Source organism: Netta rufina, assembly GCF_964035555.1.
Source record: "Netta rufina genome assembly, chromosome: 2".
NCBI lineage: Eukaryota > Metazoa > Chordata > Aves > Anseriformes > Anatidae > Netta > Netta rufina.
Genome location: NC_140124.1, coordinates 68,972,349 through 69,043,666, shown reverse-complemented (window position 1 = coordinate 69,043,666; position 71,318 = coordinate 68,972,349). Strand labels below are relative to the sequence as shown.

Genomic DNA, 71,318 nt, shown 5'->3' with positions numbered 1-71,318 from the left:
CTCCCAGGCTGAAAACATTTCATTTATTTCCTTACAATATCAAGTTTACAGATGGGGTTCAGGCTGTTAAGTTTGTTAAAGCCTAAACTGAATACAGTGAAATTAAAGATTTCTGGAAGGTTTTTTTTAAAGATGCTACTACTACTCAATTCAATGACATTCTGGATTCCATTGCTAATATAAATCTCAAGTGTAATGTACACAAGGGACAACTGTGAAACATGCAGGCAATCTCTTACTGTGCTTATGCATGTAGTGATTTGCTTAAAGATCTGAGGCAAGGTCTGAAGAAATAGTAACTTGACTAAGCAGTTCCTTCCTGACATTTCCACATCAATGGAAGAGATTGAAATGAATTACAACATCAGGCTTACGTTTACATCTCTGTAGTTGAGATTGATAACTAGTCCAAAAGGACGACCACCCATAGGCTCAGCAGGGATGAAAGAGTACTCAAACGTGGCTTGTCTCTGTGGTGGAACTACTGTATTCAGAGGGAGAGCTGTGAAGTTCTGGATATAGAACTGGTAGTCTTGAGGGTACCGGAAAGAAGCATCAAGAGACTCGACAATGAAGTCTTCTGTACCCTTGTTGGTGAAGCCTACCAGGAATTTTACAATGTTGTTTGCTGGAAAATCTAAAACACAAAAGTAGTTAACTGTTAGAAACTTGGTACAGCACACCTAGCTCATTTCTAAACAGGGTCTCTAGAACAGACCCAATTTTTTTTTTTTTTTAAAGCCTCACTGTATTAACACACACACATTGATGTACTCTGAGCAACTGTACAAAAGATGGTAGATCAGCACAGGACTCTTACCTTCACCCTTCACAAATAATATGGTTGTATCAGCACTAGGTGAGGCTTTAGGTTCTCCCGACAAGTCCTCTTCCTCTTTTTCTTCTGTCTAAGACAAGAGACTTTTTTTAAAAATCCCATAATTAACAGTGAAGCAAAGACCATGCTTATTTTACAAGAACCCTATGCAACAGTTATGTCGACACATACAGCAACCATTAGTACCAATTCCTGCCATTGCAGAGGTAGCACAGTGTTCTACCTCTAAATTAGCATCATTTTCAGTATTTATCCTTCTCATTATATCTGACATAGTGACTAAGCTCAGCTCAATTTAGCTGTACTGAAAGGCTTCTGTGTAGGGTCAGATGGAAAAGAATAGTATCTAAGTGTTAAATAATCACATCTAAGCTATTTCTACTCAGAAGACAAACACTACCAAAATTATGGACAACCACAAAACAAGTGAGAGTTGTTTCAATACAGAGTGCTTATAGGAGCTTTTATTCAGTTTTAAGAAGCATTATGCTTGCATGGAAACAGTTACACTTTTGGAACAAGGCAGCTATACAAATTCACTTGTTCAAGATCACTGTTGTGATTACTCACTTTTTAGTTTAGCAGTTTCAATCTTTAATGGTTTATTTTCAAAAATAATCAAGGTAGCAATCAAGGGATCACTACTGCCTCCACCAAATGAGAGCAAGGCTCTCCCCAGCTTGCACTGTCTGCTAAACAAACTGGTTTAAAGTTAGTTCTATCGTTTGATTTTGCTACTCAAACAACTCTGAAGCAGCGCACAGCCTACTGAATCAGTTGTACACATGCCATTTGGTACGGAAGCCATGAACCAGAACTGGGCTTAGCATCCTGAAGTCAACTCCACATGTAAAACCGTTTCAGTGACATATAAAACATATTGCCTAAGAAGTATGCTGTTTTGTAACCTTGCTTAGTCATACACTACCTATTAAGGTTACATTTGGAAGGTTAAATACACTATCAGTGCCGAATACCTAGTACATCATCGACCATTTAGCAAACTTGGACAACTGTGAGCTCACCAACATCAACTAAAGACTAACAGAATCACAGAACAGCGTACCAGGTCTCATACTACACAAGCCTTCTCATCCTAATGCAGTTCTGGCAGTTTCTAGAAACCTAGCAGTCCCCACGTGCATTCTTGGGCTGGTAATTCATGAAAAGACAAATCCTTCTGAAACTTCAAGCAGGTCAAATTTAAATTGAGACTTTAGAATAACTACTTGGAAATACCAATACTAACAAACACATTCAAATATAACTACTTAGCTGCAAGCATTTCTGTTTCAATTCCTATTTATAAACACTGATGTACAGTTACCAAGTCCGTAGGCTCATCTTCTTCAACCTCAGCTTCATCATCTTCATCTTCAACTACAGTATCTTCCACAGCTTCCTCATCTTCTGTAGCATCTTGAGCTGCAACTAATAAACCTGAACCTACAGAAACAAGATGCAAAGGCTTTTCAATACCTCATTAACCAACAGAAAACTGACATTGCAGTGTGATTTTTAAACTAGAATATCGACGGACTGTTTTGGAGCTTCCGCTGCAAATATGTGGGAACAGCATTAAGCTGAGGCAGGGGAAGTTTAGGCTGGACATCAGGAAGAGGTTCTTCACTGAGAGAGTGGTTGCACACTGGAACAGGTCCCTCAGGGACATAGTCACTGCACCAAGCCTGCCTGAATTTAAAAAGCAATTGGACTGTGCACTTAGTCACATGGTCTAAACTTCTGGGCAGACCTGTGCGGTGCCAGGAGTTGGACTTGATGATCCTTACGGGTCCCTTCCGATTTGGTACGTTTTATGTTCTATGAAATAAACTCACATTCAAGTGATTGCCTACGTTGACGATTCAGTCATTCATTCTCTAATTACTTTGAGCTGCCCATTTATATATCAGCAAGTTCAGAACACTTTACAGCTGGATAAATTTCAGCACTTGCACAGCAGAGAGCAACCAGTTTACCTTCAGTTATAAAGGTATTTTCTGTTATTATGAACGTTAAAGTTAGAGTTTCTATTATGAGCAAACTAACTCGAGTTTTTCTCCCCTTCTAAAACCAGCAAGCTTCAGAGCAGTGCTCCAAGATGCGAGTAGTCAGAGTTCACTCCTTCTCTACTTCTGTGGCACTGAGTCTCATACATGCAAACACCAGGCATAGAGGATTAATGAGAGTGGCCACAGGACAGAGTTCACGCCGTTTGTATTTACAGCACATGCAGGCTAGGCCGAGAGCTTCTCACAAATACACACACGACTTAGAGGTTTTGTTTGATGAAGCTGGCATTTCCCAAAGAACAAGAAGAACAGAAATGAATGGTTGACTGGATTGCACAAGCCTAGAAGAGCCAGGTGGGTACACAAGTTAAGCAAATATTCAGCTTTCACATGGCACAGAAACCCTTGAACAGCACAAGTGCTCCCGAGGACTGGAGGGCTGCCTCTCCGAGCTAGGGAACGCAATCAGGAGCCCTCCGTCAGTGCCTCCAGACAGCTCCCCCCCAGAGCCTCTCCCTCTCCCCCAGCCAGCCCCCGCACCCACAGCTCGGCCCATCCGAGCCCCCCTACCTGCGCGGCCGGCGGCAGGCGGCACTGCGGCGGGCAGGACGAGGAGGAGCAGCAGCATGAGGAGCCGCCTGGCGCTGCCCATGGCCGCGGCGCGGTGCGACGCAGCGCAGCTCCCCGCACCCTGCCGCCCGCCCGCCTCCCCTCTAAATGGCGGCCGCCGCCGCCGCCATCCGGCCCCGCCCCGCCGCGCGCCGCAGCGGACGTGGCGCTGCCGGGGAGGAGCGGGGAGGTCACGCGGGCTGCGCACACGTCGCCCCGCCGCCCCCGCGCGTGCGCGGCCCCGCCCCGTCCGCCCGCCCGCGAGTTTTTTCTCGCTCCCGCAGGGGAAGGGGCGGGCGCTGCTGTGGGGTGGCGGGGCTCGGCGCGCATGCGCGGCACTTAGCGCGCGTGGCCCGTGTGTGGCAAGGCGAGGGGGAGGGGAAATGGCGGCCGTGCTGCGCCCCGTCAGCGCCCCGCGGGGAAAGCCGGCGGACACGGTTTCTTGTAGCGCAGGTTAACGCGCCCTGCGAAGGAGCAAGGACAAAGCCTGCTGTGCTGAAACGTTAAGAAAATGCCTTGTATCGAAATTCTGACGTTACCAAAACCCCACGTGGTCACAGTCTCGCGTACTGAAATCTCACATACCCATCCTTCCTTTAGATCAAGCCGGTTTTCAGGCATGAAGTCTCACGTACCAAAATCTCACATCACCAAAGTCTAATGCATCAAAATGTCACACGCTAAAATCTGAACGAAATCTCACATACCAAAGTCTCACAGAAGCCCTCTTCCTTTAGACCAAGCCGTTTTTCAGTCATATTTTTGATGGTTTAACTGAAAAGGTTTCTCAAAGGGTAATACACAGTGTCCTTGAAAGTGGCACGTTATTCCAATTTAATTTGTTGTACTGAAACGTAAAGTGTACTAAGATGGAAAAGCCTTCTCAGATCCCACAAGCAGAATATTCAGTGAAAATACTGAGGGCCAAAACTGCCCTCCAGCTGTCTCTTCTCCCACAGTTAATAACAGTGGCTCGCCTAGAGAGTATAATGAAACACAGGCAGTGTTTAGATGTACTCTGTATTTTGCAGGAACTTTTATTTGTCCTGTGTAAATACAACTTTCTGTGATGGCGGTGGTAAATGACATCTTTCTTCAGTATTTTGTTTTCCATATTTTCATTGATTTGATTTTGAACCTGCAATTAAAAAAAAAAAAAGCTTTCTCTGTAAGTTTTATTTGTCTTATTTTTAACAAGCTGAAAATATTCCTGAAATTCTGCTCAGTATTGGCAGAAGGTGAAGCATCATTATGAAAACTAGAGAACATCCATTGCTACTGATAAAAGTATTTCTAGTCAGATAATATCCACCCAATGGCACAACATTACCTTTTCTGCAAGGGGCTGTAGGTTGTTTAACATAATCTTTGGCCAAACATGTCTGACAACATCTTCATCTGAGTTAAGTGATCCTTATGTTACTAATTAACCTGTGTGGAGTTTACATGTGGTGGGAGCAGAGGAGAGTTAATTACAAGTGTGCGTTGAAAATAAGTGAGATACATTGACCACCTTTAGTGGTCAACACTGTCTCATACTAACTGCAATATCACAGCTGTGCCTAAGAGCTTATTAGGCCACAGTTCTTTTGTGCTAAGTATCCTACCCAGAATGAACAAATTATAATCTGAAAAGAAAGACTAAATGAATAACTGGAGCAAGCTGTGGAGAGATGTTTTCTGTTTTGTTTTTTTACACTGTGTGTATATTCAAAGACATAAGAAATTAAGTGTTGACAATAATTGCCATTATTGCAGCTTTTCTATTTGACATCTCAAATGTTGGATGATAACCCTGAGAAGCCTGGAAAGAATGGTAGGAGTTCCTCTTGCCTGTGGGAATTCTGCATGTGGCCATAGTTGTGTACAAGCACTGTATACTTGCATTAAAAAAATAAATAAATAAATAAAAAATACTTTCTACACTTTCTAGTTAGAATTTTGACTTGAATTGTTCTGATGAAAAGCACCTTCAGTTTCATAACATGCATCACAAAAAGAGTGAGCATTCTGAATGCCTATGGATGAGAAATTAAGTTTACCTCAGGTTCCTCAGGTTTCTGGTTTTCATTTTGAACTTAAACGATTCCCTGAGATGTGTGTTTCTTTTTCTAAACTATCAGCAAAACACAAATAGCTGTTTATGTACATATAAGTAAAGTATTATTTCTTCATTGATACTTGCATTTGGCATGGCAAAGAGTCAGTATCCTTGCATCTGGAAGCTTTGGGGAGTGACAGTACAGAGGCAACTGAACTGTCCCATGTTACCATGGAACAGTTCATCTGCTCGTGTCTCTCAGGTCATGTTAGCTTCACTGCAGTGCCCCATGAATGCTCCACTGCTGCTTCAAGATGCAAACAAACATGGCAGCACTGGACTTGTAGCTCAAGGCAAGGCTAGACAGGGATCGTTGTGTGATTTGAGCTGGCAGGGAAGAAGACCGGTGTGGCTGAACAGGGAATTTGTGCTAAATGCCTGGGAGAAAAAGAGAGTTTATGTCTGGTGGAAGAAGGGGCAGGCAACTCAGGGAGAGTACAAGGAAGTGGCCAGCATATGCAGAGAAAAAAATCAGGAAGGTCAAAGCCGAGTACGAGCTCAACCTTGCCACTGTGGTTAAGGATGACAAAAAATACTTTTATAAATATATTGACAGCAAAAGGAGGGCCAAAGAGAATCTCCATCCTTTACTTTCTGTTATAAGGAAAAGGCTGAGGTACTTAATGCCTTCTTTACTAGCCAGACCACTTAGGGTACTCAGCCTCCTCACCCGGATAGTCTGGGATGGGGAGCAGAAGAAATTCCCCACAGTTCAGGTGGAAACAGTCAGAGTCCTGCTGCTCCACCTGGACTGCCACAAGTCCATAGGGCCAGATGAGATCCACTCAAGGGTGCTGAGGAAGTTGGTGGATGTAATTGCCAGGCCTCTTTCCATCATCTATCAGTGGTTGTGGTCATCCGGAGAGGTGCCGGGTGACTGAAGACTTGCTAATGTGATGCCCATCTATAAGAAGGGTCACAGGGAGGACCCGAGGAACTACAGGCCTGTCAGCCTGACCTCAGTGCCAGGAAAGGTGATGGAACAGGTTGTCTTGAATGCAATCATGCAATATATGTGGAACCACCAGGGGATCAGGCCCAGCCAGCATAGGTTCGTGAAAGGCACGTACTGCCTGACCAACCTCATCTCCTTCTACGACTGGATGACCCACCTGGGGGATGAGGGAAAGCCTGTTGACGTAGTCTACCTAGACTTCAGCAAGGCCTTTGACACGGTCTCCCGCAGCATTCTCCTGGAGAAGCTGGCAGCCCATGGTTTGGACAGGTACACTCTGCTGGGTTAAAAACTGGCTGAATGGCTGGGCCCAGAGAGTGGTGGTGAATGGGGTGAAATCCAGCTGGTGACCTGTCACCAGGGGTGTTCCCCAGGGGCCAGTGTTAGGACCCATCCTCTTTAATATCTTTATTGACAACTTGGATGAGGGAATTGAGTGCACCCTCAGTAAGTTTGCAGACAACAGTAAGCTGGGGGTTAGTGTCAATCTGCCGGAGGGTAGGAAGGCCCTGCAGAGGGACCTGGACAGGCTGTAGTGAGGTGGGGGTTAGTCAGTTCTCCCACGTGCCTGGTGACAGGACGAGGGGGAATGGGCTTAAGTTGCGCCAGGGGAGGTTTAGTTTGGATGTTAGGAAGAACTTCTTTAACCAAAAGGGTTGTTAGACACTGGAACAGGCTGCCCAGGGAAGTGGTGGAGTCTCAACATCCCTGGAAGTCTTTAAAAGACGTTTAGATGTAGAGCTTAGGGATATGGTTTAGTGGGGACTGTTAGAGTTAGGTCAGAGGTTGGACTCGATGATCTTGAGGTCTCTTCCAACCTAGAAATTCTGTGATTCTGTGATTCAATGGGCAGAGGCCAGTGGGACATAGTTCAACATGGCTAAGTGCCGGGTCCTGCACTTTGGCCACAACAACCCCATGCAGCACTACAGGCTTGGGGGACAGTGGCTGGAAAGCTGCGCAGATGAAAAGGATCTGGGGGTGCTGACTGACGCTTGCTTGAACATGAGCCAGCAGTGTGCCCAGGTGGCCAAGAAGGCCAACAGCATCCTGGCTTGTGTCAGGAATAGTGTAGCCAGCAGGACCAGGGAGGTGATTGTCCCCCTGTACTCTGCTCTGGTGAGGCCACACCTCGAGTGCTGTGTTCAGCTTTGGGGCCCTCACTACAAGAAAGACATGGAGACCCTGGAGCATGTCCAGAGAAGGGCTACGAAGCTGGTGAGGGGCCTGGAACACAAGTCCTGTGAGGAACAGCTGAGGGCACTGGGGTTGTTTAGTCCGGAGGGGAGAGGTCTCAGGGGAGATCTTATTGCTCTGTACAACTGCCTGAAAGGAAGCTGTGTGGAGCTGGGTGTCAGCCTCTTCTCACAGGTAACTAGTGACAGGACTGGAGGGAATGACCTCAAGTTGCACCAGAGGAGGTTTAGGTTGGAAATTAGGAGACATTTCTGCTCAGAAAGAGCAGTCAGGCATTGGGACGGGTTGCTCAGGAAGGTGGTGGAGACACTGTCCTTGGGGGAGTTGAAGGAAAGGTCGGACTTGGTGCCTGGGGACATGGTTTAGTGGGTGACATTGGTAGAAAGGTGATGATTGGACCAGATGATCTTGGAGGTCTTATCCAATCTTAATGATTCTATGAAATAGTAGATATGGTGGCGCTCAGAACTGGACCTGCTTTCTTTGCAGCAAGTGGACATTTTTCCCTTTTTCTTTCTGATGTGAGAAAACATATGGAATCTCTTGTTGAACTACGAGAAGGTGTTTTGCAGCCTTTCACCTCAGAGCTTTCCACTGGTGAACACCCACAGCTGTGAAAGCTCTGAGCATCTCCAGTACAAGTGATCAGTCATTCTGAACTGTGCCAATCAGCAACGCATCACCTACACCATCAGATTCATTTCCATTCCTGAGCTCTGCCATGGTATAAGTCCAATTTATGCAAAAGGGAATGCTGGTACCTTAAGCCACTATGCTACCTGGGTTCTAAAACAAGTGAGCTCTCACACCTACCAATTTGTTTGATTTGCATTCAGAAATATTAATTTAATTTTAATTGTGATGTTTACTTTTTTTTTTTTTTTTTTTTTTCCAGCTTGGTTTTGACCAATATACAAGGAATAGTAGATAAACATAATAAATGGACATGATGAGTCCTTAGTCTGGTACCACCAGAAATACAAAACCACTCTGTCTGTCAAGCCAAATTTTCTTCAAAATGTTGTACATACATGTAATTTTACTATTTAACAAAAGATGCAATCTTTACTTAAACATAAGTTATTTAGGATAGTTTATTGGGTTGTCTTTACTAATTTTCCCCAGCTAAAACAAATACTTAGATCCAACTGGGGGAACTCTTCAGAAGTCAGGACTCCCCAGCTTTGTGCTTTCCTGGTCTCACATGGCCCTTCTCATTGGTGAGAAAGACTACGTATTTCTCTCCTCAATGTTCATCAAGGCTGCCTCTAGCCAGTGAGGGGCAGGCAAATCAGTAGGGTGCAATGTGAAATACTCCTTTACACAACGGTAGACAAGATCGCTTTTTAACATCGCTGGTTCCGATGCTAGCGCAGAGACCAAGAAGCCAAGCTATGTCACAGTTCCCACGTCACTTCCGTGGAGCCAGGCTTTACGGCTAAGCCCTATCAAGGTTTGGCCCACGGAAAGAGAGAATTCATCCTGCAAACAAGTGGAAGTCCTTGATCCTCATCCTAGTCGCTGCCCCACCTGTTACGGTTATATAACCTACAGGACAATCCAAAACTGGCAGAATTCCCAAAGCGAGATTTGTGATGACTGCAGGGAGCCAAGAGTTGGACTCAATGATCCTTGTGGGTCCCTTCCAACGCAGGATATTCTATGGTTCTGTGATTCTATATTGTGCAAGCATCACAAAGAAAGGGGAATGGATGCCATCCAGAGGGACCTGGACAGGCTTTAGAGGTGGGACTGTGTGAACCTCTTGAGGTTCAACAACGCCTACTGCAAGGTCCTGTACTTGGTTCATGGCAATCCCAAGCACAAATAGAGGCTGGGTGGAGAATGGATTGAGAGCAGCCCTGAGAAGGACGTGGGAATGTTGGTATATGAGAGGTTCAACATGAGCTGGCAATGTGCCTTTGCAGCCCAGAAAGCCAGCCAGGGCTGCATCAAAAGCAGTGTGGCCAGCAGGGCAAGGCAGGGGATTCTCCCCCTCTGCTCTGCTCTCATGTGACCCCACCTGGAGCCCTGTGTTCAGCTCTGGGGTGACATGGATACGCTGGAGTGGCCAGAGGAGGGCCACGAGGATGATCAAGGGGCTGGAGCGCCTCTCCTATGAAGACAGGCTGAGGGAGTTGGGGTTGTTCAGTCTGGAGAAGAGAAGGCTCTGGGGAGACCTTATATCGGCCTTCCTGCACCTAACTGAGGCCTACAGGAGGGCTGGAGAGGAGAGGCCCTGTTAAGGACTGTAGTGAGAGGAATGGCTTTAAACTAGAAGAGAGTCCATTTAGATTAGATAGAAGGAAAAAATTCTTTACTCAGAGGGTGGTGAGGCACCGGAACAGGTTGCCCAGAGAAGCTGTGGATGCCCCGTCCCTGGAATTGTTTAAGGACAGGTTGGATGGGGCTTTGGGCAACCTGGTCTAGTGGGTGGCATCTCTGCCCGTGTTGGGGGGGGTGGAAAATGGCCTTTGAGGTCCCTTCCAACACAAACTATTCTGTGATTGTGACTCTATAATTAAACTAGAACTAGATGAAAATCGCAAGAAAAAAGAAAAAAAAAAGATGGAGAAAAAAAAGGAGCTTCAGAACTAGGTGTAAAGACTACACCTGACAGAAAGAAAAAAAAAAAAAAAAGCAAACAAAACAAACAAAAAAAAAGACCCACAGAAATACTTGTGATGTGTGCCACACAGCTTCTCTCACAAAGGCTCAATTCCTTTCGGTGTTTGATTCATAATATACTCTTTGGATGTACATAAACACATATAAAATCACATAAAACTTCTGGAGGTATGAATGATAATCCTTACACTATGCTGAGGTTTCTCAGTAGTTGGTGTTGTACAAGCAACTTCATATCCTGAGGAAGTATTAAAGGCATTTTTCTCACATGACGCTTGTGAATTGCTATAAGGGATTAATAAAGTGCTGCAGAAACTATTAGCACTTCAGAAACTGTCTCCTGCCTTCTATGCCTTCCTCCTCTCCATTGTTGACAAGGTTTGTCCGCAAAAATCATTATACTATTATTTTAATTTATTATTTTTCAAGATTAAAAAAACTAAAAAATCACCTGGTGTTGAAGGATGGATTTATATCTCCATTAAATATATATAACATTATTTGAATTTAATATTTTTAAATAATAAAAAAAGCTAAAAAAAAAAAAAAAAGTCACCTGGAGCTGAAGGAAGAAGAATGCAAGAGCTTTATAGAAGAAAATGATAAACTTCATGAAGAACTGAGAAGCATGGCACTGAAGGAACAGAAGCTTTAAATAGCCTGGTTGGGTGGTATTTCACTGACATCTCTCTTGAAAACCAACTGGCAATTCAGTTGTGCATATACATAGAGCAGCGTATTGTATCTTTTAGAGTCAATACACAGGTTATTTGAGCTTTTTCTCTGATTTCCCAAATGAAAAATCTGAGATAAATACAATGCCAGACTAAGAATCTCCTTTGTATTTCCACCTACGCTTAGTATAGTCTTTTCTAGTAGAAGATGAGGCTATAGCACAGCTGTTGTGATTTAATGTACAAGGAACTTAATCTAAGAACTAAATCCTGTTAAGTATCTTCCTATGTCATTCCAATGAAATTGCCTAAGGCAAGTAGGGTGCAGGCAGTGAAGTTGATTGGTGTGATCCTTTCCCAATGCAGCAGATATATATTATTTATATATGTGTGTATGTACATATCTCAATTGTATTGTATCAATTAAATTTTTAAACCTAGTACCATATGAGAAAATGATTCAATACCCTGACAAAAGGCTTGAGAGTTCCCAGGCTCTAGGGAGACCTTATGGAAGGCCGTTGCCTTGCAGTACGTGAAGGGGGCCTACAGGAAAGCCGGGGAGGGACTCTGTATCAGGGAGTGTAGGGACTGGACAAGGGGAATGGCTTGAAACTGAAAGTGGGTAGATTTAGATTAGATATAAGGAATAAATTCTTCACTCAGAGGGCAGTGAGGCACTGGAACAGGTTGCCCAGAGAAGTGTTGGATGCCCCATCCCTGGAAGAGATCCTTCAAGGCCAGGTTGGATGGGGCTTTGGGCAACCTGGTCAGGTGGGAGGTAGAATCATAGAATCACTAAGGTTGGAAGAGACCTCCAAGATCATCACCCTACTACCATTATCACCCAACTAAACCATGTCCCCATGCACCAAATCCCACCTTTCCTTCAACACCCCCAAGGACAGTGACCCCACCACCTTCCTGAGCAACCTGTCCCAATGCCTGACTGCTCTTCCTGAGAAGAAATGTCTCCTCATTTCCAATCTAAACCTCCTCTGGTGCAACTTGAGGCCATTCCCTCTATATGTATGGCCAGTGAGAAGAGGCCGACCCCCAGCTCCCCACAGCTTCCTTTCAGGTACTTGTAGAGAGCAATAAGTGAGAGGTCCTCCTCTTCTCCAGACTGAACAACCCCAGTTCCCTCAGCCGCTCCTCACAGGACTTGTGTTCCAGGCCCCTCACCAGCTTCATAGCCCTTCTCTGGACATGCTCCAGGGCCTCCATGCCCTTCTTGTAGTGAGGGCCCCAAAACTTTACACAGCACTCGAGGTGCAGACTCACCAGAGCAGAGTATAGGGGGACGATCACCTCCCTGGTCCTGCTGGCTGCACTATTCCTGACACAAGCCAGGATGCTGTCGGCCTTCTTGCCACCTGGGCACATGGCTGGGTCATGTTCAGGTGAGTGTCAACCAACACCCCCAACTTGTCTTCTAGCGGGTACCATGCCAGGTACCATTAGAACCATGAATAGGTGTGGTGTTGGTGAGGCATAAGCCTTTGAAGTTGTTGAGAAAAAAAAAAAAGAATTGGGACATTTGCATACTAGAAAAGTTACTAAGCCAATGAGATCCTAAGTGCTACCAGCAGTGTTCAGCAACCCTACAGCACTTCAGTGCAACCACATCATCCTGCTGTGTTTATATAGTGAGATGCCGTGCAACACATGCATGATTTTTTTTGCATTCACACATCCTTCTCAAAGGCACTCAAATAGCTGTCTAACCAGGAGCTAGCAGCAAGCACTCAACTAGCAAGCTGAGGAGGCCTACACTTCTTGAGTTACATATTACTAATAAATTAATGCCCTCATCAGCTTCCAGACTCCATTGTATAGGCTCTATATGAACACACGAGGGAAAGAGGCACAGTTCTCAGTAACATTTCTATTAGGAATTCTCAGTACATCTGAACAACCCCCAACCTCTAATTTTTATGATTGTGAATAATGAGGAACTCACTTCAGTACCTCGGTCTTAGAAAGACTTCATTTCATTAATTAACAGTGATTGCTGTGTTTTTCATGTACTTCTGTAACTAAACACTCATGGTAACAGAATTTATGAGACTCAGCTGTAGTCTATCGTGACTGTCTTATAAAAACTATCAATTGAAGTAGCAGTGGTTAAGAACAGTCTGTCAGTACAAAGCCTGAACTGGAAATAATGCTTTATACTTCCTGTGTGGAGCCTCTTTCTCATACACATCTTATAACGTTCTTCTAGATAGGGAATCACTGCTATGAAATGTAACCAGCTGTTCAGATCTTTGTATCATGCCCTTCAGTCTGTACACTCAGTTATCTTCAGCTAGCCTGGGCTTTTCTCCATTAAATTTTATCTAGCTGGCCTGAAAGATAAGCCTACAGAGTAAGTTGCAAAGTAATTAAATCTTTTTATTAGATACTCTCTCCCTTTATGGGAGATAAGAACTGCAAGTCCTGGGCACGCTTGGAGAAGGTTAAGCCTGTTGAGTAAAGGAGCTGTAGGTTCAGTTCATGTAATTGCTTTCTGTTCCCTCCTCCGGTGGAAGTTAGTGACCCTTTTGGATACTAGCAGAGAAGAATCTTTCAGGGAAGCTCTAGGATTATAATTTTATTCCACCTCAATACCAGAGCAGTTGCATCCTTTCTTTTGTTAAGGCTGGCTACAAATACATTCACTTTTTGTTTGTTTTGCTTTGCTTCTAATCTGTTTCACACTCTCTCCTTTTTTCCCAACGAAACACAAAGTCCTTCTGGAGGACCTTTTATTACAGCACTGGATAATGGCAGGTAAATTCTCTTTGAAGATAATGAACAGTTTCAGTTGTTACCAATCTTCTTAACAACACGGTTATATCAGCAGGTGCCTAACTTGACACTCCAAAAGAGAAAGTTACAGAAGTCTGTTAGGCAGTGTCTGGTGTGCTCTGTAATGACATTAAGCTGGCTCCCGAGGTCAGTCAGTGGGTCAGGCTGCACAAGAGCAATATGGGAAGCAACATGACCATAGTTAGAATCTTACAAGAATGGAATATCTGCAGATGCAGTCATTATCCTGTCAGTCCTGTATCCAGCCGTGGAGGTGAAACTCCCTATCACAATGTTTCTGCCAAGAAAATACCTGATGGTGTCCCCAAAGGACTGGTATACGCTCACTGTACTCATCCATGTGATTCTCATTCACTGGAATCACTGCAAGCATTTCCTCATCAGTTCTTGATGATCTTCCCAATTAAATGTATATTATAATAAAAGCAAATAATGTCATTGGTTTTGGCTTACACTATAATTGAAACTTTTTATAAATGGCTAATTTAATAGATGTGTCATAGATGAAGAATGATTTTTCTGAGTCATTTTCAAAATGACTTAGAAGTCTGGTAATTAAACCTCAATAGGCATTATCAAGATAGAAAACTTTATGGTATTATGCATAATACTGGGCATAACTGTGTGTTGACTGGACAAATTCAAATTCAAATCAGCAATAAAAAAGAGTAAAAATTCCTTTACTGGGAGACATGTGGAAAGTGTGATGGAAAATTAAATAAATAGCTTTCATTATCAGTTCAGTAAAAAGACTTACTAGGATTGCTGTGCACTTGGTCTACAGAGCCTTTCTTTATCAGCTGGACAGGCCCATTTCTAATTCCCCAAGCATTCGGGAAGATTTACTTTTTTCTCCGGGTCTTTATATTCGTGGGTATGGTTATTCACTTTTTCTTGCAGTTCAATAATTGTTTAATTCTTTTTGTTATGTTCAATGGTAAAAAGATGATCTCTGTTCTAGGGAATGTAACAATGGAGAAAAATTGACAATGTTTGAATAGCCAGAGAACCAAAATTTAGCAAAGGGTTCATCACTGCCTTTCCTTCAAGTTAACTTGAAGATAACTGTAGTGTCTTGACTGAGACCAGCTATGACAAAAGGAAAAGAGAATTATTAGGAGAGACTGGAACACTCCAGCTGTCTTAAGATCATGAGTGCGTAAGCTACTGATACATTTCATATGTAATTAAGATTATGTTTATTTCACAGTTTTGCTTTTTGAGTATTGAAATGCAGAATATATTATGAAACCCAACATGTAAATGTTTGAATGAAACCCCCTGAGCCTCTTCTGGTGGTTTTACTCAGGCAGGCAGCCTCTACCACAACCGCTCTCTCACTCCCCCTCCCCAAAGGGAAAGGGGAAGGAAATATGATGGAAAGGGCTCAGGGTTTGAGATGAGGATGGGGAGATCGCTCAACAATTATCATGATGGGTAAAACAGACTCAGAGTATGGAGACAGTAAAATTTATTGACTATTACTAACAAGCTAGAGAAGTGAGAAACAAAGGAAAGAAACCAAAACCACCACCCCTCCACCCCCCATCAACACTCTTCCACCTCATCCCTCAGAGCCGTGCAGGGGATCGAGGAATGGGGTCTGCGGTCAGTCCCTAACATTTTGTCTCCGCCACTCCTTCACAGTCACTCTCTGCCCCTGCTCCCCATGGGGTCCCTCCCATGGGATGCCGTCCTTCCCAAACTGAGCCTGTGGGGGCTGCCCAGAGGCAGCAGCTCTACAAGCACTGCTCCCACACGGCTCCATACCCGGGGTCCATCCATCCCCCAGGAGCAAACTGCTCCAGCACAGGTCCCCCACGGGTGGCAGCTCCCCCCAGACCCCCTGTTCCTGCGTGGGCTCCTCTCCACGGGCTGCAGCTCCGGCCCGGGGCCTGCTCCTGCGGGGGCTCTCCATGGGCCGCAGCCTCCTCCAGGCCACATCCACCTGCTCCACCGGGGGCTCCTCCACCCATGGGGGGGCTGCAGTGTGGAGATCTGCTCCGTGTGGGACCCATGGGCTGCAGGGGGACAGCCTGCTCCACCAGGGGCCTCTCCACAGGCCGCAGGGGAACTGCTGCTGCCTGCCTGGAGCACCTCCTGCCCTCCTGCTGCACTCACCTGGGGGGCTGCAGGGCTGGTGCTCTCTCCTCACTCTCCCAGCTCTTCTACAGAAGTTTCTCTCTCTCTCTTTCTCTTCCTTCCTTCCTTCCTTCCTTCCTTCCTTCCTTCCTTCCTTCCTTCCTTCCTTCCTTCCTTCCTTCCTTCCTTCCTTCCTTCCTTCCTTCCTTTCCTTTCCTTCCTTCCACTCTCTCTCTCTCTTTCTCTCTCTCTCTTTCTCTCTCTCTCTTTCTTTCCTTCTTTCTTTCTTTTTCTTCCTTTCTTTCTTTCTTTCTTTCTTTCTTTCTTTCTTTCTTTCTTTCTTTCTTTCTTTCTTTCTTTCTTTCTTTCTTTCTTTCTTTCTTTCTTTCTTTCTTTCTTTCTTTCTTTCTTTCTTTCTTTCTTTCTTTCTTTCTTTCTTTCTTTCTTTCTTTCTTTCTTTCCTCTCTCTTTCTTCATTCCTTTCTCCTTCCCTTCCCTTCCCTTCCCTTCCCTTCCCTTCCCTTCCCTTCCCTTCCCTTCCCTTCCCTTCCCTTCCCTTCCCTTCCCTTCCCTTCCCTTCCCTTCCCTTCCCTTCCCTTCCCTTCCCTTCCCTTCCCTTCCCTTCCCTTCCCTTCCCTTCCCTTCCCTTTTCTCTTTTTCTTTCTTACATATGCTCTCACAGAAGCACAAACAACATCACTTATTGGCTCAGCTCTGGCTGGCGGCGGACCCCTTATCTAGCTTCTTATGAGGTTTACAGATGACACCAAATCAGGGATGGTGGTGGTGATGGTGACCTACCTGATTTGGACAAGCGCAGGGGTGCCACCCAGAGGGACCCAGGCAAGGTGCAGAAATGAGTCACCAGGAACCTCATGAATTTCAACAGACAAATACAGAGTCCTGCACCAGGAAAGGAAGAGCCTCAACAGAACAGGATGGGGACTGACTGGCCAGGGAAAGGCTGCTGATGAGAAGGACCTGGGATGTCACTGTAGACAATAAGATGCCATAAGCCAGCAGTGTATCCTGGCGGCAAGGAAGGTCAGTAGCAGCCTGCACTGTATCAAGAGCAGCGCAGCCAGCAGACTGAGGTGCGTGACTTTCACCTGTCTTCCAGTGAGTGCTAGACTGCATCTAGAAAACTGCACCCAGTCTTGGATCTTCCCAAACGAGGGAAGATACCGACAAAGCTGGAGTAAATTCATCAGGGGGTCAGCAAGATAGGTAGGGATCTGGAGCACTTGTCTTGCTCAGAGAAGCTGAGGGAACTGGGCATACTCAGCTTCAGGGGGACCTGGTAGCTGCCTGACAGTGCCTATAACAAGCTGACACAGCGGATGCAGCTAGGCTGTTCACAGTGTTACACGGTAAGAGGACGAGGACCAAAAAACTGAAGCAAGAAAAACTCAGACTGGTTAAAAAGAAAATGATATCCCTGTGACGGCAGTCAAGCAGTGGAGCAGGTTGCTCACAAGGGGCTGTTGCAGTCTCCATCCTTGTTGTTGTTGTTGTTGTTGTTGTTGTTTTCTTGTTCTTTTTTTAAACCTAAAGGATTAAAGCCCTGAGTGAGCTGCTCTGACTCACAGCTTACCCTGTTTGAGCTGGAGGGGACCTTCTGAGGTTCCTTCCACCCTGCGTTGCCCTGTGGTCCTGTGCTTGCAGTGAATGTGAAGGGCATGCTTTTGGCTCGCTGTCAGTCAGTCCGCAGAGCTGGGCCTTGTGGTGACCTCACGTGCTTCTAGTGAGGGTTGAGCACTTGGAGTTCGTTTGGAGTCCAGATGGGGCTTTATTGTATTAAAGACTTGAGTTTAGTATTTCAGAGTATATTAAACCCCTTTTCAATCAAATTATTTTGCAGACAACACAGACCATAACTAGTGTTTCAGGAACCACGAATCGATGGCCTTAGCAGAAATAAGCAGCCACTTCCCAAAGCCAAGAGGGCTTGAAGACACAAGATGGTGAAGGCCCTGGGACACAGGTCCTGTGAGGAGCAGCTGAGGGAACTGGGGTTGTTTAGTCCAGAGGGGAGAAGGCTCAGGGGAGACCTTATTGCTCTCTGCTGAAAGGATTACTGCCTGAAAGGAAGCTGTGTGGAGCTGGGGGTCGGCCTCACAGGTAACTAGTGACAGGACTAGAGGGAATGGCCTCAAGTTGCACCAGGGGAGGTTCAGGTTGGAAATGAGGAGACATTTCTGCTCAGAAAGAGCAGTCAGGCATTGGGATGGGTTGCTCAGGAGGTGAAGGCATCACCATCCCTGGGGGTGTTGAAGGAAAGGTTGGACGTGGTGCTTAAGGACATGGTGCAGTGGGTGGCATTGGTGGTGGGGTGATGGTTGGACCAGGTGATCTTGGAGGGCTTTTCCAACCTTAATGATTCTTAGATGTTTATGGCTACATTATATGGTACTATACAGACACACCACAGCCGTTTACTCCCTGTAAACCCCACCACAGAAGCCCCGCGGCTATACGCCCATTCGGGCACACAGCCCCACAGACCCGCGGCTCCCTGAGGGAGCGAACCAACACCCCGCCCCCCGCGCCCTCACGCGCTGCCTCGCGCCGCCATTTTGCCGCGAGGAACCCGCCCCCCTTCCCCCCTCCCGCCCCGCGCTCGCTCTCGCCCGTTTCTGTCCCTCCGCCGCCGCCGTAGCGGGCGGGCGGCCGCCGGGCGCAAGATGGCGGGGGCACGCGCAGCCGGCCGCAGCCCGCCTGTGCCGGGGCAGTTTGACGACGCCGAGGGCTCCGACGGGTACGGGGGGGGGCGTGCTAACCTCGCAAAATTTATTCTTGGGATGAACATATTAAATTTTTTATTTCTATGACGGTAAGGATGACTTATCCGAGCGCGTGTTTGTTTGAAGGGAGCTTGCGCAGGACGCAGAGGCAGCCGCGGAAGGTGGGGGCGCTGAGGATCGCCGGTCACGTCTGCACGAAGGAGGCGATGGCGGGGATAACGGTGATAACGGTGATGATGATGATGATGATGATGGAGAGGAGGGCGATGATGACTGGGACTGGGATGATGAGATGGGAAGGCTCACGAAGTGCCGCGGCAGCGCTGCTGGATGCAGCCCGCAGGTACGTTGGAGGCTATTCGGGAAGCACCAAAGGTAGCCAAGAGGAGGTGGGACTACTCTGGAGGCGTTGTTCTATGTTAACGTTATGGTGAGCATAAATCCAAACGGAAAACTTACCTTGAGAGGATCACCTTTCCTCGCGTCTATTCCTGTGTGCAGCCAGGCCTCTGCTTGACCTCCTTGTCTCAAACCCTGCTGCTGGATGCTTCTTGTCTCTGCAGTTTTCCTCCTGTTCCTTAGCTTCCTCAGCCTTCTCTTTGTCTGTCCCAGTCTTTAGCAATGTTGCTTTTTGTTTGTTTGTTTGTTTCTGGAATTTGTCTTTTGTGATTTTAAGCATCTTCCCCGTTCTTTCCGTTGAATTTTAAGACAGCACCTGCTCAACATGCCCAGGATGAATTTTTTTTGTTTGTTTGTTTTGGACCATGTTTTGGTTCAACACCCAGGGGCAGCTAGGTACCATGCAGCCACTCTCTCACTCCCTGTCAGCAGGACAGACTTTGGGGGGAGGACAACAACCCTGAGGGTTTGAGATGAGAGCTCTTAAACAAAAGGAAAAGGCAAATGTCCTTTGGAAGGAAAATGAGAAAAAAAAATCTTTACTTCCCATCAGGAAGCAATGTTCAGACACTTCTTGAAAAGCAGGGCCTCACTAAGCATGGTGGTTGCTTGGGAAGACAAACAGTTTTGTAACAGGAGTCCCTCTTCTCTCCCCCCAGCTTTTTCTGAGTATGAGGTCTTACAGTATGGCATATCCCTTTAGGGATATCCATAGGTTTAGGTCACTGTCCTGGCAGTGTCCCCTCCCTGCTTCTTGATTACTCCAGCCTGCTGGTGTTTTGGGGGGAGTTGGAGAGGCAGCCTTGATGCTGTGCCTGTGCCGCTCAGCAATAGCCAAAACACTGATGTGGTATTGATATGTTTCTAGCTACAAGTGCAAGGCATAGTGCTGGATGGCCTGTTGTGGTGAAAGTTTAACTCCATCCCAGACAGACCCAGTACTGACTAATGGCACAGGAGGTGAGGGGAAGTGCTGGAAGTGGATTTAGAGTGTGTGCTGTTGCTTTAGAAACTTGTGTTGTGCAGAATGAAAAGCACACAATGCGAGAACCAGCTTCTTTGTCCTCAGCTTGGACAGCAGAGGTTTAATATTTTTTTTTTTTTTTTTTTTTTTTTTATACATTGGTACCAGCAGAACAGAATAGTTGAGAGGAGGGTGGTACTGATCATGGTGTACCGTGTCTGACTTGGCACTTCTGAGATTTATTCTTGCCTTTTGCTAGCACTTTGTGCTGTCTAGTGTTGGTGGAACAGTGTTCAGGTATTAATTATTTTCAGAGAAGGGTACCTGTAAGAAAAAATACCATCTTTGAAAGTTTTCTGTTTGCTATCTTCTCGTTTTTGTCCTTGTTTCTGTCTGTTACTCCCCTTTCTTTTAAAGATGAAAAGGTGTTAATACGAGAGACTTGCAGCTCAGTTTTCTGACTAAATATAACCCTGAAATTGGGCACTTCTTGGAATATAGCTGGTGTGTCACTTTTACTCTCATGTCTTGAGTTAAAGAAAATCTGATGTTAATCCATTTCTTTGGTCTTTTTGTTTTTCTGTTTATAGTTATAGACACAGGCATCTGAGCTGACTTTCACTATGATACAGTGTGTATTTCAAAGGGCTGTTAAGAGAAGGCAACTTACGTTAACAAATCATTTGTTTCAGGCAAATAGGCAGAACCCTAGTTACTCTTCAGCAAAAATGTCAACCCCTACAGACAAGGCCTTGAGGAAATTCGAACATAAAATTAATTTGGGTGAGTATATTTGTTTTGTTTATAGAAAAATTTTCTTTTTTGAAAAAGCGGATGCAGTGCACTCTGTGATGTTCTCAGACTGGTTCTGCTTGCTTTAATCCAGAATTTACTGGAACGGCAGTTAACCATTTCCAGACAGATTAAAAAGGACTTGCCTTTGGTCTTCGTTAACTGGCTGTCACACTGTTGTCTGTGCCCTTTGAGAGCCAGAGGATTCTTTTTCCCTTTACTGCTCCAAGTCAGATAAAGTGTTTTTTCCACAGCTCATCTGTAGGAGCGAACTGTTTGGATTGTGGGAGAATATCAGCTCTGTTACAATGCCAGTGTTTGTTCTCAAAGCTGCTACCACAGCTAAATGTTTTTAGATGATTGCTGTTCCCTGTAGTATTAGTGTGGTACTTCATGTAGCAGTTATCTCACAGGGGTAGAGTTTGTGTGACAAGTAAAGAGGCTGCTGTCCTAGCCTGTGTAGCTTCTTGTTTGCCATGTGATGGAAATGGCTGCTCTGCTTAGCCTGCTAGGGTGAGTTGTAGTCGTGACTTATTTATTTATTTTTTTTCTGATGGGACAGTAAACAGTTGCATTTCGCTTCATAGCAAGGTGGTTCTAAAATGTAGGCTGAAAAGAGTAAAGAGTGGTCTTGATATGTGTCCAGACAAAGTACCTCTTACATAGTTAACAATTAATCAAGCACCACTTTGAATACGCTGGGGGGGGACAGAAACCTGGAGGTTATTGCTTGCTCTATTTAGAAAAATGGCATTAGATTGTGGTAAGAAAAGGGCAGATGAGTTTAATATAAGATACTATCAAAAAGGCATTAATTCAGGTTGGCATTGCATCTCAAAGTTTGTGAGGCTGTCTTAGTTGTTGTTATTTTATAATTCTACTTTGAAATGTAGACAGAATGGAGAGCTAGGTTAACTGTGATGTGCAACTAAACTCTTAGGTAAGCTTCCATGCTTTATGTACCCAATCAGAGATCCATTGGTGTTTGAACGTTGTGTTGTAGCATATTTGCTGGCAAGCACAATTGCAGAGATGGTACTGAACATAGGACGTGATTTTTTTTTTTTTTTCCCCGTCTCGATGTTGTCTTACATGTTTTTCAGATAAGCTGAATTTTGATGACTCCGTTATAAACAGAGTCACAGAGAAGTCTAGACAGAAGGAAGCAGATATGTGAGTATCATGCCTGGCTCTGTTTTCATTGACATGAGAACTCTTCTGAGTTCAAATTATTATTCTTAGTTTGATCCTGAACTTTTAATAGATTTATTAAAGGAAAAAAAGATCTGTAAATAGATGGCATGCAGTTTGCATTTTGGCCTTAAACCTTTTGATTTCTTGATCAGTTTCCTAAATAAATCCAATATTTTGATGCTTCTGTCTCTGCAGTGGAGGCAAGAAGATAACCATGATAGTGAAGGGCACTGATGCTTGTGGGCTTGGTTTTGTTTTGTTTTTCCTGCCTGCAGGAGAAGCCTTCTGCCTTCGTATGTATAAACTTATGTTTTGAGGCTGTCATCTTCTCTTTGAAACAGAACGGCATGTTTTACTCTGTCAAAGCATTGAGTCCATGTGTGTGATTGTATCGCTTTATTTTCACTTTTGCTAGGTACCGAGTCAAAGATAAGTCAGACAGAGCAACAGTAGAACAAGTAAGTACTTAAATGCATCAAATTTCTCTTTTGACCAAAATAAATGATCTGGAATCTTGAAATCAGTGATAAAGCAGCTACTATAGCAACAAGAGTTTTGCCTTGGAATTCTGTTTGTCTTGTTATTCTAAAGAAAACTTTCACTTCTTTTTTGAAGTTTGTACTTGTAAACGTTTTGGAGCTCAATTTTGTGCATAGTGTTGTAATTTGATGGTATATATAATACAGAATTTCATTTTAAGCTTTTATTAAATTTCAAGAAACAAACAAAAAAGCTTTGCTTTTATTTTTTTCTTAAGCAAGGCTGAAATATTATTGGCCCTTGGCCACGTAGCTGCTCTGTTTCACTTATGAAAGCTCTAAATTAAGAGAAACCATATTTTAACATATATCACAACTCTGGATAGGAAATGATTCTCTTATGTCTGTTTTAGATCCATCTCAACGATGTATACTTGTTTTTTTTTTTTTTTTTTTAATTATTTTTAAAGGATGTGAAGCATCATTCTAGAATTACGGCAAATTCTGTGCAGCCATTGTTTGAATTATTGTTTGATCCTCAAGAATAATCTGATGCTGTTAGTCCTGTCATATAGTACTAAGAACAGACTGTAGTAGTAAGTTTTATTCTCTTTATAGAGAGCAATTGTGCTGACTGTTCTGTATTGAACTTGAGGTGTTGGATCCAAGGACTCGAATGATTCTGTTCAAGATGCTAACAAGAGGTGTCATATCAGAAATCAATGGCTGCATCAGCACAGGGAAAGAAGTAAGTTCTGTTACAAACGGCAACGTGACAGTCTTATTCTCAGCAAGCTAGGTGGAAGCTTATGGTACTCAAGATATATTGAAACGTTTGGCTTTAGTACTAGTCTATGTATGTGTTACTTGAGTAGTAGGAAGTTATTTTAAGATAAAATGCAAGTTACTGTGAAGGAGATCAGTTTCCCCAAGTACGAAGGATTTCTCAGAGTACTTAATTTTAAATTTGTCATTAATTTAATTAATTCTATTCTTAATAATTTCTATGTGAAACTTCTGCAGAGCGTATATGTATATACAGTATAAAACAGCGCCTGAAAAACATGCAAATCCAGGTAATTCTTTCTTCACGCAAGGCTATTGCATGTGGATCAGATCAGTTCAGCATCTCTCCAGGGATGTGAATATCTAATGGCATAACAAAATTCTGTTTAAGATATTACTGAGCTTTGATTGCCTTTGCAAAACTAGCATGTTTGTGCACTGCTGTTATCAAGTTATATTGCAGATAATTAAAACCAGACAACAGTTTTCCCAGTAAATTAATAAATCGTTTTTAGAATGCCTTGTCCCTAGGCTGATCTGGTTTTCTTCCAGGTCCTTGGATTGTGATTAAAGGCATGCTTCTGCCTGGTGTAGTGGTGCCAGCATTACATATTTAGGCCATGCTTTAGGGCCTAAATAATTTACAGGCTCAAGTTAAGCCTTCACACAAGGCCTTGTTTCAGTGTCAAAATATGAATGGAGTGGAATTCTTTGTTGTTGGTTCTGTCTTGTGTTCGTCTTCACACACGTACTCAGTCTTAGGTACTTACTGCAAGCTGTCTCTGGTAGAAAAAGATGGCCATTATGTGCAATTTCACTAATTCATCTGAGTGCCACAAAGGGGCTGAGGTGGGGATGTTTTCCAGGCTGTCAGAAAGAGGAGAGAAGGTTGGGTCAATTCAGAGTTCTTTTTCTTCTTCTTCCCTTATTAATCCAATAGGCCAACGTATATCATGCCAGTACTTCGAATGGAGAGAATAGAGCAATAAAGATTTACAAAACATCTATTCTGATGTTCAAGGATCGGGATAAGTATGTGAGTGGGGAATTCAGGTGAGTTGGAGTTCTGTTTGGTTTTACTGGAGGAGAGGGGTTGTCTGAAAGGTGGTGAAATGACCAGTGTTGATATGATATTGATTGGCTGAAGAATTCCCCTTGTATATGTATTTTTTTTTTATTTTTTTTTTAAGATTTCGTCATGGATATTGCAAAGGCAACCCAAGAAAAATGGTGAAGACATGGGCTGAAAAAGAAATGAGGAATTTAATAAGGTGATTCTTCCAGTTTTTATTTCAGCATGCAAAGGTAACTGAAAAGTTACAGGATATACTCTTCTACTGCTAGACTGTGGCTGTTACTGCCCTTTATGATCTCTGGAATATTCAGAAGTGTCTTATGCTTCCATGTCAGAGGGAAGAGGGAGAAAAACGGTCAAGATACTCCTTTGTCTGGCTGTTCATACTCCAAGCTCTTCAGTGTCCAAACTCTGATTTGATTGAAAAGTGAGGAAAGGCTAGAAAATAGCTGCTGCTGAGTACACTGTGCTATATAAATTAATCTAGCGTTAACCTAAAATTATGTAAAGATTCTTTGTCTGATACAGGAACATTTTGAGAAGGGTCAGAACAGAATGGCTGGTTTTTTTGCATTTGTTTCATAGTTGTTCTTCACAAGCATGAGTTGCCTGAGTGGAGGAGCTCTTACTGTGTGTGATGTTTAAAGCAACGGAGCTCCTGTGGGCACTTTTGCAATGCAGGCAGGAGAGTTATTCTTTATTTATTTTTTTTGTGGTTTTCTTCCCATGTTACAGGTTGAATACAGCCCGGATACCTTGCCCAGAGCCAATTATGCTAAGAAGTCATGTGCTTGTCATGGGCTTTATTGGTAAAGGTGATAGGTATGTATCCACAGAAAATCAAAATGATTCTCTTTATTAGTAGCTTTCCACAAAGGTTTATTAAAAACAAACAAACCCTCTGTATTTACCTACTATTTACCTATTAATTGAGGCCTCTGAAATTAACTTGTTATTCCTGCCTGTGTATGTGACCTGTAGAATACCCAGATGTTTGCCAGCTACTGCTGCAGACAGTCTGCATGATTCTGAAACATCAGCTGTGTGCAAAATGAATCCAGAAAATGACTTAACAAGAGAGTATGGCTAGAAAGGCTTCCTAATAGTATTTGTAGTTCATTATTTTGTAGTACAAATGTTAATGTAACCTGTCCCAACTTCTTAGCTCATTTTGGAAACAGCTACAGTAACTTTGGCAACATAACACAAGCTTTCCGGCCTTACGTGCTGGCTCCATGCACTTAGCTGCTCATGCCGACTTTCTAGATGCACTGAGTTGAAGGATTGGGTATAGCAGTTAAAGCATTTACAACAGTTATGAACAAGGAAAAAAGTATTCACTTTCTATTATTTGTGTTGTAACTTTAAGGCCTGCTCCTCTGCTGAAGAATGCTCAGTTATCTGACTCGAAAGTCCGGGAGCTGTACCTGCAAATCATCCAGTACATGAGAAGAATGTACCAAGATGCCAGACTTGTTCATGCAGATCTCAGTGAATTTAATATGCTGTATGTTTTTAAACTTTGTTCTGGATTGTGACATTTGAAATGTATGTGCTGACAACTGCTGTGTATCAGTTTGAGTGTACTAATCTACCTTTAAGGGTGGGTGGGTCCTTTTTGTGACCGTTTCTCAATTTATCTAATTAATTATGTAGCTTTTAACCTAGATCTGAGATGTATGTTTAAAAAAACAAATACCAGAACAACAAATTATCAACTAGTGGAAGCATTAGTGAGGGACATACAGATACGCACTATTTTTTTTTTTTCTCCTCTCCTCACCCATAAGACTGTTTTGTGTGTTCTTGAGGAGACTATTCCTTTAGGGTTTAATAGTACAGGTTGGATAAAGGAGGGAAAGAATTTACCAAAAGAAAACCAAAAAACAAAAAACCTCCGGCTTTAATATGTGAGATGTATTCTAGAGAAATTCATTAAGTTTATTTATGGGTTCTTAAGTTTGAAGCATGCTTTGTCCCCTGCCCCTCTCCTGTGTAACATTGGTGGACTCATGCAGCCTGGTGTGTTTGTCCCCAGGTACCACAGCGGGGACGTGCACATCATTGACGTGTCTCAGGCAGTGGAGCATGACCATCCACATGCACTGGAGTTTCTGCGAAAGGACTGTGCCAATGTTAATGGTGAGTAGACTGCACTCTTGTTCGTATAGATGTCTTTTTCAGGAAGGTGAATTGTCTTTGAGTTATAACTTTGGTTGTAGAGGCTGTCAAACCAGTTAAATGCTCCCTTTCCTAGGTTCTCCTAAGTTCCTCGGGGAACTGTGTTCTGTGCTGAGTTCAGAAGACAGTGTAACCTATTTTGCTGGAAATTGTCTGGATGAAATGAGTCACCTGGCTGAATCTCAGATTTACAATAGAAGGTAGAGGTCAGAGTCCCAGTTTGCAGCAGCGCCTCCCCCAGCCTTAGCTTTCCTTACTTGAAGAACTGTGCAGACAGACCGATCTGTCCTTCTGTGAGTGTAATCCACATCTGGAATTCTTCAATTTGCAAGAAGTTACTGTGTGTCACAGAGCTCCTCGTATTTATTTATCTAGGTCCACTTAGAAGATCAAGCCATAGAGTAATTTATTAGAGATTGTAGACTTGTCATAGTATTTTGATAAAACAGCATACCTTTATGGTATTTTTCTCTTAAAAATTTGGTCATTATGAGTGAGCGCGTATGTTATGTAACAGACAAATGTTTTCTGGTAGGCTGCGTTTCTCCCTGAGAACAAAAAATGTCTTGGTGCAGGCTGCTTTCCAACCCCTCCCTTTTCTTTTCCAAATGATTTTTCAGATTTTACAGAGACTTTTGAAAGTTTGTGGAAAAGAATATATACATTTTGATGCTGTGTTTGATACCCAGTATGTTTGTTATTCCTTATTTCTTTCCTGTTCATGGATTTCTGATTGATCCCTTCTGGCTCAGATATTTGCAACCTCGTTTTTTTTTTTTTTTTTGCATGTGTTATGGCTTGCCCTATCTAAATGCCAGTGCCTCGGTGACTTGCAGTGTTTTCTGATTTTTTTTCTGCTTTGTTTTCTGCTACTGCTGTGTAGTCCTCCTACAATGACTAAGAAATGCCTTACTTTATGCTCTGCCTTAGCTGTGAGCATTGCAAAGATTTGTGGCTCCATGGGCACAGAGTGCTGCTTCCAAACTATTTTTTTTGTTCTTTCTATGATTGATTTCTCATGGTTGAGATATCTTATGAGAACATTAGCAGGGAAACACTTACTAAGTAGTCCTTTGTGTGTTTCACTGCTGTTTTCCAATAAAGAAGCGCAACCTCCAAAATTAGTTATACTTGACTCAAGAAACCAATTCTGAATATAGTAAGTGAGGAAAATTCTGATGTTAGTGTGTCCCATGTTTCTTTCCATTTCAGTGGATCGTAACTAGGCTGCACTGTTTCAGTAGATACTTCAGTTTGGCAAAAGTTTGAGATCTGCACTCCTTATTTTTTTGAAAAGATTTTTCATCTCAACCATTGCAAATATTACACCTGTCTTAAATTGTTTACTTCATCTTTATTAGCCCCTGCTCCATTCAGTATGGCTCCTGCTGAAGGTGATTTGACTTATATTTATTCAGTTCTATTCTTTTTTCAGTATTTGTTGCACTGGGAAGGCGAACGATTTTATTTCAGGTTGCCAAGGGTCATCTGATATCTAAAGCCAGTACAATGTATGCTGCTATCTTAAGTCGTCAGAGCTGCTATGTTGCTGCAATTGTCACTTAACATCACAGCTGCATATGTTACACATCATTATTTAAGGTCTCTTGTCTCTGCCCTTGATTTCTGATAGGCTTTTTCCAGAAGCACAATGTTGCAGTGATGACTGTGAGGGAGCTGTTTGAGTTTATTACCGATCCTTCTATCACAAGTGAGAACCTTGATGACTATCTGGCAAAGGTAAGATCGCATGGCCTTGTTGCTTATGTAGGTAGATTTGAACAATAAACTCAGATCTAGTTCAAACTCCGTCTTGTTTGCTCTACATGCTACTGTTGAAGTGGACTGGTATGTTACATTGCATTATGCCAGTGCTTCAAAAATGCATAGGGGTCTTTTTCATTTATACTGTTACAGGATGAACACATCTTTATTTTATGTTTTCTGAAAAAGCCTAAGCATGAAAACTCGAACATCTGTCTGAGATGCTATTTGCATTAAAATCTGGGTGCTTTAAATCTTTTGTTTCCTTTATGAAAAGGAAAGAAAAAGTTACTTAGTTCTGCAGAAATATACCCATGCTGATACAGAGAATGGAGTTGGGAGTTAACTTAAGACTTAACCCTGCAGACTTCAATTAGGGTGTGCTGAGGGAGGAAGGGAGTGACTCAGAGCAATATTACTCCAAAGTATGCAGTCTCACTAGCCAAATATTATGGCTGGTAGGACATCCTTATTCTAAGAGGAGGTAAAATGCTTGGTGTCGCTGGCAGCACCCATGCATTTTGTCTGTAGCTGTCAGTCCTCTGCTCCCAGTCAAATCTCTTATTGAAGGAAGAGGAAGGATTTTTTTTTTTTAAAAAAAAAAAAAAAAAAAAAAAAGAGGGGCTGGTAAATGGAGAAGGGCCCACATATGTCGTGAGTGGATATGAGGTATTGTTCCTGGCCATGTTCCTAGTCAAGACCATGAGGCTGAGTGTTGTCCAGATAGCACTATGGCATGAGGATTTCCAGATGCTGTGTACTTTCAGTCATACTGGAAGTTGAGAGAAGTAGAGCTGTGCTTTATGGCTTTTACTTCTTTCACTGCTTTCACTTTGTGCTCCTCTGGCTTACTCTGTGTGTGACAGTGAAAACAGCCGATTCCAAGACTGGGTTTTGCTCACTGTATTGCCCTGTTATGTATTACAGTAAATGTATCACTGTTATGTATTACAGTAAAGCTAGACCTGTTATAATTTGGTCTAGAAATAACAGTGAGCGTGGCTTCCTCCTGTTCTCAAAGCAGATCCGTGCTTGTGCTTTGCGGAAACGCTGGTTACCGTTAGGGGTCGCTCAAGGCATTGCCATAAGGAGGGCTGGAGCATTTTGTCAGTGAGAGTGGGGAGTACAGGGAGAAATACAGATGGGAATGGTTAGTTGGATTAAATGATGCGATTCTAAAGAGTGATAACTTTGTATTGTTTTATATTTCTTCAGGCAATGGAAATAGCATCAAAAAGAACAGAGGAGGAAAGATCCAGTCAAGATAAAGTGGATGAGGAAGTAAGTGAGGATTTTTGTTCCTGCTATGAAATTAAAATTAACCTTTCCTCTTCTGAACAATTAAAACTGTTCTGTTTGGCAAAATGCACAGTTGATAAATAAAACATAGTGATATTGCTATGTCCTGAACTAGCAGTAAGTGAAGTATTGAAGGATGCCGTGGGTAAAAACAGGTGACATTGACCAGGTGTTAAACAGCTAATAACTCAATTACCTAAACCAGTATGCTTGCTTGCAGCTAGGTCCCTTGATGTATCTTCAGTTCAACTTCAGTTAACAACAACGATAAGAGTGGAGTTCTAATTGTGCCAGTGATTTTTTTCGAGTGGTGATCTAGAAACAGGAGGATACACATGATATTCAGATGGATGCATTCATGAAATTGCCCACATGCCTTTGTTCCCAGTCTCATTCATTCAATCTTCCAAATACTGTTTCTCTCCCTTGCTTTTACATGTAAGAAGAACTACCTCAAGTCTGTTCTGTTGCATAATGAAAATGGCTAATGATCTGGGAAGGCTTGATGCAAAGATAAACAGTCTTTATTTGATTTTTCAATCTTATCTCTCTGTTACAGAAGAGTTAAATTAATAATGAAAAAACATGAACAGCAACAAAAAACTGGTGTAGGATTTGTATCAATGAGAACCTATTTGTACTAGGTCACCTGGTGTTTATCCTTGGAAGAAGTTTTATTTGGATAAAAATAAATTCATCAAAGACTTTTCTTTTTCTCTTGGAGCTGTAGGTTTTAGTGATTGCTGCTGGCTCAAGATTGACCAATGAAAGATCTTGTTTCCAAAGATATCTTGAGCATACAAATCCTTTTGAACTGTAGAGTCAAATGCTATTTTTCTTGTTGCAAGTCAATCTTTTGCAAGGAATAATTTGTTTGCAAAGGAATAATCCTTTGCAAACAAATTAGTCCTTTCATCAAGGTACTGTCCAGTTAGAGAATGTGAAGTGGTTAAGTAGCATCAAAGTTATGTTTACCTCTCTCACTTCTCACATTACCTCAGGCTAGTTTCTGTAACTTCCCTTGTGAAAAAATACAGCTGATTAAGAGCAAGTTCTGTGGAGACAGTCTCTGCTGTCCATGCAGCACTTAGTCTAGTACTTAGGATCATAAAGGGTACTGAATTTGTTTCTGGGATTGAGCTGATACTGTGGAAAAGAGAAGTAAAATACTTGTGTCTGATCTGGTAGAGACTTAATTTTGCTGGAGGACTGTTTCAAAAAGATTGCCTGATAAATTTTAAGTATGTTGTTTATACTGCAGTTAGGTTCCTGCACCAGTACAGTACTGTGAAACCCTTTTTGAGTTGGAGTGTAGGTTGAAGAGGAATTTTTATATAAAGAGATTAAGTTGTAACAGCTTGTTTTAATGGAGCTGTCCCCTGAAGACATTGTAAACATAACAATGAAAACTTCAGAATAAAAAAATTCAAATCAGTAAAGAGGAAGTTGGAGAGACCGGTGAAGTCCCTAAATTGGTTGCTAGTAGTGATACTAATGTAGGAGCCTTATTAGTGATGAGCTATCAACAACCTTTGGGTCGTGTATTTAGAACCTGCTCCAGGAAAAAAAAGATACTCTGCAGTACAAATGGTAGTGTGAATGCTATGTTCGTTTTTAGTTTCTCTGAGCCATGAAATCCCTCATGGTCGTTCTCTTAAGGATGTGTAATTAGGATGGAAGAATATCATGAAATTACATGCAAATGAATGTGTTTCCTTTCTCTTTGGTAGGTGTTTAAGAAGGCTTATATACCTCGCACATTGACTGATGTTAAAAACTATGAGAGAGATGTGGATATAATGATGAAACTGAAAGAAGAGGATATGGCATTGAGTGTTCAGCAAGATAATGTGAGTAGATAATCCAGAGGTGCTACAGGGAAAAAAAGGGAGGAAATAGGAATTTTTCTTAGTAAAAACTGGTAGCAACAAACAAAAATGGAAGCTTTGGTATCAAGGCATGGACTGCTGAATCTAGTGTTGTATTTAAAATTCTTTGGTTAGTACTAATGCTAAAATCACTGTCTTTTATGAGGTACTAGTCTTTTCCATGTGCAAAGATTTAAGATTTGCAGTTTGATAACATTTTCTTTCTGTGTCTCTGGGTGTAGATTCTCTACCAGACTGTGACAGGGCTGAAGAAGGATTTGTCTGGTGTTCAGAAGGTGAGGTGGCCTTTTTTGGAATCCTTCATTTTATCTGTTTTCATAAAAGTGCACATAGGGAGTACAGAGAACATCTTGTTTTGAAGCTTGTGACAATGGAAGAAGCTTCTTGTCTGCAGAGTGTTTGTTTCTGCCCATTACTTGGCAGTGGTGTAGACTTTTAAAAATGGAATTGCAAATACGGGAAGGGATCAGGCTGTGGCACAGTCTCCAGTGTTGTTTAAAAATAAGTGTGTTTTGCAGCATAGATGCTTGTGTTTGCTCTAAAGCCTACATACAGTGCCCCTAAGGTAGATTTTGGTATGATCCAAGTATAATTAAAAATTGGCTTTCATCTATGTTAGGAAATTGCTGTTTAACTTAGGGAAATCAGTTTGGGAGTGCCAATGCATCTGTGCTGTGAGCCCTAACCTAAAAGATCCTATGCTGTATACTAGATTTCCTGTTCTTAATTTAGATCAACCTCTTTTTCGCTCTTCTTGTTGAGACTCAATGGTGGCTGTAGTAGAGGAGATGACACAAGCTTGCCTGAGGGCTTCTTTGTAGGAGATTTTCTTTTAAATCTGTCTATTTTGTTGCTAGGCTACTGAGTTTGGGTTTGCGATGAATTCCCTCTTCATGTTATCTTACAGATTCCTGCACTTCTTGAGAAGGCAGATGAGTCAGAAACAGGCTCTGATTATGAAGACAGTAGTTCAGAGGACTCGGATTCAGGTTGTAAAGAATCTCGGCATCCCAAAGATCTTCCTGCTGAAGTTACCATGGATAAAAAGGTCAGCTGGCCAGGAGCTGTGCATTTTCCTACATCTGTCCAAATGACAGGAAAAAAATCCAAACGTAGTTCTGAGTGGTTCTTCCTACTTCTTGTCTGAAACAAGCTGTTTTGGAAAGAGAATGAGTGCGTAGAAAGTGAATTTCATTATAAATGTTCTATTAATGGTGTTTTTGTGTAGAGGAACTTCATGACATACTGCTCTCTAGCCTAGACAAAGCTAGAAGAGTAATCTCTGCAGGGAGCTCTAAGGCCATGCAAAGCACTCATTTTTTCCCTCTTAGGAAAGATAATGTAGTAGGTTCCAAGTCCATCAAATTAAACTGCGTTGTTCTACTACAAGCTTTTTGTACCTATCTGGAAACGTAGAGCTACTGCCTTTCAGATACGAAACAGGGATGTCTTGGTCACTTCTCATCCTTACGGACAGGTTTTCATTTGGACTTATTATTGTGTGAGTAAGGTGAACTTTTTGGTATCCCACAAGTGTATTGGTAGGTTGGATGATTGATCAGTGGTGATTGCTTTCCTTCTCCCTGCCTTCTGTTATGCTGATTTTTTTTTTTTAATTATTTTATTCCAGTTGAGCATAGTCTCTGCACTGTCTGGCAGAAATTATAATGTGTTGCAGTGGCCTAGCCCCCGTTACCAACAGTTACTGGATCAGTATTTTTGTGTGGTGTTTAAAAACATACTACAGTAGCCCTGTGGGTAACAGAAAATTTAGATCAGACTTATTATTGTATAGTTGCATACTTCTTGTTGTCTTTCTTCAAAGCTTGCATGAAACTCAGGTTTTAACTAGTTTGAATTTTGTATTGTCATGAGCCTGGGGGTGGAGCTGCAGACTGATACACTTTCTTTTTCCTTTCTTCTCCTCACTCCCACAGATTTTTTTTCTTCTTGATAACAGCGTATTTGATGTGATGTGTTAATTAATTTAAAGATTGACAGGCCTGCTCAAAATCTGTCATTCCTGTTGGCTTTAAATGAATGGTGTTTTGATTCTTTGTAGGAAAGGAAAAAGATGGTCAAAGAAGCCCAAAGAGAGAAGAGAAAAAACAAAATTCCAAAGCATGTGAAGAAGCGGAAAGAAAAGACTGCAAAAATGAAGAAAGGCAAATAAAATCAGCTTTGGCTCGAGGAATGGGCTGGCTTGTTGTTGGTTAATTAGTCACCATCTTTTATAATTAAATCTTATATTTATATACATACAGTATTAACTGTGAGGGTGGTTTCATTAACAAGGTGGTGTAATTATTTGAACAGAATATATGCCATGTTTTCTTAATAGGAAAGAATGAGTTTAACATACTTGTGCTTGTTAAAATCCTTCACATGTGGAGATTCAGCCTGATGTTAGACTCGCATGGATATGTCGCTGGGGTCTTATTTCTGCCCTACACTATGGGAGATGTACAACTTAAGTGGTCCTCTGCAGGCTGTCACCTCACCTGCAGGTAACCCTGCAGACATTGTGCCCTTGCTGCCTCCCTGCACTTGCATCACCTTTGATATTATCTTACTGAAAACGGAGTTTCATGATTGGGAAGGCAGCTGTCCTCACTGCCCAGTGCCCTGGTGAAGCAATCAGGCAGGCATACCTAAGCAGACCAAAGCCATGATTTTTTGCTGGAGTTCTTTTGCAACATGGGGCTCTGTTCTTAAGGGTAGTGTGAGACAGCGTTTTGTAAGCTGATCGAATGAGTATTTGCAAGATTAATTGTGTGTGTTCAAACCCAAACCTCTCTGTGCGGAAGGCTGTGCTAGGAGCTGTTTGTGGTGTGGCTCAGCATTAGCGGTCCATGTGCTAAGGTGCCCCAGCTCCTCAGGGAGGAGTTGGCAGAGCTCTGCTCATAACTGACCCACTTGTGTTGGAGCAGAGGTGCCATACAGAGACAGCCCACCTTTTCTCTTGGCAACTGCTTAGGCCTCTGAGGTTGACAGATGTTTTGGGAGAGGTGTCATCCTCATGCGTCAACCATCTTTTCCTGCTGCCTATAGTTTCAGAACTCCCTGTACCAGAACAGAGAAGGGTTCTGATTTCAGTAAATGTCTTTTTTTTTTTTTATTATTCTTTTTTTTTTTTTTTTTTTTTGCAGTGTTGGGGTGGAGTTGATGCCCTGGGGATTACACTTCTGGGACACACATTGATGACAGAGGAAAGCTTTTATCCATCAGTGCATATCCAACAATGATGGGTTGGCCAGGGGCAGGGTGAAGCTTCCTTCTCTCTACTCCTCACCTTCCACACCCAAAAGAGATTGCAAGATGGTCATAGGCAGCCACCCTGGCAAAGACTGAGATGTTGTCCAATTGCACATGTGGTTGCTCCACTCAAGAATATATTCCTCAAGGAAATATGGTCTGGTTGCACTCCCCAGTTTGACCTCTACAGCCCTGTTGGTGCCTGTGGCTAGAAATATGGCAGAGCAGGAACTGGTCAGTGCTTCCAGACACCTCCCTCCCTTTATCCCAATCCCTACAGGAACTGACAGACTGTGTGGTATACAGTGTGCACGTAAATGTAGTCTGTGTTGCAGGATCATGTTGGGTGGCAAGATCAGTATTGCCTCAGCAAATGGGGATGTTAGTTAGGAGACTAAGAAGAAATGTATATGTTTTGGAAAATAGCATTACATGAGGAGAGAACCTGTACCTCCCTTTCCCTTCACTACCAAGGTATAAGACCTACATGCTGAGGTGAGTGGGTACTGCCCATAGTGCTTTGCCTTATGCCAGGGCTGAGGTGATGCTAGCTGCATGGACATATTTCCTGGCTTTGCTTGCCATCACAGGAGCTTGTGCAGTAATATATTCAGGCAAAGGTGACCTTGGCTGCCATAGCCGTGGTTGGTGGTGTTTCTAGGTGCCATGCTGGAGGTGATCGAGCAAATAAAGGCTTTGTGCCCTTTGCCATTGACTCGTATTATATCAGTGATTCTTCCCTACTGACTGACAACACTGTGGTGCATGCATCCATGCCAACATTTGTGTATCTTGACATGAATGTATGCGCACCAGGAAGCGGGGGAGTAGGGACTAGCAGTGGTGGTAGGGGATTATGTCCCCTCTGTTGCCTTCTCCATCAGGAGATGTGTGCCAGGTAAACCTCAGTGTGTTTTGTGAAATGGGCCAAGCATAAGCAAGTCTCTAACAAGCCGTGTGTGCTCCACCAGTGGACTCCTGTACCAGAAAACTGGTTTGTGGCTGATCATTGTGAGCCTGGGGCTGCCAGCCACAAGAGGCAGCCCTCTTTTCACTGGGGCTGAGTGCTGTGAGGCTAAGGGTAGGTACGCATTTTTGGCATTGGGCCTGGGAGCCACTGACCCAGCGCATGTGTCCCACAGGGGCCTTTGCCTCCTGTACCTGAGGAGGCGCTTCAGAAAAAGGAGGCTGCTGTGATCTATGCCTGAGGGAAGAGGAAACACAGCTCACACAGCCTTGTCTTCCCTCTGGGCTGTGCGGCACAGCCTGATCGGGTTTGCCCAGCTCCAGCCGTCCTGTGGCATGGAGGTGGGCCTGAATCAGCCGTTTAGGAGCCTTGCTTGCAGGGATGTGCGGCAGGACTGTCTGTGCAGGCTATGCAAAGCTGGCTGTCTGCCTCAGGTGTTTTTCTCTAGGGCACCCTTATGCAGTCAAGCTGTTCACAAAGCACCTGTGGTGGAACATGCTAGAAAAGCCCGTGTTTTGCAAGTGCAGGTGGCCTGAAGATCGCTGTTACAGCTGGGTATGCACTTAGTGGGGCAGGCTGTGAGCTCAGGTGCTGTGTCCTGGCTATTGCAGGCTTGAGACATGAAGAAGTGAGGCAGGAAACAGGTGAGCCAGGAGCGCTTTGGGCCATGACCATGAGATGAGATATTTTTCTGGTGAACCCTGAAGTGGGAGAATGGTCATTAACAAACACGTTAGGGTCAGAACTACTGAAGGGCATCTGTCTGGTAGTAGGTGGGGGAACATGACTTTGGGTCCTGTGCTAAAGAAAAAGCCTTGAGGTTCAAAGTAGCATAGGATATTCAGCTATCCTCTGTAGACATCGATGTTTGATAGTTCTTCTTTGTTTTACTAAAGATTAGGATCTGAAAAGGCCCGCTCATCTTGCATTTGCCATAGTAACGTGTTTATGGATGGCACCTGTGCAGGTGGAGCATTGCTAGGGCAGGAATGCCCATACCTATTATAAGAAGAACTGAGATGCAAGCAACACAAGCTAGTGCTGCATCTTTATCCTTACACACACATGCACCATTGATATTGGACTTACTGATGGTTTCTGGGATCTGTTGTTTGTTATTTCAAGTGTCACACCACAGTGGAGCGGCACAAATGGACGGACCCTGGAGAGGTTGGTCATGGGCTAGCTGTTGGGCCGTGGCTCCTGCAGATGACTGAGATGGGTTGCAGCAGTGGTGAGGATGTGATAACTATTCCTGAGACAGTGAGAATTCCTTTCTGTTGACTGCAAACCTGTTCCTCCTCCGCTCCATTGCTCACTGGGTTTTGAAGTGTCAAAATGTAGCAAACAGATGAGTTTTTTTTTTTTTTTTCTCCCCTTTTGAACAAGAACATCTGTACTTCGGTCATGACATAAACTCAGCTACTTTGTCACCATGGCTTTGGGAACACTTCTGCAAACAAGATTATATATTGTCTGACATATTTTTCAAAGTATGAATGTTTTGTTATCTGTGCTCTCTGAAAATGGAGGGGAGTCCAATTCTGTCAGACAATCAGTATGAATTTTTACAGCTGCAAAAGAGCATAGTTAACTGTAAACTGCTTTAATATTCCTTTCTGGCTAAAATATGAACACTAAATTTCTAAAGTACCAGTTATGAAAACAAAGCCCCAAGTAAAAAAAATAATAATAATAATAAAAAATTGGAAAACAATATTTTATTTTAAATTAAGGAAGTATTATTAGGGGGAAGAATAGTAAATAAGATTCTAACCAGCAAAAAAGCATTGTCTGACCAAATTTTAAAGCTGATATTTAGTTCTGGTCAGAACATGGACACACAAAGCATGCTTTTCTCCCTTAGCATGGCACTGTGCATGGGATGGGACAGCCACTGCGTGGGGAGTATGTGGTGGCATCACCTTTGGCAGTCCTGAGATCAGAGGATCAACCTTCTGATGTCATCAGGAAGAATGGGGAATGGGATGGAGAGCACCATTCTGCTGCTGCGCCAAGCCTCCATGCACCTTCGTGTTGGGTGCTGTGTGTGGCTCTGGTTTCTGCATCGTGGTGGTGGTACAGGGGAGAGTGTGGTCAAGGTGATGGAGCAGCTGCCTCATGAGGAGAGACAGAAAAGGCCAAGGTTCATCAGTTTGGAGAGGAGAAAACAAAGCAAGAGGTTAAAAAAAATAAGAAAACAGTAGAGAAAGTGAACACGGAGATATTATTCACCAAACTCTGCAAATAGTAGTTAAGGGGAAGTAACTTAAACGAATGAAGGGCTGGTTTAAAACAGGTAGGAGAAGGTGCTTTACCTGGGGGCAGGCTGCACCAGTGCAGGTAAGCAAAGGTTGACAGTTAGCCCTTTAATTTGAGGTGCCTTTAACTTTTAAACTTTATTTTTAAACTGACCGAACATGTGAAAGACATCAGATTCTCAGACACAGGTCAGATACTTGGAAAGATGCATTTCTGGGAATTTGTGGCCAAAAGATTTAGTGATATTTGAAAGCTTAACTATGCACAGTGGGAATATTTACAACTGAGCTATCAAAGATAAGCATGTAAAAAAGCAATTAGTCCTATCTTAGGACATTCCAAAGTAGTCCTATCTACCAGCCAGTTACTGGGACGCAGTGGGAGAAGTATGAGAGGGGAGGACAACGAGGGAAATGCTCTCAGCAGGTGTCTTATGTTCTGTAAAAGTTCATCTCTGAGGTATTGGAGTTTTCCTCTCCCCCTCCTCTTGCATCTTTCTGAAATGCTGTATGGCCAATTTGCACTCTGAGCTGTTGTTGTCAGACTTCATTGCAGTTCTGAGGACTGCACCAGGCTGGTCTCAACTTACTCTGGTATTAATATGTTGCTTCTCCCACACTGTAGAGCTTATAATATGTAGCAACAGAAGGATTGGAAGGTGGAAGTTTCTGGATTTCGTTTCCCCACAATGAAGCCAGTAAAACCAGCTTTACATGTAAGGATATGTCTGCTTAGAGGGTTTTCATTTCTGTGCTGAAATATTTTGATTAAACAATGCAAAACTAGCTGTGGCAGGCCTCTGGAGCTGAGATGCATGCTTGCTTTTGGCATGTGTGCTCAGACGGGAGTCACACCTACAGTCTCTCAAGATATAAGAGAAGCGAGGCCACTGTTTTGAGGTCTGATGTGCCCTGCAGTTTTTGTTCAGAGCTAGTTGAGATGTTCCTGACAGTAAGGCTGCAGGAAATAGATTCCACAAGTATTTGACCATTTTTTTTTTTTTTTTTAATTTTATTTTTTGACAAAGACATATACCTGGTTCTGTAGCTCAATCTTTTACCTGCTATTTTCTCCTGTAGAATTGTGCAGGCAATTTGGATGGGATACTGTAAATATGAGGCACTGATGCAGAATGTGGCAGGTGCTTTGTCTCTGCATTTCCTTTACCTGTAGGATTCTTTCCTGGGACTGCTTGCAGATGAAGAAGGACCACGAGGGCCAGGAAGGGTATAGGAGTCTCATGTCTGATTATGTGGATCTGACTGTCTCCATTTCCCTACATTACAAAAGGGGAAGGATTTGGATGCTCAGTGAGTGAAGGGGGCACTTACAGAAATATTTCTGTTACCTTGAATAACTTTAAAACATTGCTTGGTAAAGAGCTTTACAGATAAATTCTCATTTAGCTTATTGTATTTAAACTATTTCTAACTTTCTAGGGCATAGCTGTAAAAAAAACAAAAACAAAAACAAAAACAAAAACAAACAAACAAAAAAACAACCATAAATCTTTAACTTTACTATTTTTACAGTTGTAATGTTGGTCCTTGTAAAACACTACTAGACTTTGAAAGCAAAAACACTGACCTCTGCCTCAGTGTCTCATTACTTTCCTGGTCTTGACATAATTGTATTTTCCTTGTGTTCATTTTCGTATCCTCTAGAGGGAGAAGTAAGTTGCTCAGACGATGTTAGAAACTCTGCTAAGGCTCCATGAAGAGTGCTAATGACATTTCTACAAATGTTGGTGGATCTGTACATGGCATCTAGATTTTTATTCTCCTGGATTTGTAGTTCCTGGGTAAAGTTTTATGCTTACAAAGGTGATAGGGACATAATTTGTCCTGGGCCAGGCATGGCTACAGCTGTGGTATTAATGATGGCTTTGGGATGGGATTTTAGACAGTACATGACAAACATGCAACAGACTTTTTTTTCTTCTTGTATGAATGAAAACCCATGGTAAAAATCTAAAAAATTGTGAAGATGCCACTCTGCAGCTGTCCAAATTCATGGGCATAATCTACATTCTTTTGTGTAATGCAATAGATAGCAACTGCTTTGCCATAAGCACTAGCTCTAAATGCAGTTTAAGTAGTTGACAGTTGCTCTTTTTTCTCTGCCTATGGGTTGTTTATTTTCAAAGAACTGAAAGAAAAAAAGTTTGGCCCTTCTTCCTGACGTGCAACAACCTGCTTCTGATCTCTGCAGCCTGTGTGGACCTGTAAGATCTCCTAAGCAAGAACGTGAACCTAGCCTTCAGCATTGGATTTAAGACACTCTCTTTCTAATCTAGCCCAGAGATCCATGTCTGCTTTGCAGGTTGCAGAGGCCATGAGGCTGAGATTGTTGAGCAGCAATGACAGTAGGCAGCATTGCTTGGTGTTTGGTTTTGGTTGTGTTTTTGTTTTGTCTTTTTTTTTTTTTTTTTTTTTTTTTTTTTTTTTTTAAAGATGTGTTTATATTGGGTTGTTACACAGCAAGATGACAGATGGACTCTGACCCTTCTCTTGGCATTAGTGCTGGGCTAAGGGAGTGGTGGAAATATAAAGACAGAAAGCTTGGTTCATGGCTAGCTTCTGGAAGGTCTGCGGGATGCCTAGAGACAGAAGGTTTACTTAGCATTCTTTTTCTTCAGCCTTGCTTTTCACCCCATTACCTAATCTGAGCCCTGACCCTGGAAGTTTGATGTGAACCCCATGTTCCAGGCAGGGAGATGCTTCAGATCTGTTACCAGCATTTTGGCTAGGGATCTTGATGTCCAAGTCTGAAATTTCATTTCTTCATAGATTCTTCAACATGCAGGTTGGTGTTTGTAGGATACATGTGTTAAAGTCATCATATTAGTAAAGTTGCTTTTAGCCTATAAATAGTCAAAGCAGGAGAGGGTGGGCTGGGTAAACAGGCTTCTCGCTAGATCTGGTAAGGACTGAGTGTTGAAGTGAGGTCAGATGTGTTGAGACTTTTGGGGTAAGGTTTGCTCTGAGGTGGTAAGCATACCAGTTGTGGTCTGCGTGGCACCAATGATGGGTGGAATACTCAGATCTTGGAGAGCTGTGAGTTGGCAGGAATAGGTGAAGCCTGATGCTGACTAGAAATGCAGAGAGTTTGCTGACTGCTGCTGTTGAAAAGACAAATTTGGCCTAATTTGTGTGTTTAGGATAAGATGTTGCTCTTGATGTTCTTATACTTCTGGTTAGAATAGAAATTTGAGGAGTTGTTTGTCCTCAGTCCTCATCAGTCTTCTCATTCTGCAGTCCCCTGATGTGTGTGAGCTTGCTGAGTACAAGTTTGCACACGTTGTGGAGCATTGTGTCTCTCTGGGCTACAAATTAGCCTTTGTGTGAGACTTGAGAGCTACTACTATGGGTGGTAGACCTCAGGTCTGTCAAAAATTTGGGCCCTCAAGGAAATGTAAGGAGGCAATATCATATTGCATGAAACACACTTTATATAACTTGTTTTGTTGTAATAGTGGTGAATATGAGAAACAGTTCTTCCTTGGAGATGGTGATAGCTTGAGTGATGGAGCAACAGTCTAGATGGGAAAAGCTAGAGGGGAAAGAACAGTTGAAGTAGGGGCTGCCATTTTGTGGTCCTCCAGCATCTTCTGCACCATCACTTGTTTTGCATGTTGTCACTGGTCTATCTGCAATGCTCGGAGTGCTTTCCAGTTACCCTTCTTTGTTGTTCCAACCTGACCTCAGCTCCTTGCCATCACTATAGACTAAACACTGGCTACTTGAGAGGCAAACCACAGAAACAGCAGGGAGAGCTGGAGACACTTTTCAGGGCCGTTTTGACTTGTTTGAAAAGCCACTCCCCGTGAGGGTATGTGGCTGAGGTGGCAGATTTGCAGTGACTTGCCTCCATGACATCAGGAGCATCAGTGCAGCACATGGTGCAATTCATTGTTGGGGATGGGTAGGGACCAGACCAAGGGCTTAATCCTGCTAAAAGCTTGACTCCTGGTGCAACTGATGGGAGTTGAGAGCCATGCTGGATTAAAATAGGCCTGACTAGTTCATATCTGAGTAGGGGTGACAGGGACATAGTTTTCTGAAGATGTCACATTTCTGCTATTCTGACATGTTAGTATTGGAACAGCAGGAAAAAATAAGTAGTTCCTTCAAAGTTGTTACTAAAGCACTCAAAAGAGGAACAGTTCTGAAGAGTCAGTTATGCAGTTTTATTTTTTCAGTGATTAGTACAGCCTGTAAGACCAAGAAAGACTGAAAAGGAAGAAAATACCCTGTTTTTAATGACCTCTTTAAATCACCCGAAGTATTTGCATTAACATCTGTCATGTGCATAATGCTGAACTATGAGTGAAAAGACCCTGTTTTTTTCCTCAAAGTACATCAAACTCCACCCTGCAATGGAGTTACTTATATTTATTTAGAGAAAAAAAAAAAAGGTGAATTTTGTTGTTTTAGAGAGTCAAAAACAATTTGAACCTGACTTCAGTCAAAGCTTTCCAGGTACTTAGACAAATTTAAAACTTTCCTAAGATATTAGCAAGTCCTTGTCAAACATGTTTTATGGGCTACTTCCCCTCCCACATGTGAGCCAGGAACTCCCTCTCTTCTTTTTCATTTGGGGAAACCAGTTGCAATGCCCATAGACGCTACTGCAAAGTGATTTCCACTTAAATAGAAACGAGAAGTCAGCTTTCTGTGACCAACCAGCGTAATTGGTGGACTCCCTATTAAAAGAGCCTATGTACCCTGTGGCTGCCTATGGATTGCACTGTGCAGAATTAAAGGATTACAGTTTGTATTGGATTAACAATATCTGTGTTTGCTTTGCTCTGTATATGGCTTTGAAACATGTTTAATGAGTACATTTTATTGACAGTTGGTGAGCCTCGGTGGTGTGCTGTTCTCTTGCTTTGAGATGCCAGAGGAGTTAGAAATGGGAGCTGAGAGTAATGAAATGAGTTTGGTGGCGAGGTTTAAGTGAAAAGAAAGCATGTTTTCATTGAGGCCTGAAAGTACCTGTTATTGGCACTGACTTCTATGCAGCCAGGAGAAATTATTCTATGGTTTGCACAGAAAGAAAAGGGGGGCAAGTGAGGGAGAAAATTACATAGATTGCACAGAGCTGTCAGCGTGCACTGTGCTATCAGCATGCATGCCTTCAGGCTGTTAGGTAGAAATGCATGATAAGAGCACCTTCAGACTTGAGCCAGCTCTTCACTGCTGCTCTTTGCTATCTCACAGTTGTGTCGGTCAGGACAGTGAAGTGATATAAGGTCCCTGACCAACACAGCAGCTCTTGCAAAAGCCTCAAGAGAGTGCTGTCTTCTGGCAGCTTGCTTTGTACGTAAGGGATGGCATGGACAAAAGATGAAAAGGCTTCTGTGGGAAGGAAGCTAATGGCAAGCACATCAAAACTGTAGCTCGTTAGGAGTGGCTTTACCATCCCAGCACTGAGAGTGATTGTTTGCTGATGTAACGGAGTCCACCCTAGGTGTGCTTGGGCAGCATGATACGCTGCTGATTTATGCCGTGAAGCACTCCCAGGGGAGCTGTAGCCTTGCATCACTGAGCGACTCCCAGGCTGCTGGATCTGGCAGCGTCCATCAGGCTGCACAAGGCACGGTGACCGAGCTACCTGAGCTTTGGATGAGTCTGTGATGCCCAAACATCTGCATTCATGCAATTGTGGCCAATGGGTCAGGGATCACGATGCTGTATTGACATGTTTGAAAGAAAAAGCTGCAGAGCTCTTCCAGCCTTTGCCAATGGCAGGACCCAAAAGCTGAATGAAGCACATGGCTAGATGGGCATGGCTGGGAGCAGCTGTGTGGTTTGGGGCCACAAGTGACCTCTGATACAAAATACTTAGAGCTCCAGTTTGGTAGCTGTCAGCATTTGTGAGAGAAATGACAGTAAAAAAGAGGTTTAGAGGAGGACAGGTGTATTGATTGACATCTGGGATCTCCTTCATGCGGGGAGGACTGGTGACTCCTGTGGGCAGGAGATGGGCAGCTGTGGAGGTAGTGCTTCCTCTGCTGTTTCAAAATGGGGATTCTTCTGCGTCCCTCTTGCAAGTCACAGTGAAACCCGTACAAATGCTACTGGCCAAATTCTGTTCTCAGTTACACCCATGCAGCCTTCCTGAAGTCAGCAATTGTCTGTTTTGCAACCATCGCCTGATGCAATAACTCGAGGGCTGTGCATCCTAAAGGTTTAAGCTGTACTGGCATTCCCAGCTCTGTGACAGTGAGCAGTGCTTCATGTTAAATTGTTGCTGCCTGAGTAATTGGTGAAGAATAACTGAGGTCAGTGGTGTTACATGGCTGTAGCTAACTGCGCTGGGCCAGGAGTGCTCCTCCTCCGGTATCTGTGAGTGCACTGGGACCCAGAACAAGCCGGCCCTGGCTCTCCCTCACGCCGGAATGCCATTTTCCCACATCAGACACTCCCTGCACTAATTACACCCTTTTTAGACTCGCCCTTCAGCAATTACTTGTCTAAGCCCTGCCTCAAACTGACATCACTGGAAAGTCCAATAAAAATACAGCAAGCTTTCAAACCATCCCAGGAAAGCAGAATACTGTATTATTAGTAGTAGTATTTCAATGCAGCTGTTTGTTGCTGATTTCTTAACCTTATCTCGTAATAGGAAGAGTTTGAGTTCCCTCCCAGCAAACGGCCTCCAGGGTCAGCAAAGTCCTTGTCTATTCTTCAGTGACGTGCTCAAAGCCCAAAGGGCTTTGTGGTGGCTCCTTTCTTTTTCTTCTTTCTAACTCTTCTTTGCAGTGCCAAGCACTTCCTTCTGGAAGGCCCAATCCTAAGCTTCTCAAACCTCAAAATATCAGCCATCCCTATAAGACAATTATTGTTGTCTTTTTTTTTTTTCTTTTTTTTTTTTGGGGGGGGGGGGAGAAGGGAATAAAGCTGAAACATTTAACCTGAATTAGAGCAAATTTTTTTTTTTTTTTTTTTTTTTTTTTTTCCCATTATGATCCTGTCTGAACTGGCATCCAGTTCACTTGGTTAGCATGGAAGCAGTAGTATAGAAAAGAACATTCCAACCAAATAATAAGAAAGGAAACTACTTGGAAAAAAAAGCCAAGGAAGGTAATTGGAAATTTTTGCAGGGAAAAATTCCAGTTCTGTAACACCTGATGATGGAAGCATGAGGCTTTGCAATTGTAAACATAATTTCTTTCCACCCTGGTTGGCAATCGTATTCATTTTTTTGGGTGTAACCCTTTCATGTACACAGCTGCACGCCCCATTCCCACAGCAAGGCACGCCGGGTAAACCTTTTGATCTCACATTCTAGCCTTCGCTTGCTTGCACTGTGTTTATTACAACTTTTTAAAACTCCTCCAGACCAGGGAGTGATGGATGATCCTCAAGGAGCTGCCCTCCAGATCTCTGTGATTATACAGAGCTGATGGTTTCTCCCTGACAGGTGCAGGCAAGCTGATGTAAAAACCAAAACAAATTGTTTTAGTAAAGCCCAGCTTACTTGGTGTTGCCTCTTTCCTCTGCTGTTGCTCTCAGTTCAGGAGAGCAGAGGCTTTGCCATTTCTAAAGCAATGACTTCCACTTTTGCCTCTGGCACAATAACCTCTTTGAATCCCAAATTGCCTTGTACTTGCTGTTGCCATTTGGTACTGGTGGTGGCTGCTCCTCTGGAAACCCTGAGCACAAACCATGGGAGAGACCTTTGGGTCTGCAGAACCTCTTTTTACCTTTTAATTTCTTCCTGGTTTTGTTGCATTTTGTTTTTTCCTATGGTGCTGATGCCCAGTGTGCAGCGGGCTCTGCGGGAAGTGTTAGAGTCCTAAATTCTTTGCATGCTGAAAGCTCTGGTTGGCATCCGTCCCCAGGCCGTGCCCTGGTATGTGGCGCAGAGTGTGCAGGAGGTACTGCCAGGCTGTCCCGTAGCTCCCTTGCCCCTCAGCTGGTGGGTGATTTGCAAGCGTTCTGCTTGTTTGTAAAACACCATAAGTAAAAACAACTGTCTGCGTTTTGCTCTGATCTAAGTAGTGTGAAAACTAGTTACAGAACTCAGCTCCTTGCAAAGCATGGCTGTGTTGCCTTGCTGCTCTGGAGGTTGCAGAATGGCTGTGATCAGGCAGAGTGGACTCTGGAAAGACATTAAGTGCCCTTCTCCATTCCCTGCAGCTTGAGAAACCTTTTAATTTTTGAGATGCTGCACATGTGCTCATATCAGTTTCAGGGAAATGTAAGTGCGATGGTGCACAGGGTGCTGAACTCTCCAATATCAGGGATGGCCAAGTATCTTACCCGTTTGCTTCTGTGCATTGTATTGGCAAATGTTGGTCATCTGTGGTAAGATGACACAAAGCTGTCATCTATGTATGTGATTTGTGAGCAATACAAAAAAGCACATCTCTTAAAAAAAAATAAAATCTCGAATCTTTATGCAACTTGGAGCATGGCGCTTTCTGTGTTTTTGGGTGTGCACACATCACTTTAAGCTGCACCTTTCACAAAATACGTTGTGGATTTTTTTTTTTTTTTAATAATGGAGGAAAAAACAAATCATGTCCCTAATCCATCATTTGAAGCCTGAGGAGTTTGGATCGAATCTTACTTGAAAGGAGATGATATACAAAGCACATGCGTCAGCTCAGCTACTTTTTAATCTCTGTTTCGTGATTTGTCTGTGCTCAGCAGCTTTTTTTTTTTTTTTTTTTTTTTGGCTGCAACAGAAGCCAGCACAGTGCCTGAAGCACAGGCGTCACCCAAGCTACCTCAGCTGATGAAATTGAAGTCGCTTCCTGAGTGTTACTGTCCTGTGTGCTGCTGGGTGAGCTGGCTGTGCATCTGTGGCCAATTTGGGTCTGGGAGTGATTTACTGAGCTCTGAGCTGCGGCTGCTTCGTGTACAGCATCGGCTCTGGGACCACCACCATGAGCCATCACCACCGAAAGAGAGGCAGAGATTAAAGCCAGTTGAGGGGAAAAAAAAAAAAGGGATTGTTTGTCTTATGGTACTTCTTGGTAGGCTTTTTTTTTTTTTTTTTTTTTTTTCTCTTCCATTTATTCTTTTATTAAAAGATAGAAGGCTCTAACTCCCCAAAATGTCTGAGCTCCAGTCTTCCCTGGTGGTTTCCTTTTTGTAGTGAGTTACTGGGAGATGACAGGAAGATTCACAGAGGGCTGCTGTTACAAAGCCCGTGTGAGGAGTTCCAAAATACAAATACAAAAAGCTATTCTTGGGAGAGCTCAGGGCTGGATTAACAGGGCAAATTCATTAGCATCCATTTGATCTCAATGATTTGAAGGCAGCAGTCCTTCAAAGCCTTGGGTAGGGGTGAAACCCTGCAGAAACAATGATTTTAGAGTAGGAATCCTGTCTACTATCCACTGCTCTCTCTTAGCTATCTGGAATGTCCCAACTGTGTATCAGGAAGGTTTAAGCCACAGTAATAGTTGTTGGCGATGGAGTGCGTCTGTGTAAATATACATCAAACCAACTTTTAGTATCAATATTACCAAGGTTCCCCAAAGTGCTACTTAACTATTAGTTGAATAGTAATAGTTACTTGATATAGTAATATTGAGTATGACTAGTGTCACAGACAGATATGGGCAGTCATGCATTAACGTGGGGATATTAAAGGAGGGCTTAATACCATATTTCTTAATTTTAACAAAAACAGATGGTATTTTTCCAACTCTTGAATAACTGTAAGAAGAAAACATCTCTCTTAGTGAAAATGATTCTCTGTAAAAATGTGCCATAAATGTCCTTCTCCTTACAACCACAGCTTATTAATGCAGACCTCCTGAGTCTAGTATGTGGGGTGTATTTAGCTATGAATATCTAGACAATTAAAATCCCTTTTGGTATTTTCTCTGTCTGAAAATTGAAGATAATATAAGTAATATTAACACATTTACAAAATTCAACAGTCTTGGCACAAATATGGAAGTATTCAAGAAGAAAAATGCCTGCAAATGCATTTAGTGTGAGAGTTCGCATTTTTGAGAGGAAGCAGTATCACAGAATCACAGAATTGTAGGGGTTGGAAGGGACCTCGAAAGATCATCAGGTCCAACCCCACTGCCAAATATAGTACTCTAACAAATTTAAATTTATTCATGAAGATCTGTCCCCCAGTAACATTTGAGACCTGATAATAAGTGTGTAGGGGTATGTACTTAACACAAAGATGTATATTTGCAAACTCTTGAGTCGTGGGGAGGAGGGTGTGTGGAATCTGCATGTCTCTTGTGTATTTCTTGGGCATTAATGTTCCTCTGACCTTTCCTAAACCTGATAACCTTTCCATGGCTGGAGAGCCTGTCTTTTCCATGTGGACTCTGTGCAGGCATTGAGTGCCCTAATCCTTGCAGAAGATGAACATTTCTCACCAGATCATAGAAACATTTCATCTGTGGTTCTGCCTGGTATCCCCTTGCAGCTGGTGTTGGGGGTTGAGCAGTAATTGGTCCTGAAATTTTAATGTCTTCAGGATGGTGAAGGCCAGGCCCCCCCTGGGAGAGGGCCCTGCCACAGCATGTCAGCCACCACTGCTCTGCTCATCGGTTGCTCTGGGGAAGAGATGAGGTCTGGTGCTGTAATTACAGAAATCACTTAATAGTGACAATGAATGAGTGGAGTGGACTTTGTTTCAGTCATACAGGAGCAGAGCTCACCACTGGCATATTCAACACCAGCAGAATTGTCAGGCATTTAAACCTCTGCACCGGTGGGAGAGTGAGTCCTCCAGGAGCAGTGTGTGGGCTTCTGTGAAGAGCCTCATTGAACTTGGAAGTGACGTGCATGTGTGGATGTAGGTTTGCTTTCTAACACAAGTTAGCGGTTGGGTGAAGTGTATAAGATTTATAGCCACTATGGTGAATCCGTTGTCCCTTATGTCCTTTACAGCCATAAATACCCACACAGTGTAATTATGAAGAGAATGAAGTCAGTTAAAGGGAAGATTAGTGCAATGGTAATTAAAGAATTAGCGGAATTCAAGAAGCCTTCACCAAGTGCTATAAGAGATGTCAGCCTTTGGGGAAGGAAAAGCGGATGGAGAAGCATGGCCATGGAGGGAAGTTCATCAGTGGAGTCTCCTGTGAGTCAGTGCTGTTCAACATAAATGATCTGGGAGAGGGTGAGAAAGATCTGCAGGGGATGCTTAAGTATGAGGATGAGAAGGTTGAGGGTTGATTGTAGAGAGCTGCAGAACAACTTTGTGATGCTGACTAGCTGTGGAAATGGCAAGTTAAAATACAGTACAGAGAAGTGCAAAGTGAGGCACCTGATGAGGAAGGGGGAAATAATCCCCATGCTATGTACAGTAATGGAGACCAAGTTGGTGGTTGCCACTCAGGAAGGAGTTCTACATGTAAGTTTGTAACTGAGATGTGAAATATGCTCAATTCTCATTTTAAAAGAAAAAAAAAAAAGCATTATGAAAGATGAGAACAGAAAGGATGGTGTCAATATGTCACAGCGTATGTCCATGGGTCTGGGCTCTTTATATCAAAAGCAAACTGGAGAAAGTAGATTGAAATGTGTTTGGTGCGATGAGAAGTACAGAATAGCCACTCTATGAGAATTTCTTTGATGGCCTAGGATGCATCAGCATGGAAAAGAGGTGTCAGATGGCAGTCTACACCTCAAAAAAAGGAGAAAGTGGATGAGGAATGAAGGTTTACTGTGTCATTTAATGCAAGGTCTAGCAAAAGGTAAAGTTTAAAAGAAATGAATGTTGATACTTATTCACAGTATGGCTAAAGTTTTACACAGAAAAGGAGTGAATAAATTTATGAAAGGAAATCCATTACATCCAAGTCAAATCAGTCATTCTAGTATCTGCCTTAAAGCTCAGTGGATGCTGAAGAAAGATCTGGGGAGGTGTTGCTCTCTGCTTGCCTTGCACCTAAGTGACCCTCTAGGTATGTGCCCTTGAATACCCAGTGGAGTCTGGATGCTGAGGTGGTTGGGCCAGCCTTACATTTCTCATTAGATAAGCTTGTTCCTGTCTGAGCTACTGTAACTCCGCTTCTCAGTCCTTAATACTACACCTGCCATGGATGTAGAGAAAGGAATCAGCCTGAGAACTGGATTAAGTTCCAGCCATTGCCTGCAGTGATACTCCTTGGTCTTTGAAAAGAAGAGCTGTCTTTAAAAAAAAAAAAAAAAAAGAAAAAATATCTGTGGCTTCTTACTTATTACCGTGCTTCTCCTCTGAAGACTGGTGGGGAGGAAGCAACTGGAGGGGTTCCCACCTCTTGCAGGCAGCAGATAGATCGCTGCTGGAGCTGGCTGCTGGCACCTTTGGCTTTACCAAATCCCACCACCAAGGGAGAAGAGCATGCCCCTGTAGCTCCATTTCAGTGATAAGAACACAGCTGACTGGAAAATGCAGCAGGGCTTGCTCCTTCATTCATACATTTTTGAATATGTAGTTTTGTACTGTAGCAAAGTCTAATGTCTTTGAACAAGTTTGGGGTCCCTTTCAGCTGCAGAGCAGCTTACTGGGAGGCAACCTGCTCCCCAAAGGGTGTATGAGCTTGGTAGCTGTGATAAGCACAATGTGGGGGAAAGGAAGACATATTGCCGCTCCCATGCACTGCTATTCAGGATGCTGTTCATCTGGGACCTGCTGGGAGCTGGGCCACAAAAGGCCTCATGAGAGAATGGCTCAGCATCTTCCCTGACCACGCTTTCAGGTACAAAAATGTAGGAGATAATTCAGGAAATCCAGCAGGGAGCTACTGCTTGCCATTTTGCACCAGCGGGGAAAAGGAGTCAAAAGGAGAGGGCAGGGCTGGGCTTGTCAAAGCAGTGTCCTGAGCACACTCGAGGGTAGTGGTTCAGGATCTTGGGTCTTGCAGCAGAAAGGGCTGGACCCTCCTGAAGCCGGCCAGAGATGTGGTCCTTACCCAGGTGGAACATAGCACTGCTTTATTGGCAACCTGACCTAGCAGGTCAGGATGAGTTTTAGAAGTATGTAAAATGTAATATGTTAGTGGGGGGGAAAAAAAAAAAAGCAAAAAACAAACAACAACAAAAAACACAAACAAACATTTAAGAGAAATAAAGCTAGGCAGCTTCACATGCAAAATCTGGGCATTACAGTGATCACGTGGGCTTTTCCTCCTTCCCTGTTCGCTGTCTGCTTCTCTCATAATCTCAACAGGCAAAGGACAATGTCTAGCTTTTTATCTTTTCGTGATACAAAGCATTATTCTTTGATCACTATCAGTATTGTTTGCCTGGATAATATTGTCTTTTCAGGGAAAACACACAATACATGGAAAAACACACAGTAATAAAGAAAAGTAGTGGAACTATAAATGTAGTTTGGCCTGCTCCTCAGCTGCCATAAATTGCATGTGCATTGCAACTGTCTGATAAAGTACTGCCTTATTACATGGCAGAGTAAGAGAGATGTATGAGCAGGTTTCTGGAAAGGCATTAATAAGTTAAAACCAAGTGATAGGCTATCACAAAGTTGTTGGAAATGACAAACTTTTGGTAGAGGTGTTCAGTGAGATGGCCCGATGGGTGGTAAAACCCAGCAAGGGCATGATGCCTGTGAGGCAGTGCCGGGGTGGCTGCAGCCACCCTGCACACACAGCTGGTCTCCAAACATCCCTTCAGCCCGTTTGCAGCTGAACCATTGACAAAGCTGTGCTTTGAGAGGAAGGAAAAGGTGGGTTTGGTTTTTAAAGGCCTCGCTTGCACTAGGCAGCAGGGAGCTTTGTGTGTTCCCTGCACTGATTGTGTGCCATGTGATGGGAAGGGCATGGTCAGGAGAAACACTGGACTGAAACCTGGGCACGTCTGAGAACAGTGCTCAGGGATGACGCATGTTGGCAGGAGGCATCAACAGATAGCAGCTTGTCACACCATCAAAGGCTGTGCACCGACTGTGTTGTTTCATACTATGCTCCCTGGCATCAGGTAGGGCATACGGGTTGGTCAGTGAGCCCATCCCTGAGCTCCCTGCCCTTTCCCTGCCATGGTATGCTAATAAAAACCCTGGCCTGAATCTTTCATCTTGTCCCATGCGTTCCTTTGCTGATGTGGAGCTAGGAGCAAGGGCTGGAGAATGAGAGATAAAGCAGGTTTGTTTATGGCTGAGTCAGAGGACAGTCAGATGCAGCGTTTTCCTTGTAACCCAGCAGCTGCATTAATCACTGGGGCTGCAGCTACTCCCAGTGATGGCCAGAAAAGGGGCTGAGTTTCACACTCTTTTGCTGATACCAAAGGATTTCTCTGCAAAGGCTCTCTCCCCAGCAGGTACAATTAGAGTGTTTTAATAGGTACACAGGATGTGGAAAGATTTTTAATTATTGTGTTTTAAACGCAGCCTAACCTCAGCAGGAACAATTGTTCTGTGTAATTTCATGTTAAATGAAACAATTTTGTACTAGCAGTGAGGTAATCAGAGCATCACTGGGCAGCTGGCTAAGAGTGGCTGTTTCTGCAAAGCAGTTATGATCTGCTAATGCTGATGCCTTATCACATTGCATACACTAATGTGGGGCTTGCTGGGGAGTTCATAGCAGTTCAGTATGGCCTGGGTATGATCACAGGTCCAATTTGCAGAAGCCTTTGTATATGCTCAAACATGCTGGGGTCATGTAAATAAGGTGTTTGTGCTTACTTAGAGAAGGAACAAATAAATCCCATGATTGAAGCCTGATGCTCTGATTTCAGCAGAATGGCTTCGGCTCCTTGCTCTGCCACAGACTTGAGGGCACGGAGCAGTTGCTGGCTGCCTCTCTCCTTTTATAGAAAGTGGGAAACAATGTCTCATGAATAGAAGGGTTCCCCTTTTATTCCCTAATGTCCTTTGACAGGTAGAATTTCCCTGTTGAACTATATATCCCAGCAGAATGAAGTTCAGCGCTTTGCCCTTTGGACTTCAGGAGGTTCCTTCTGCTGGAGCTCTCTGAGCTCTCAGCTTTACTATGAACCCATATCCCTTGTTGCTAGGCGGAGGCTTTCTAAGTGGCTGTATGAGTTACTGTAAATCGCATGAAAAAAATACGGTTTATGATCCTACACCACTATGTCATCTTTCAAAAGCATCCTCTTAAACCAATAACAAGGTGGATGGATAATAGTCACAGATTATTCTCGTACAATTCTTACTCTGATAAATGAATAGGGGAAAGTGGGGTAAAAGATCATAAAACGCCAAATTCTTTACTTCTATCTCTCTGCAAAGATACCACTCCTGCTAGACCTATGATATCTGAAATCTCTTCAGAGGACAGAATTACAGAATGGTTTGGGTTGGAAGGGACCTTAAAGACCACCTAGTTCCAACTCCCCTGCCATGGGCAAGGACACTTCACTTCCCACCAGACCAGGCTGCTCAAAGCCCCATCCAGCCTGGCATTGAACACTTCCAGGGATGTGGCATTCACAGCTTCTCTTGGCAACCTGTGCCAGTGCCTCACCACCCTCTGAATATAGAATTTCTTCCTTATATCTAATCTAAATGTACCCTCTTTAAGTTTAAAGCCATTCCCCTTTGTCCTATCACTGCATTCCCTGACACAGAGTCCCTCCCCAGCTTTCCTGCAGGCCACATGTAGGTATGTGAAGGCTCCTGTAAGGTCTCCCTGGAGCCCTATCTTCTCCAGGCTGAACAACTCCAACTTCCTCAACCTGTCTTCACAGGAGAGGTGCTCCAGCCCCTTGATCATCCTCAAAGCCCTCTTCTGGACTCACTCAATCTAATAGTTTCATGTCCTTCTTGTGCTGGGGGCCCCAGAGCTGAACGCAGGGCTCCAGGTGGGGTCTCACGAGAGCAAAGCAGAGGGGGAGAATCCCCTCCCTCACCCTGCTGGCCACAATCCTCTTGGTGCAGCCCAGGACACGGCTGGCTTTCTGAGCTGCAAGTGCAGATTGCTGACTAATGTTGAGCTTCTCATCCACCAACACTCCTGGGTCCTTCTTATCAGGGCTGCTTTCAGTCCATTCTCCATCCAGCCTGTATTTGTGCTTGGGATTGCCCCAGCCTGGGATGCACAGCGTCTGCTGGGCTGGTGCGGGACTGTAAGCTCTTGCTGCCCTTTCGCCAGGGCATGCCCCCAGTGACGTGTCACAGCTTCTGTCCCTTTGGCTGTGCTCAGCCTCTGCTGTGAGCAGTGGCACGTTCAGCGGCCTCTAACATCAGAGCCACCTTACCGTGCTTGCTGTGGAGCCTCTTGCCAGTACCTGCATGCTCAGCAGGTCACAGCAGTTCCCCCATCCCCTCTTCTTGGGCCTCACCTTACCCTTACAATTTCTGTTCATCCGATTGCCTCATGCACATACTTTTCTTTCTTTCTTTCTTTCTTTCTTTCTTTCTTTCTTTCTTTCTTTCTTTCTTTCTTTCTTTCTTTCTTTCTTTCTTTCTTTCTTTCTTTCTTTCTTTCTTTCTTTCTTTCTTTCTTTCTTTCTTTCTTTCTTTCTTTCTTTCTTTCTTTCTTTCTTTCTTTCTTTCTTTCTTTCTTTCTTTCTTTCTTTCTTTCTTTCTTTCTTTCTTTCTTTCTTTCTTTCTTTCTTTCTTTCTTTCTTTCTTTCTTTCTTTCTTTCTTTCTTTCTTGTTCTTTCTTTCTTTCTTTCTTTCTTTCTTTCTTTCTTTCTTTCTTTCTTTCTTTCTTTCTTTCTTTCTTTCTTTCTTTCTTTCTTTCTTTCTTTCTTTCTTTCTTTCTTTCTTTCTTTCTTTCTTTCTTTCTTTCTTTCTTTCTTTCTTTCTTTCTTTCTTTCTTTCTTTCTTTCTTTCTTTCTTTCTTTCTTTCAAGACCTGCCCTCAAAAGGTTATGTTCCCATAATATTCACAAGTCCCATGTGTGACTGCACCCTCTGCTCCTACCCAGCCTCATTGCTGCAGAGGTCATTGTTGTTTTATTTTTATTTTTCATTGTCAACATGAGTGCCAAGTTGGGGAGTCATTTTCAGTCTTAAAGGCAATGGTGGGGAGGAGCTCAAAGGTGTGAAAATAGGAAAAGGTAAGTATTTTTTGGCACTCTGGTCCAATGCCACAGTGGGATGGACCCACTTCTGATGAGGAAAGAGGGCATTTCCTTGTGTTCAGAGGGTGGAAAGTACTCCACTTACACACGTGGTTGGCTGTGTGGGTTATTTTCAGACTTTATTGTGGTCTGCAGCTTGCTAGACCCATAAAAACAGTACCTCGTGTTTTCTGTACAGCTAACTGCTAATTACCAGCAACCATCACTTACAGAACAAAACCAGGCAGCCATCCAGACTACATGTTGCTACCTGTGACAGCAAGCAAATCATTTAAAATTCATTGATAGCAAGGGGATGGGAGGGTGGAAGCCACCTGCCTTTCCACACCCATCGCTAAGTACTAGGACAGTCTTGTGGGAGCTGGAAGGTGCATCAAGAATACTAGAGGTAAACTCCTCTCCTACTCCTGAAAAAGGGTGTGCCCTTTGTAAAGCTCAGATCCAGTGCAGCTTTGAAAAGAGTAAATGGGAAATAGCTTGTCCTAGGGGTGCCTGACTCGCACATTGGTGTGGCTTCTTGCAAAAGTGAAGATTAAAACTGCTGAGTGGTCAGCTTGAAAATCCTTTGCACTTAAGTGTGTAAAGAAAAGAGCTTTGGACAGTTTCTGCTTTGAGATAAAATTTTGGAATATGTGGAGACTAATAGGTGCCACCTACTTTTCATGCCTTCTTTGCAAGGTTATTCTGTGTCTCCTCAAACATCACCTACCAGAGGTTCTGGAAGATTCCTACCAAAAGATGGATTTCCAGGCAATTATTATTTTTTCCAGATCACTTCTAGTTAGTATAGAAGAGAAAAGGAAAACTATTCCACACCAACCAATTCTTAGTTCTTTCATGCACTGTTACAATCATATTCAGCAGGAATTTTCCTGAGATTCTTTATTGTATTGTATTGTATTTTTTTTTGTCTGAGCTACGGTTGTTTCTGAAGACCACTGTTGGATGGAGAGTGTTGAGGCTAGGTGACAGGACATCTGGACCCTCTGTGTTACTTTTATGTATTGTTTTATGTATTGGGTTGATGTTAAATAGTGTTGCTCCAGAATTTGGATAAATAAGAGAGGTGGGCTGAGGCCTGCATAAAATGCCAGGGCATAGAAAATCGCACAACACTTGCAGACAGCAGTCTCTGCTATACAGTGAGTAGCTGCAGTGCAGCAAATGCATCCCTTGTGCACAGCCACTGATATCAATGGATTTAAATAAAAGATGTATTTGGTTTGGCAGGTGGAGTTGAACCCTTACTGATGTGCTCTGTGATCCAGGATCACAGGCTGCAGACAGACACCATCATCTGTGCACGTCCCAGGCAGGCTACAGGACCCTGGGGAGTGGTACAAGGCCCTCAGCTATCCCAGGTGATGCAGGAGCAGGCAGAGGGACAGATTCTTATCCCCCATCTTATCCCTTTTAATTAGTGAGAACTCCAATCAGCTTATTAAGGACTGAGGGATTTCTATTTCAAGTACTGGAGGTGGGGGTCTGCCTGTAGTTTGCAGTTCTCCAAGATGTGTTAAGATGGCAGACACAACCCAGGGCCCCACAAATGGTTCATTCTGTCAGAAGAAGGTAAGTTGTCTTGAGCAGGCTGCAGCACAGAAATGTAGTTACCTTATGATCCCAGAATGGATTTCTGTGACAAATTCTATTTTGCAATCAATGCACCTATTTCACCATGAATTGTTTCTCCAGACTCCATGTTTGTACAAACTGAGGTTGTGTGTCAGTCGCTGAAATTAGTCTCCAGGTCTTTTGCATCTCAGGAGCTCTTGGTGCAGCTGTGCAGAAATGGAAGCACTAAAAATTAGGCCTGCAATGTGGAAATGCATTTAAGTTGAGCTTTAAATATAGGAATACATGGCTGATGCCAGACAGTACCTCATCTTGTGGCAAGTCTTCCCAGGTGCTATAGGTGTGGAGTACTTCTTCACAGGCTGTGAAAGATGGAATTAATTTCCTTTCCTCATATTAATCAGAGGAGACCAGGTCAAACTGTTTCCTCCACGCTACCCTTGACCAAGAGGAGACTGGCTGTGCACCAGCAATGAGCTATTTCCAGCTCATGTAGGAGTTCAGAAGAGGTAGGATTTTACTTTCCACTGAAGGGATGATGAACACAATGGAAAATCATGCTGCGTTAGGTCAGAGGTATTTTATTTCAGAGGAAGATGGACTGTATTGCTGGAGGAACACCGTGAGGATTTCTGGCTCATGGCCGTGCCCCATCTTACCCCTCCTCTTCTCTAAAGGTGAGGTTGGCAAGAGCTGGCTTTCTGATGTGCCAGGACTCCCTCAGGATGCAATGGTTAGCCATGGCTGTAAGGGGAGGGGAAAGGCACGGTCATCCTCAGTTGAGGCAGCTTTGCTGGGATGGAGGATGCCTGGAAAATTCGTAACTGCGGATCTGTTTTTAGCTGCAGCAAGATGAAAGGCATATTTTATGAAAGTAATACATTGCAGTGTTACACGTGCAAGTCAGGAGAGAAACAGCATGCATATGAGTGCAATGCTTGCTTGTTTGTATGAATTATTTTATGTGTATAGGATCAAATGTTTGTTACTTACGCAAAGCTTAATAACAGGTCTCGAGACCATGCTACCTGGCTGTGAGCCAAACAGTGGAAGTATAATATGCTTTGGTATTTTGCTGTGGTTTTCTCTTTTGTTGACATTTTTTTAATGTACACTCTTCTCCAAGGTGAGATGCAGGATGCAGAGGTAGAGCTGTGGTAGCTGACATGATTTAAGGGTAGCAGGGAACCAAGATTTAAGAGACTAAAAATACTCTGTCAGATCAAGTGTCATAGCTGGAAAGTTACCAAGCTTTCCACCTCTGTAACCCTCTGTCTTGTCTTTTTCCCAACTGAGCCTTCCCAGATGGTCCAATACAGGACACCACTTCTCCCAGCAAGTCTTCTGCTCTGCCCACAGCCAGACAGGACTGAGGTGTTTCTGCACTGCTTACAAATCTGGTGACAGAGTGAAGTTAAGATACCAATTTCTTGGATCTGTAATCCAGATTGAGCCTTTAAAAATGATTTTTCCTCTTGAAGCTCATAACCATCCCTGCCACACTATCATCTGAAGTGGAATTGTGACTGCCCGTCTTTCTAAAAGCTACTTTCTAACTCAGCCACAAAACACAGGTTTGATTGCAGATTAGATGCACAAAGTGAGATTATGCAGTCTACCTTGTGCCAGGGACCAATTATATTATCAAAGCAGTCCCTTGTGACTTTTAAAAGTTTGTCTTTGTGGAAAATGGCCAGCTGTTTTTCAATTATGCAGGATGGAATGCGACTTAGAGTATTATTTCTCTGTTACATCTCTTGCAGACACATTACGCTGGCATATCCAACTTGATTGTGCACACAGTTTTCCTGAGAGGCAGTGGCTTGCTGACTTGGACTCTTACGGATGAGAAGAAGTGGAGAGCAGCTCCTTGCATGGTACAGACTACAGACGAGGACGGCTGCAGCTGCAGTACTGGCAGTTCCCATCTGGATGAACAGTCTGCTCCCTTGTGCTGGGGGCACAAACTGCATGTTTGCAGGGTTCAAGGAGCTCACGTGGGCATCTGAGCCAGAGCCTCAGCTGGGAAAACTGCTCTTTCAGGTAAAGTGTAAAGTCTGCTTTTAGCCATGTGTCTATCCACGTCTTCATTGTCCCTGAAATTTTGACTTGCACTGGGTTTTGACTGCTAAGTATTACACTGTAGCACAGCTTCACTGAAGTTTAAGTCCTTAGTTTGGGGTCAAACTGCCCTCTGCTAAATTAACATTACATTCATAGCGAAGCATGAGCATTGCATGCATAGATACGCTGTTCTACTCCTTCTGGGAGCAGTTATTGTCCTCTTCCTGCAGGTATTATAAAGAGAGATTACTCATTAGGTCAGGGGAGGGCAGTTCTGTATTTCATGCACTTTTCTCAAATCCTTGAAAGAAGAATTAAACATATTCCTTTAACAGAATTCAGCTAAAACTTGTAGGAGAAATTATACCGTTCTTTTCTGTTATCCTCATAAGTCCTTGCCTCCCATCATGGCTCATCCAAAATGCATCTCTGTTCAGTTCAGGCTCCCTTCCTCCCACTGACTCCGTTACACTCCTTCTCCAGATTTTCCTCGCTCTCCGTGCAGGTTGGAGTCTGCCTCCATCACAGGCGATGCCCTGTGTGACCCCCTCTCCCCACACCTCTTCACACATTCCTTTCTTATCTGGTTTTTGCCCTGCTCCAGATTCCCTCCCGACCATAGGCCATGCATGTTTACAGATCCCAACTTTATGCCTTCTAACAAAACTGGCATTCATCCTGACACCAAGTCATATGACCTTCATCTTTTTTTTTTTTTTTTTTTCCAAAACCCTCTGTATATGCGTGAAGCCTTTAAACAGTGGCATCTGAAACGTTTCTCCATCTTCTCCATGTTTGTCTGCTTATATGATCAATGTTTATGTTATGTAGTTATTATGCTCTTCTGAATCTGTTCTAGCTGTATTTTGACTAGACTGCGGTGACCTTCAGGCAAAGACTCTGCTCTGCATGTTTATACATCACTAAATACTCTGTTGATGCTCAATAAATAAGAAAATTACACATCTTTGAAATTACTTTTATGTGAGGAAGCAGCTTAATAAAAATTTGCAGAGTGAGAAATTGCCCCCCACCCCTGCCCACCTTTGGAGGGGGGTCAATGGGAACTCAGCCACAGGACATTTAGGGCACAATTTTGCAATTATTGTTGCTGCATTGTAGGTTTAGATTATTAGTTCACTTTGTCCTTTTTATATATATCATGTATTGTCTTTGTAAAGTTCCCTCACTTTCTTAAGCGTTGCAGATCTGAATGACTTTTGGGTTTGTAAACCTGTAAATATCAGTACATTTTTGCCTGTTAAAATGATCTGACCTCAATGAAGCTTATTTTTTATTTTTATTTTTTCCAAAATGGGTCATGTGGGGCAACACCACCCCCTTTTAGGGGCGATACTCAGCTTCTGGGAAAGCAGTTGCTGAAGTACACTGAATGCATGCTGCCATAGTGCTCATGTTTAATGCCTTGTGCTGTTGCAAACTTCAGGCCTGCAGAAACCCCATTGTTTATTGATGGGAGAGGCCCCACCCCAGCTGTAATTAAAGCCAAACTCATGTCATAAATTTGCTGGCATCCCAAGTGAAGCTGGTGTTCCCTGAGAATGAAGGTTATCTCTTTCTTTTGCTGCTGTTCCTTTGAACTTCCTGTGGTCAGGGAATCCTAGTGTTTTAAACTAGAAAAACAATTATGAAACCATCCCTGCTCATCTGGCCAGAGTTCATGTCTAATTAAATTTAACAGGAGTCATAATTTTAAGAGTGATTTCTCAAAAGCTTTATAACTAAAGACAATTAAGGCTTGAGAGAGTGAGCGCGAGACAGGGAGGGGAGAAAAACAGAGGCACTCCTTGGGGCAGGGCACTCCATGAGTATTAAACAGCCATGACTCATTCCTGCCTCTAGTCCCAGCAGAAGAAATACCTTTTGAATAGGTTCTGCCTGCTAGATAAAAACTTGTTTGCTGGTGCAAAAATCATACAGTGCATGTTAGAACAAGAACCTTGATGGGCTATTCCCATTAAAAACAATTACACAGATATGGACTTTTTTTTTTCTGATCTTTTAGTATAAATTGGGTGCTTTTTTTTTTTTAATTATTATTTTTTTAGCTGTGTCAAGGTCTGCAAAAAGAGGGAAGAAAGGGGAAGGAAACGCAGACCAAAGAATGAATGAATTAACTCAGTTGTCCTTGTGGAGCAGGATGTTTTTATTTTTATTATGTATGAAATGTATAGTAGTATGTATGGAACAAATCCATCAGCCCATTTGACAGGCAAAATCTGAACTTCTTGAGGACATGTGAAGCTAGAAAGAAGACTGCAGCAATGTAGAACACCACCATGGGGGGACCTCTAGCTCTTACTTGTGTATTTATTCTAAAGCAGCTCTGCATGCAGTACTGAAGCCTGACAGGCATCCTCTGAAGCCAGGGAATCCCACAGGCTTCTCAGAAGTGATGAAACAGAGGACAGTGTCTCTACATGTGAAGGACCCAGCCTTCCATGAACATTCAGAAAATCAGGTTTTATGACAGAGGATTGTAGGGAAACCTCCTGCTGGTACTATGGGGTGACGTGAGGATTGTAGAGGAAACAGTATTTTCACCACAAAATTGGCTCAGAGCAAGGTAGGTTGGAGCAGTGGTTAAAACGGAGCCAGCCAGCCGACACAGGTGTACCGTCATTACAGCGTTGGTGGAGACGGGCTGATGCTAAAGCAGCATTGGAATGCTTCGATGGGAGGCCTCAAGGCCTGCTCTGCACCTACGCAGGGTGATGCAGGCCTGTCGTGCTCCTCGTAAACTCACTCCGGCAGCTGTGTCCACACTGGGGACACGAGATCCTTACAGAGGGTGGGGAGGCGGCAGCAGGACGGATTGCTGACATCATGCGTCCCTTCCGTGATTATCATCTGCCAGGCGGAGCGTGCCCACACTGCAGCTGAGGTGCACCTGCAACAGGGGTGGACTCGGCTGGGCTGCTTTCAGTGGAGCCAGCTTGGGTGGTAATGGCAGCGTGACGACAGCAGCACAACATCAGCATGGAGCTGCCCCAGCCTGCTCGAGACCTTGGAAGCATATTTTGGTCACCGACCACGCTAACTCCTGGCTCCTGGAGTTTTGCTGCTCCTGGTATCTGTTCAGAGCTAACGCACAACTCCTGAATGAGCCCACAGCTGGGCAGTCAACCCCAGACAGAGGGTCTAGTAATGGTCCAGTGCAACCACGTGTGGGCCCTGCCTCTTTCTGGTAGTCATCTAGCCAGAAAAGAAACACATGTTCTCCCTTTAAAATAGGACCAGTTGTGGTATATCTGCAGGTTTCTTTGATCACCTCCTTGCAGTATTGTTTTTTCCCTTCCTGAAAAATCAAAGGTTTCAGCCATTCAGTGCTGTAGGTCCTCTGCCTGCTCAGCAGCTTCCCCTGGAGCAGCTTTCCAGCTGCCCCGTAAAAAAAAACACAGCAAAACGAGTATCTTTGTACGACAAGGCTAAAAGCAAACCTACGTAATCAGTGGGCTGCTGAGGAAGTAAACCCTGATCACCTAGAGAAGAAAAATCTGAGTTACCATCTGGTAGAGCATCTTGTGTCCTTGCAGCAAGGACTTGGGAATTTTGTGCCCTCTGGGAGGGTGCTCATTGACTTTCTCTGTGCAGGAGCCTGGGGGAAAACCAGTATGTATATGGTATGGACAATGGAGCCCAGGAGTGAAACAGGGAGTGAACCACAATGATATTCTGCATGTATCCTAAGGATGATGCTTGGTAGTTTTACAATGTATATGGTTGTGAATGATGGGATGATGAACATGAATCATAAACTGTGAATCAATTTACTTTTCATTTATTCCTAAGAACTTAGCTTTTTTTTTTTTTTTTTTTTTTTTTTTTTTTTCCTCTCCTTGCTAATGTTAGCTTAGCTATTAGGTTGTCTCATATGATTCCATATGATTCCTTGGATATGCTAAAATACAAGGTAGATTTTGGGAAAGTATTTCATCAGTATTCTTTCTGGGAGATTTATGGTGATTTCTAATGTATTAATGTGCTTGAATGTGGAAATAACTAACATGCACACCTATATCTCTTATTCTTCTATTACTGAAACAGTGCTTAACAATGCTGATACCTCCACCTTCTCCTAAAAGCAATTCAGTGAGAATTAACTTAAAAAAAATATAAAAAGTCCTAGGGAAAGTATTGCCTTCAGGCATCCAAAAAGCAAAAGTATCGGGATTTCCACTGAGCCAGCTAGAATTGTATGTGTGCTGCTGAATAACGAAGAAGGTGATTTTATGCCCTTTGGAATAAGTAATATTCCAGGGCATGTATGGTGTTCATGCTTCTATCAAACCTCCATGAAAGACAGTGGTGAATGCTTTGTTACATGAACAAGAAGAGGGTGCTTGGGAATGGCCAACGTGGATCTACCAAGATTAAATCATGAACCACATGAACCACAGGTCATGTAGGCTTTGTGAGACCTCTAGAGGTATCTTGTCCTACCCATGTCCAAGGTAGAAGAGGCTGCCCAGGGCTTTGTCCAGTTGGGAGTTGGGTTTTGAGTATCTCTGAGGTGGAAATTCCACAGTCTCTCTGGGCACCTGCTCCAGTGTTTACTCTTATGGCAGATTTATTTTCTCTAGTATTGAGTGGGAACTCCCCCTGCTTGACCAACCTGTTTTTTTTTTTTTTTTTTTTTTGATAAGGGAAGAACAGCGGTTGTTATCTGCCTTAACTTAGCTTTAGACATGATCTCCCACAGCATCTTTGTATCCTAGCTGAAACATTCTGGTCTGGACAGATGGATTAATAGATGGGTAAAAAACTGAAATAACTCTCTTGTTTGCTGAGCTTAAAGAGTTTATGTTGTATTTGGAGGCCTTTACATGCCAGAATAGATACCAGAGAACTCTGCTTGTATCTGATTTATTATCTTTGTTAGTGATGTGTAGGTTGAACAACAACTTGCACTCAGCAAGTCTGCAGCTGACACCAAACTGGGGAGAGCAGTCATCATGCTTCAGGGCAGGGCTGTCACTCAGAGGGACCTGGACAGCTGAGGGAACGGGACACCAGGAACCTTATGAAGTTCTCCAACTGGGAAGGGATAGCTCCTTGCAACAGCTCTGCAGAAAAGGTCTCAAGGATGCTGATGAGCAATAAGCTACACATGAGCCAGCAGTATGCTTTGGCAGCAAGGAAAATCAAGAGCCTGAAGCAGACTGGGCTGTATCAGCAGAGCACAGCCCCTGTACCCAGAGGAGTGGTTATTGTGATTAACCCCTCTATGCAGTATTCAATAGATCCCATTTACAGCATTGTATCCAAGTTTCAGCCCTGGTCCAAGAACTAAGTTAATAAAGTTGCTGCTAAGCCCCTCAGATGGTAGGGGTTTGGAGATCAGCCTCATGAGGAAAGGCTGAGGGACCAGTGCTTGTCCAACCCAGAGATGAGACGTCTTCGGGGGGCTAAGAACAGCCTGCCAGTACCTATGAGGCAGTTATCAGAGCCAACAAAGCTCTTCACAGTGGCACAGTGACAACAGATCGTAGGCATAAATTGAAATGAGAGGGTTGAACTGGGTATAAAGAGGAACCTTTCTTCACGAGGACAACAAGGAGTGGAACAGGCTGCACAGTTAGGTTGTGCAGGCACTATCCTTTCAGGTTTTCAAGACTTCTCTGGACAAAACCCTGAGCAACCTGGCCTGATCTCATAGTTAATGAGCTTTCTGCAGGAGTTTAACCACAGACCTCCTGAGGCCACTTCCAGCCTGAACCATTCTGTGATTTCTTGCTCAAACTGGGAAGGGAGACTTTATCACTTAAGTTATTCATCACCTAGAAGCCCTGGTGTCGTCCCAGTGAAAGTAAGAACTTCTTGGTGTTGGTCATAGTTTGCACAGAAAACAAAAGTCCTGAAAAACTTACGGTCTGTTGAGATGAGACAGGCAAAGCGTAATAGCAAAAATATAACTGACCCAGGTGCTGGCTGTTACACGAGAGTCCCTTTCTCCTCCTGCCCAGCTCCACCACCCAGGAGCTCCCCTCGGGCACAGTGCATCGCACCACTTCCCACACACCAGAGGCAGGTGGAGTAAGCACCAGGTGCCTCTGCCTCTCTCAAAAGATCCAGGTCATGGTACCTCTGGTTCTTGTGTTAATCAGAGTGTGTTAGCTACAGAAGTACAAGGAAGCACGGTGTTACAGCTACCCAGTTCATAATTACTATTTTATTGCCTTCTTGCAGACAAAACTGGCATTTTTTCAAGAGTATTGCTAGATTCTGTCCTGGAGGAGGGGACATACCTAGCATGAAGCTGGCAGCACTGGACTTAGTTTAAATTCACACTGTGTTTAACAGAGTAGTGTGGACAAGTGAAATTTCTGATTCAATTGAGGGAAATCATCTCTACAGTGTATAACACAGTGTGGTCTTCCAGTATCTGTACAGGTGTTTTGAGGACTACTAAAGCACATTTAGTTTGTTAAGATGTGTGCACAAGGAGCCATTGTTACAGTAAGATGATCTTGTTTTGTACAAAGTCATTTGGAGGTGATTTCCCAGGAATCCACGCAGAAAATAAGACCTCAGAATTGTTCCAACAAAGTTAATGTTAAACAATCCTTTTTCTTCCCTGTTTCCTGTCAAAGTCTGTATCATGTTGATATTGGTCTTGCTGGCTCTGATGGTGCTAATTATGCAAAAGATTAGCATTTTTATTGGAACAGCTGACTATGTCCTAAATGAATCTAGTTCTTCCTAACACAGAAATGGATCTGAACAGAAAAAGAGTAAATCAAGTAAAAATTTTATTTCCTACATGTCTGTCTCAGAGCTACTTAGAGAGAGAAGATACTTTAGATACCCACAAACCTGTCTAAATCACATGGAGAGCTGTGGAGAAAGCATTAATGCAAAGTAGTTTCTTTAGCATCTCATATCATATTAGGGCTCTAATCCTCTGGTCTTTTTATCAGACTTTTATAATTACATGGAGCAGAGAATGAGAAGGTGGAAAACTAAATGAAATCGATTCTGGTATTTCCACTACAAGGATGGTGTAGGTGTTTGGGGGTAGGAAGTGAAGCGCACCAGCTTCTCGAACATTGAGTAGCTATTCTGGAGCAATAATTGAAGACTGAGAAGGAGAAGAATGTTCCAGTGCAAGTCTGAGTGATATTGAGGTATCACTGGAATTTGGTCTAGACAGGAGAACACTTCCATATTTACACTGTCACATCTTGAGAGGTGTGTTAATCAGAGATGTTTCACGATCCCCAGTGGCTGCCATGTAGTTTTGTGGTTCTGCTGATGGCAACTACTCAAGTTTTAAATGGGTTATAGTGATGTTTGTGCTTTTGCAGTGGAGGAGAATATAGATGTAATAAAAGACCCTCTCATTTTTGCATTTCTGTTCAACGTGACTCAGCTGGATGGAAGAGAAAGATTGGCTTCAACTTTTCACTTCTGAATTTATCCTTAGGGACTTGTGGATCTGTGTGTGTGGAGGCTGCCTCTCTTTTCCCTTACTTGTAATGCAAACTTTATAGTAACTAATTCCACATTAAATGATCACAATAAAAAAGACTCCTAGGAATCTTTCTTAAGTCAGGTTTTGCATGTTTGAAAATGCTTTTACAACACAAAGCAATTCTTAATGCTGCCCTTGCTGAGTAGCCAGAGATTCCTTTGGTTGCATACCCAACGTACTGGTTGGGTATACATGCAAGTACGTCTGGAATACACAATGCTGTGATAACATCTGGAGTTTGTAGAGTGGGAATCTTGGTAAGGAGGTTTCCAATTCTATGAGGAGATAAATCACCCTCTATATAGCCTTGGGGTTTTGGAGAAGAAAATATTCTTGTAAGGATGACACCTCTACTTCTCAGCTGGGAGAAGCAGAGCTTCTGGCACAGCAAAGAACTGAATCTTTATCTTCCCTGTTTGTTATCAAAATAGCTGTGGTATGACCCACAAATTGAACATGAAACGACAAGTCTGCTTGCGAAAACTAATGCAAACTGAGTTAATTGCCATTCTTTTGTATATATTAGATCCAATTCTCCATTGTCCTCCACAGCCTGCAGCTATTATACACCATAAAAGTTCAGTGTAGGGGACATGTGCGTGCAAATCTGTTTTAAAACTCCTATTTTTCTCCATTAATTGGTAAAGATACTTAGGACCTTTATAACTGCTCCGATCTGGTATTCACTCTTACAGGTTACAAAGTATTTTTAATTATGGTGGTAATATTTTAATGAGACCATCAGTGCCTCAAGCCAATACCATAACCCAGTTGTTTGACATGCTGGGATGACAAGCATCTGTTATAATGTGCAACCTTGCTAATGGAAGATTCACGCTAATGAGGGGAAACCATGGGTGTCTATGGGGCGAGTGTAGCAGTCCCATTTGACCCTTTGTTCCCATTTCCAAGAACGAAGGCATAAGCAGAAGAAAGGGATGAGTGTCAATAAAATCATCATGCTCCTCATCCCTTTGGGCTTGCAGATACATGGGTGTAAATTAGAGCAGCCCTGCCTGGTGTGAAGCAACTGTAGATCCCTTGAGAGCTTTCTGTTCCACTTCTCACCTGGTGCTGCGTGCAGCCCAGCTGCACTGTGGTGTCTAGAGCCAAATATCAAACCAAATAATGAGGGAGGATGCACCCTGCCAAAAGTTCATGTTTTGTTAAAATAATTCATCTTCACAAATGAATGCATACTGCATGCACATCATGTGGCTGAAAAGACTTTCAACCTACTGCTATAGAATAGCTGGTCAGAAATAGCCTTGTGTTGCTGTCAGCACTATCAAGTATCTTTCTGTAAACTTCTCAAGCTCTGGCAAATGTCAGTGAGCGTTGATGAAATAGTGTTGTGAAGTGAGTTTTTAAATGAATGGGAAGAATGTATCATTAAATAATCAACCTTGTACTATCAATACTAGGTAGCTCTGCTTGCAGCAACATGAAAACAAGAGTTGTGTAGAAATATTGTGTCCTTGCTGTCAGTCATGGTGGGACCATGGTGGGAAAAGGCTGTCACATGTTGGTGTCCTCCACCTGAAGCAAAACAGCATCCTGAAACTTTTTGTCTGAGTAGTCAGTCAGGTTTGGCAAGGCTGACACATCCATCACCACACCCTTTACTTCTGCATGGTATAGAAGGAATTGTGCAGTCCTAGGATGCATTTTCCCCTTGAATTAAAATACTTTTTTATTTTTTTATTTATTTTTTATCTTACCAGAAACTGGTAGCATAACACTCCATTGCATGTCTGAAAGGAACACAGATGCTGTTCAGGGCCCTGGGAATGACAGCTCTTGGCAGGCAGTCTGGGCCTTGACAAGTCACAGGTTCACGCTATGAGCTTTGTGTCAGTCACTCCCTGCCTTCCCCAACCCCCTCATGCACTCGTTGGGGCATATCTATTTTTTAAAATGGATTGTGCTGCAGGGTATTATAAATCTGCCCATAATCAGGCACCAGTTGAGTGGATTTAAGATATCTTCCTCATGACAGAGATATCTTTGAGTGAGTTGTCTGAGCCCTCTAGCTTTGTTATTGATGACATTTCAGACCGTCTCTGTAGTTGCTGTAGAGGTGTTGCTACTGGTGCCAGCTGGTGAGCCTCTCTCCCCATTGAGAAGAGCTCAGAGTGAAAATGTGGGAGTGTTAACTGAATTCTTCAGACCGAGTGAAGCAAGGAGGTGGAAATTCCTAGGATTGGCCTTCACTTCCTCAGAAACACGGACTTCACGAATGCTGCCACTCAGTTTGAGCTGTCACTTCCCAGGCAGCTGTTGCACAGGGGTGGTAATGCGCAGCAATCGTGCTACAAAGATGCACAGCTAGATAAGGGGCTTGCACGTGTAAACTTGTCCTTAGTACCCAGAACTGTAGGAGTTAGGAACACATAAGTCACATTGTGTCTTACCTTGATGATTCAATCTTTATTTGGAATTCTAGACCTGATTTTTTGAAAGCAACAATAACAAAAATCAGTTTCATATTCATATGACCATATCAGGTCATATTCACCTTTGTGCTTTGAATGTTAGCTACTATTGGTTATCAGAGTGTTTCAACTATTTCAGATTTATTTGGTTCTCCATGCAAGGAGGGTATCAAAGAGAGGATGGCATTAAGCATGCTCAGTGCCATGTTGTGTGAAGTAGGAGGGGATGACAGTTCCTGTTAAAAGTTAATTAACAAGCCATTGAGGGGAATTTCTGCATGCCTTAGGAATTCAGTTTATGAGTTAAAAATAGATCTCTCCATGGTACAGACAGAGACAGTCACCTCAGGAAGCTCCATAAATAATTAAAGAACCACTATCCAGTAGCCTAAGCCAGAAACAAAGATTTTGGGTACATCACTTGGGGTTGGGAGAGCCTTTTACAAAACCTAAAGAAAGACATTATGCCTACCCCCAGTATTATGTATCAAGGAGCTTCTCTCTGTCTGCTAAAGCAATGTTCAAGGCACAAATGTATCATTGCCTCCTTGGAGTTGCTTTCTGCTAACATCCTCTTGGTACATGCAGTTCCAGAGGTGGTGGGTTAGGACACAGTGCTGTAGAAAAGTCCTTGGCTCTGACTTGGTTTAAGGAGACAGAAAGGAATATTAAGGAATATTACATCTACTTGAGACTGACTTGCCTAAAGACATTCTCTGGAGACCCAGACAGCTTTCGTGGGATCCATGTCTTAAGAAGCAGAATTTCTGTCCCCTTCTGCTAAGGGACATGAACAAGAAACTCCAAATTACTGCATTTCATTCTCTTCTGCATCGAGTTCTCCTTGGGAGGAAAATGAAACACTGAGGCCTGCAGAGTTTACTGGACATTTGCTCTCAGAAACTCCTTGAAGTAAAGGAAAGGGACTTAGGATGTGGCCTCTGGTATGTCAGGATTGGCCCTTTCCAGAAGTAGGTGAGCAAGGCTGAAGTGGTATCTTCCAGTCATGACAGCAATATTTTCCCACAGTAAGTAGAATTTTAAGCAATACCCATGTGACTTGTTACTTCTTCAAGATAACCAATTCCACCCTGAGTAGGATCCAAGCAAAATTTACTTTGTTTCAGCAAAATACAAATAGTTGTATTTACTTATTTCTATTTCTTATGCACGAAGATAGTTCAGATGGGAGCATCGAGCTGTTCTCAGTATCCATTCAGTCTTATCCTCTCCTCTTAATTTCAGTGGGGTTAATTGTGCGAGTAGGACCAGCAGATTTGCTATTTAAGCACATTTTTCTACATATCCAGGTAATGATGACTCATTCAGACCTCTGGGTGTATCACATACACGTTGTCTCCATCACAAATAATGGAGTGCCTCACTGAGCTGGCACACTAGTCCAAGCTGAAAGGTGGGGCTGTTTGGAGGTGGTGCTAAAACTCAGGAAGAACACTAGATTAACATAATACTTTTGTATTTCTAAATACACATACATTCAAATGGACAACTTTCAAAGAGACCTGCTGAAAAAATGCTTATTGTTTGTATGTCTAAATGCAAGTGTCCAACTTGATACATCACCACTTGAAAAATCTGACCTTTAGGTATGCTGGTAGCACTAATGCTGTCTGTATTTCTGTTTCAAAAAGTTTGAACTGAGTGCCAAGGTACAAATTTCAAGTTTTCTTCAGTCTGCATCTCCCTCCTAGTCTAAATCGCTCCTCTTTCCTACTTTTTTACTTTCTTTTTTATAGCACCAAACCTACGTTTCTTTTTTTTCTTACTCATCCTTACTGCTTTTGTATTCTGCTCCCTAATGACTTGGAATGTAATGTCAAATCATCAACTCGTGCAGATATCATCTTTATTCAAAAAAGCACCCAAGTCCACATATATACACACAGATATATGTATGTATGTATATATATATATATACACTGATATGTAATGATTCATGTTATACATAGTATAGAATGTATATTACAATATAGAAGTCACTGTATGACTTCACAGATAATAGGCAACTTGCATTCTGCCGCTTTGTAGTGCTCCATACAGCTCCGAGCGGTGCTGTCAGCATGCCTTTCAGGACCAGTTTGCTTGGAAGAGCTCTTATGTCTCCACTACGCTGTGCCCACCACCACCTCCAGCAGGAGGCCAGGTTCTCATTCATTCATTCATTTCAGTTTCAGTGGCATTGCAAAGAACTGCTCACTTTCAGTTATTCTTTTCTTTTTGGAATAGTTCAGAAAATCTCGTCCTTTGGTACATTTATGTTGTTTTTGTTTACTGTTCTCTGGTCTGTTGCTCAGATCTAAAATATCAGGAAATTATTCAGTGCAGGAAAGACAGAAGTGGGCCCAAGAACTTAAGAATGATGCGAGCTGCTTGTGATCTTCTACACATTTCAAAACTAACAGCACGTGTTGTTGCAGAGCATTGGGTGTCTTACATGACTGGTTGGCTTTACCATGCTTTGGGATGAATGCTGTGGGATTATCTCAGTAAAGCCCGGCAGCTTTATTTGTGGGTGACTACTTAAAATCTGACCACTTTTCCTCTGCCTTCTAACACCACGGTCAAGTGGCCAGAACAGCTGAGGTAGTGTAATTTAGTACAGTTAAGAAATTGTTCCTAATTGACCCTTGAGACTGACCAGGTAGTCTATTAGTCTGTGGCTGAGAATGAAGGAACCACTGGGTATCCTATGGCAAACTGCCTTTGCTGACACACTGCATGCACAAAATAGTAAAACTATTTTTCTCTAGCAACTGGCACTTTTTGTTGTTGTTGTTTTTC

General features: G+C 43.1%; 2 protein-coding genes across 8 annotated transcripts in view; one reads left to right on the top strand and one right to left on the bottom strand.

Annotated features, from left to right (window-relative positions):
• Positions 1-3,603, bottom strand: part of SSR1 (signal sequence receptor subunit 1) — a 21,144-nt gene extending 17,541 nt beyond the window's left edge. For 5 of the 7 annotated variants that reach the window (XM_084281961.1, XM_084281962.1, XM_084281963.1 and 2 more), the window contains exons 1-4: positions 3,421-3,603; positions 2,166-2,284; positions 821-908; positions 375-637 (exon numbers count right to left, since the gene is read on the bottom strand). In XM_084281961.1, the coding sequence (XP_084138087.1) occupies positions 375-637; positions 821-908; positions 2,166-2,284; positions 3,421-3,502 (552 nt within the window). In that variant the 5' untranslated portion in view covers positions 3,503-3,603. The remainder of the gene's footprint in view (positions 1-374; positions 638-820; positions 909-2,165; positions 2,285-3,420) is intronic. The other 2 variants (XR_014618200.1, XR_014618201.1) reach the window with 1 other exon arrangement.
• Positions 3,604-18,565: 14,962 nt separating this feature from the next.
• On the top strand, positions 18,566-33,734 carry RIOK1 (RIO kinase 1). Its single transcript, XM_084306667.1, has 17 exons — positions 18,566-18,668; positions 18,781-18,997; positions 20,710-20,800; positions 21,913-21,982; positions 22,419-22,461; positions 23,138-23,230; positions 24,209-24,321; positions 24,459-24,539; positions 25,079-25,165; positions 25,713-25,850; positions 26,382-26,485; positions 28,158-28,264; positions 29,504-29,569; positions 31,318-31,437; positions 31,698-31,751; positions 32,384-32,524; positions 33,539-33,734. Exons 1-17 carry the CDS (start codon positions 18,595-18,597, stop codon positions 33,647-33,649), a joined length of 1,710 nt encoding a protein of 569 aa, XP_084162793.1. The 5' UTR covers positions 18,566-18,594; the 3' UTR covers positions 33,650-33,734.
• Positions 33,735-71,318: the final 37,584 nt, after the last annotated feature.

Coding starts and splice junctions, on each gene's coding strand:
- RIOK1 (XM_084306667.1), top strand. CDS start 18,595: ATGGCGGGGGCACGCGCAGCCGGCCGCAGCCCGCCTGTGCCGGGGCAG. Junction 22,462..23,137: donor ACAGAGCAACAGTAGAACAA/GTAAGTACTTAA, acceptor ATTGAACTTGAG/GTGTTGGATCCAAGGACTCG. Junction 28,265..29,503: donor TTGATGACTATCTGGCAAAG/GTAAGATCGCAT, acceptor ATATTTCTTCAG/GCAATGGAAATAGCATCAAA.